This window comes from Phalangium opilio, unplaced genomic scaffold (genome assembly GCF_054372755.1).
Source record: "Phalangium opilio isolate 3A_F unplaced genomic scaffold, DU_Popi_V2 ptg000037l_1, whole genome shotgun sequence".
NCBI lineage: Eukaryota > Metazoa > Arthropoda > Arachnida > Opiliones > Phalangiidae > Phalangium > Phalangium opilio.
This window is the reverse complement of record NW_028324160.1, coordinates 204,543-265,490: the sequence shown is the minus strand read 5'-3', so window position 1 is coordinate 265,490 and position 60,948 is coordinate 204,543. Positions and strand designations below refer to the sequence as shown.

Sequence of the window (60,948 nt, the reverse complement as noted above, 5' to 3'; positions counted from 1 at the left end):
TTCGATATTATCCATTGCGCGGGAAAAACGAACAGAGTTGCGAACGCCTTGTCCCGACCTGTAGCTGACCTTCAGGGCCGTGAACGTACGGATATTAAAACCTTCCTCTCCGTTTTTATAGTAGCTGACGATCACGAGGTAGAACCTCTCACTAATAACGACATCCGGGAAGCCCAGGAGAAGGATCCAACATGGTCCCCGATACTGGCCGACCTTCGGGACGGCAAGGATCATCCTTATTTGATCGGCCGACGGAGAGATGGTACAACCACCTGGGGAGGTTCCACACCACATCAATGCTGCCGACTCATTGGTCCCGATATCAGACCTTGTTCTGGCCGCCCATCCTCCAGACTCATCCAACATGGAGGACTCCCTTCTCGAGGACGTAACACCACTTGGCCCAGATGAGGACGAGGCAATCGAACCGGCTACCAATCCTCTTCTAGTTCCGTTCAAGTGGGGTTGGACAAAGGAGGTGGTTAAGCGGAAAAAACATTCTCCCACTGAGCAAACACACGCCGTCTACTATTATACTACAGGGCCGCGTTCTATGAGACTTCGGTCTTGGCCCGATTACGTTAAAATCTCGCATTTATATCCAGGGCTGTCTCGTGCCAATCTTGATTTTGGCCCAGACCCAGTTCCTGGAGCTCCACCTGGAGATCTATCGGGACGCCCGGGGATAAGCACCTTATATATAATACTAAGGGAGACCTTCTTGTAATATATATGTCTACCCCTTTAGATGGCTGCTCAACCATGGAATAATAATGTAGTCGTTTCTATACACCCTGCTGATGGTTCCCGCTCCATAGGCGTCACGACCAACCCTAATGTCGATTCAGAGGAGGGCCGCCGCATCTACTTGTTACCCTGTCCCTCATCTTCACCTCCGGCATTATCATCCTCCGCTTCTTCCGTGTCTGAGGACCGACGATATCTCCGGGTCGAGCTTCGCCCTCCGGAACGGTACAGTGAGCCACGTATGTCCCGTACAACGCCCTGGTCTGCCGTACCACCTCGAGGGCCTGTTTTGACGTCGCTCTAGGGGTTCTTCACCCGTCCAGCGGCAACCACGCCTAGAAACATCCCGGCGATCCCGTTCGCCCATCCGCCAACCAAGAACGCCCCGACGTTCTCGATCATTATCTCAGCCGCCGGGTCGCCGTATAGCCAGTCGGGTATGCAGTATGGAAGGGCACCGAACGAACGCCTGTCCCCATGCGCGCAGGTGCTACCGGTGCCGACGCACCGGCCACTTGGCCAGGATTTGCCCACACCCGCGACGAGTAGCCCGGATCAATGCCCAAAGGAGAGCCTTCGAGCTGCCGGAGTTGCCGACCGAGATGTTGGCCCGATGTTTGCATCAGGAGTAGGAGGGGACATGTTGGACAATCATAACTCATTTTTGTTCTTTATTAATAACTTTATTTGCTTTAAACTTCAAATGCAATCCATCAGATTTATTGTGTATAGATTTATTATTCTAAGGGAGCGGTAGCTCCCTTAGATAAGGCCTGATGACGGCTCTAATGTATAAGGAAGGTTTTTGGATTGGTTTTAACTTTTTTCGTATTAAGTTTATTGTTTTGAAATTTATCTACTGAACTAAAATCCAGGCCCTTAATATGTGGTAAAAATTTCAAGATGATCCAATTTAATAGTTCATTTTATAAAGCATAAAAATGCTAAGGGTGGTTTTCATTTCCATAAAATTAATCACAGATTTTGCCGAAAAACTAGAGAATCTCCATAGAAATAACATGGGAAATTTTCCAAACTTACCCATTTTGTAACTACCCTTACAAAAATACCTATACGTTTGATAGATTTGAAAACGGTCTTAAATGAAATCCCCATTTTTAATGTGGGTGCCAATTTTTATTTCATTAAGAAAAACAAAGTTTAAGTATTGTTTTTATTAGTTTTAAGTACCTGCTCCGAATTACGTGGTTTACCTTTAAACCTTTGAACTTAAGACTTTTTTGCTTGGGTTAAGTAATAAAGAAAGTCATTCTAGGACTTACGTCGTTTTACTGCGGATTATCAAATTGGTAGGGCAATTAGCTAGCTTAATTGTCATTATAACGTTTGCTCGTCCAACTAATTTAGTTGAGAAGTGCAGATTAAACTTAATTAAACAAAATAAGCAATTAAAGATAATTACCAATTATAGGTAATTAAATTTTTACTCGAGTCTAAACTATAACATCTGTTTGCGTACAAGTCTACGGAATCTGTTTAAGCGCAGACCTACAGAATATTTTTGTGCAAAGGAGTATAAAATCTCTTTGTGCAGAGGCCTATGCAATCATTTCGTGCACAGGCCTATGGAATATTGTTTTACACAGGCCTCTGGAATATTGTTTTACACAGGCCAATGGAATATTGTTTTACACAGGTCTACGGAATGTTTTTGTGCAAATCTGCATGGAATCTTTTTGAGTATAGGAGTATGGAATCTTCTGTGCACAGGTCTATGGAATTTTTTGTTCATGGGTCTATGGTATATTTATGTGCACAAGTTTGAAGAATCTTTATCTGCACAAGTTTGAAGAATCTTTATGTGCTCACAAGTCTGAAGAATCTTTATGTGCACACATGTCTGAAGAATCTTTATGTGCTCACAAGTCTGAAGAATCTTTATGTGCACACAAGTCTGAAGAATCTTTATGTGCCCAAGTGAAAAATCTTTATTTGCACAGGTCTACGACTTCTGTTTGTGCACAGGTCTACGACCTCTGATTGTGCACAGGTCTTTGGAATCTGATTTGCTCATTTCTATGACATCTCTTTTTGCGCAAGTCAATAACATTTGTTTATGCACAAGTCTAAAACATCTGTTCGTACACAAGTCTAAAACATCTGTTTGTACACAAGACTAAAACATGATAAGAGAGTTTTATGCGAGCGGTCGCAGTTTTTTATCGCTCCTGCATATGCTTTTTTATGTCACTTAAAATGTGATCTTGGATAGTAACAGTCGACTCGATACAAGCTTAAAATATCGCTAAATTAAATTGCGTATGAATTAAAATGTCATCGTGTGGTAAATGCCTCAAAGAATTCGACAACCCTAAAGAAATACTGCAATGTACAGGAAGTTGTAATGAATATTTCCACTATTACTGTACATACATCAAAAATGAAGAGACCTTCCGAAAAATGGGGTCTAGGAAATCAAGTTGGAAATGCGAGGACTGCAAGGATAAAAAATCAACAAAAAATGAAAGTATTCCAGAAATAAAAACAGCGGAAGGGCTAGGCGATAGCCTACAACTACTAGTTCAACAAGTAAGTGAAATCAAAAGTGAATAGGCTACTACGTACAGATAGTGTAGAAATCGAATTCTGTAGCGCCTTTTCCTGTGGTTTTAAAGAAAACTCTCGAGCAGACGACGCGTAAAAGATGAAGTCAAACCAGATTGGTTGTATTCGAACTTCCCTCCGTTTAGAGCAGCCAATCGTGCTTCAAAGCAATTACATCACCGAAAGTAGTTCGAGTGAGGAAATGTAAAGCCCCGCCCATTGACATGCGCGATAACCTACAACTACTAGTTCAACAAGTAAGTGAAATCAAAAGTGAATAGGCTACTACGTACAGAAAGTGTAGAAATCGAATTCTGTAGCGCCTTTTCCTGTGGTTTTAAAGAAAACTCTTGAGCAGACGACGCGTAAAAGATGAAGTCAAACCAGATTGGTTGTATTCGAACTTCCCTCCGTTTAGAGCAGCCAATCGTGCTTCAAAGCAATTACATCACCGAAAGTAGTTCGAGTGAGGAAATGTAAAGCCCCGCCCATTGACATGCGCGATAACCTACAACTACTAGTTCAACAAGTAAGTGAAATCAAAAGTGAATAGGCTACTACGTACAGAAAGTGTAGAAATCGAATTCTGTAGCGCCTTTTCCTGTGGTTTTAAAGAAAACTCTTGAGCAGACGACGCGTAAAAGATGAAGTCAAACCAGATTGGTTGTATTCGAACTTCCCTCCGTTTAGAGCAGCCAATCGTGCTTCAAAGCAATTACATCACCGAAAGTAGTTCGAGTGAGGAAATGTAAAGCCCCGCCCATTGACATGCGCGATAACCACTGGATGTTTTACTTCCAACAGCAACCCGTAGATGGCGAATAAATCTACTTTTTGGCGCGAAATTTAAAATGCTTAGTTATAGATCATTGGTGTTGCTATAGGTAACGTTAGTTCAAATCATAATGAAAAGGTGAATATTTGTGTTATATGTATATTTCCTACCACGTACACATTATTTATTACTAAACAATAAAGGATTTACATTTATTATTTTTAATCCTGACGTTATGAAAAATGGTTTAAATTATTGGTAGACCGAGCGATGATGAATTGCTTGGAAAATACCTGCCCTTGCGTTTTTGCAATTTAATGTCTTTTTTTTTCAATAAAAGACTAACAGTTTTCTAATAGCTAATTTGTTTGAAGGATCATTTTTCTGTGAACGTTTGCTGTTAATTGCAGGATGAGGAGAGTAGTCTTTGTAAAGAGCGGCTCTTGGAGTCAATTTAGCTCCCACAAATGTAAATAATGACGATAATGACTTGTTTTGTTATGGTCTTAACTTTGCATTAATTTTGCCCAAGCAAAGTAAGTTTAACAAACATTCATTCTATTTCATAATTGCGATTACTTACTTTTTTGGCCAATTCAATTAACTTCAAACGTAGCACTTTACAAAAACGTCTCTCCTCATCATGGAATTAACCTCAATAAATAACAAAAACAATCCTGATTGCAAAAGAGCAAGAGATGTTATTAAATCCAAACTGGTTGTGCATTTCCTCTGTTCATTCTTTTATTCATCTCAGACATAGATATTGTGAATGCATCAGTTGGTTTTGGGGCTTCAATTGAAGGAACTGCATGTGGGAGTCTCTTTATTATTTCTACCAAAGCAATTCAGAGAAAAATGATAATGCAAACGAAGTGGCTATTAGTAAACTATTAGTCTTTCTTTGATAGAACAAGACATTAGCTTGCAAAAGACGGAAGTGCCGGTATTATCCTTTTAATGCATCATTGCTTGGTCCACCGATAAATTTAAACATTGTTTCCTAACGTTGGGATTATTTGGGAAATATACATCCATTTCTGTGCTTCTGAAACTCGGGATTGGACATTTACAACTCATATTTATTTAAGAAATAATAAATTTAAATCCTAAAGACAACTTATTCCCATAATTATACAATAATAATAAAAATTCAAAAAAAATTAACTTATATTGTTTTGTAATAAACCATGTGTATGTTGTTTAAAACATGGCGAGAAATATATTTTAAAATCTATATAATACCACGAATATTCATCTTTTTATTAAGATTCGAACTAACATTATCTGTAGCAAGACCAATGTTCTAAAACGAAGCAATTTCAATTTCGCGCCATAGGATAGATTTTTCCCGCCATCTACGTGTTGCTGTTGGAAGTAAAACATCCAGTGGTTACCGCGCATGTCAATGGGACCTTTCCCCACTCGGTCTAATAGTCACGTGTACCAGGAACTATAACTTCAAGAGGTAGGGATACAAAGGTACAAGTGATTCGCCACCGCGTTACTGTGGTTTTCCGCTAAGGCGTGGACGTTTAAGAGAGCGAGAGAAATAACACGTTTCATAACAACGCGGAAGTTCTTCACTTTCTGTACGTAGTAGCCTATTCACTTTTGGTGAAATCAATCGAAAAATGAAGAAACTAGATGATATTGAAGCCCAAGTGAATAAAATTGATAAAATCGAAAAGCAGATCGCAAAAATAGATGATATAGAACAATCAATTAACTTTTGCTCAAATAAGATAGATGATTTTAATAATCAATTAATTACGATATCAGACGACCTACGTGATCTACAGAAAGAAAACCTAGACCTACAAATAAAAAATAAAACTCTAGAAAATAAGATGTTAGACCATGATATTAAAATTAATGAAATTGCACAAAATAATTTACTTTTATGTCTTGAAATTACGGGAATTGAAAAAACCAAAAATGAAGACCTCGATGATATGATTCAAAATATTGCAAAGGCTTTAGGACTTAAAATCAACCCAAACGATATATTAAATAAATACAGAATTGACTTAGGCAATAAAAGAATCCCTACTTTGAGAATTCCCGTACAAAAATTTTAAGCTGTAATTCATCTGCATACGCGCTTTTTTATCGCTACCACGCTGTAATAGGTATAAATTAAGGCTACATTTTCTGCAGCTCGAAAAACGCGAAAATTTCACAGAAATTCCAGAACTGCAAATTGTCTGCCGTTTCTACATTTTCTGTTTATTATCTGTTAATTGTCTGTATTGGCAGAAATATGCAGCGCGATTCTGCAAACGCGATGCAAAAGTAGAAATAACAGCTGCTAGTTTAAAACTGTAATTTGACCACAGTTATAGACATGTTACAGTTCTGCAAAAGTGATGGAAAAGTAGAAATCCAGCTGCCAATTTAAAACTGCAATTTGACTATATTTATTGACATGTTACAGGTCTGCAAAAGTGATGAAAAAGTAGAAATACCAGCTGCTAGTTTAAAACTGCAACTTGACCACATTTATAGACATGTTACAGGTCTGCAAAACTTATGGAAAAGTAGATATTCAGCTGCCAATTTAAAACTGTAATTTGACCATTTTTATAGACATGTTACAGGTGTGCAAAAGCGATAGAAAAGTAGAAATACCAGATGCTAGTTTAAAACTGTAATTTGACTACATGTATAGACATGTTACAAGTCTGAAAAAGTGATGGAAAAGTAGAAATCCAGCTGCCAATTTAAAACTGTAATTTGACCATATTTATAGACATGTTACAAGTCTGAAAAAGCGATGGAAAAGTAGAAATCCAGCTGCCTATTTAAAACTGTAATTTGACCATATTTATAGACATGTTACAAGTCTGAAAAAGCGATGGAAAAGTAGAAATCCAGCTGCCTATTTAAAACTGTAATTTGACCATTTATATAGACATGTTACAGGTCTGCAAAAGTGATGGAAAAGTAGATATTCAGCTGCCAATTTAAAACTGTAATTTGACCATTTTTATAGACATGTTACAGGTGTGCAAAAGCGATAGAAAAGTAGAAATACCAGATGCTAGTTTAAAACTGTAATTTGACTACATGTATAGACATGTTACAAGTCTGAAAAAGCGATGGAAAAGTAGAAATCCAGCTGCCAATTTAAAACTGCAATTTGACCATATATATAGACATGTTACAAGTCTGAAAAAGTGATGGAAAAGTATAAATCCAGCTGCCAATTTAAAACTGTAATTTGACCATATTTATAGACATGTTACAAGTCTGAAAAAGCGATGGAAAAGTAGAAATCCAGCTGCCTATTTAAAACTGTAACTTGACCATTTATATAGACATGTTACAGGTCTGCAAAAGTGATGGAAAAGTAGATATTCAGCTGCCAATTTAAAACTGTAATTTGACCATTTTTATAGACATGTTACAGGTGTGCAAAAGCGATAGAAAAGTAGAAATACCAGATGCTAGTTTAAAACTGTAATTTGACTACATGTATAGACATGTTACAAGTCTGAAAAAGTGATGGAAAAGTAGAAATCCAGCTGCCTATTTAAAACTGTAATTTGACCATTTATATAGACATGTTACAGGTCTGCAAAAGTGATGGAAAAGTAGATATCCAGCTGCCAATTTAAAACTGCAATTTGACCACATTTATACACATGTTACAGGTCTGCAAAAGTTATGGGAAAGTTGAAATCTAGCTTCCAATTTAAAACTGTAACTATTCAACATGTATAGACATATTGCAGGTATTCAAAAGTAGAATTTCCTACTTTTGAATACCTGCAATATCTCTCTAAATGTGGTCAAATTAAATTTTTAAATTGGCAGCTGTATTTCTACTGTTCCATCACTTTTGCAGACCTGTATCATATCTATAAAAACGGTCAAATTACAGTTTTAAACTAACAGCTGGTATTTCTACTTTTGTTTAGCGTTTGCAGAATTGCGCTGCATATTTCTGCCAGGCTAGACAGTTAACAGTTAACAAACAGAAAATGAAGAAACGGCAGTCAATTTGCAGTTCTAGAATTGCTGTGAAATTTTCCCGTTTTTTGAGCTGCAGAAATGTAGCCTTAATGTATACCTATTACAGCGTGGTAGCGATAAAAAAGGCGCGTATGCAGATGAATTACAGCTTAAAATTTTTGTACGGAAGTCAACTTCGAGCGCACCCTAAATTTTTATCTGCTTCTGTTAGGCATTAATATTACTGCCATAGCTGAGCGCCGAGTATAAAGCTCAGCTCAGCTCGCGTTTCTTTATAAAGAGGGACCCCTAGCTCAGCTCGGGCTCACGACATTTTCACTTTCTAAAGAGATCTCAGCTCGGGCTCAAATTTTATAACTTAAATAACGGGGCTCAGTTCAGGCTCGGGCTCATCGCTATATATAAGGTTTGAGCTCGGCTCGGACTCAAATTTTAAAATATAAATAACGGGGCTCAGCTCAGGCTCGGGCTCATCGCTTTATAAAGTTCGAGCTCAAGCAGGGCTCAATATTTAACTTCGAGCTCAAGCAGGGCTCAAACTTTACCTTCGAGCTCAAGTAGGGCTCAATATTTAAGTTCGAGCTCACGTCGGTCTCGGCTCCTAAAACTCATTGTGGATTCAGCTCAGTCAAATTTTTCCTCTCTTATTAGACTAGCTTTCGCATTTTAAAACATCCATCTTAAGTTCTTACATTAACTTCTTACTCAAAAAAATTGACAAAATTTTTCTTGGACGAAAGAGTAACAAGTACTCCCAACTCCAATCTACTAACGAAGTGGAATTTCCTGCCATCTATGGTATATATGGAAAGCTTAAATATTGTTTCACTCTGTTTATGGATTTCCAAAAAGGAAGAGCCTTAGCTCATCATTACTTAGTATAGTACGTAGGTACAAATAATACAAGTTTAGTGAGCCCGGGCTCGGTCTCAACAGATTAAGAAAATTTCGTGAGCCCGGTCTCGGGATCAACAGATTATGGATATTTTGTGAGCCCGGGCTCGGGCTCACGGTTTTCTTGACACGAGCTCAGCTCACGCAGGCTCGGGCTCACGATATCCTGACTGGCTCAGCTCACGGAAATTTTGTTTTACAAATATTAACCAAGCTCAGCTCGGGCTCAAACTTATGCAAACTTTTAGGCAGTACCTCGCTCAAATCGAGCTCAGGCTCATGAAATTGAGGTGAGCCCGCACAGCTATGATTACTGCTTTTATTTTTCTAAAATTTGAATAAAGAATTGGTTAGGCCTAAAAAGGCATCTTAAAAAAGCTTTACTCCTTCATCTTAATAAAATCTTTTGATCTAATACTGTCACGTCTCGATCCTAAAAATATTTAAACCACCATAAAAGATAGAAAATTGAAACATTTTTTGGTCATAAATGGGCCAGTATTGTATATACAGTTATCATAAGTTTATCAGATATGTTTCAATAAGTATGACACTGCCTATACTTCGTAATGCTAGAGACTTACTGAGAGCTAGTTCGAGAATGACGCGAGAATTGAATACACTCGGTTTTGCAGTCCAACTTCCTATTTAGCCTTATAAAGCCTTTGACAATGGCTCAACAGGCGTCGCTTTGCGAGAATATGACGTTTCACCTACACCACTTCATGAAGTAACCAGTGACAAACTTATGGAACACATCTTACGAACTTATGCAGTTATGTTTAAGGTGTATCCAATACTAACAACATAAGGATTCCAAGCTTTCAAAGGTGTTGGCAGTCAAGTTCTATAGATTCAAAACCTAATAAAATAAGAGTTACTTCTATTTGAGGTAAAAAGTCGTAGAAAAACAATTTTTCATCCAAAAAAAGTAAATAAAATTAATTTCAGTTTATTTTAGTGATTTTATTCCAGTTTCTGAGACCAGACCTAGCTTTCTGTGTGTGTGTGTGTGCATGTGTGTGTTTGTGGCCCCGGGTACACGAAAAACAAGCGTGGATAGAAACCGATTAAGACAAGATCTACTATCACCATGGCGCTCGAAATGTGAAGGAAATTGCGAACCAAAGTACTTTAGCGCTATCATATAAGTTTACAGCAGTTTTCTTGGTTGCGGATAGACGTAAAACAAGCCTGTCGGGACCCTTCCCTTCAGTTGTAATCGGTTTTTAGCTATAAGTTTGAAAGAATTTTTCGATTACGTTCTGTGAGTGTGTATGTTGTGGATGTTAGATAGACGAAAAGACCTTCTTATCTAGATGTGGTGAGAACTTAATGTACATGTACCTAAACAGTTGGACCATCTCAGATATTACTTTAGCAAGTCAGAAAAGCGTGTATTCAGATGAATTACAGCTTAATATTTTTGTAAGAGATGAGTACAAGTTGGAAATCCAAAATAAACCTCTCCAAGTCGAGACGCAATTTAGAGGCTATTTTTAAATATTTAAATAAATATAAATGATATTTATTAATTTAATCGTCATTAATTTACCTTAATTCTAGTTAAATCGTTTTAAGAAACTTTATTCCTAAAATCATTTTAAACATAGCTATTGTTGACGTTTGAACTCAAGCGTAAGCCTCTTTAATTTTTTTTTGGAAATTTAGGGTATATAAGGCTACTGATTCACAAAAATTGATAGGAAAACCCGCAATGACTCTGCAAAGCATATGAAACGCGCCTGCAATGATCCTGCAAAGAATCTGAAATGCACCTGCAATTATCCTACAAAGTATCTGAAACGCACCTGCAATGACCCTACAAAGAATCTGAAATCCACCTGCAATGATCCTGCGATGTATCTGAAATGCACCTGCAATGATCCTGCGAAGTATCTGAAACGCGTCTGCAATTATTCCACAAAGTATCTATATCGCGCCTGCAATTATCCTTCAAAGTATCTGAAACGCGCCTGCAATGATCCTACAAAGAATCTGAAACGCGGCTGCAATGACCCTGCAAAGTATCTGAAACGCACCTGCAATTATCCTACAGAGTATCTGAAATGCTCCTGCGAAGTATCTGAAACGCGGCTGCAATGATCCTACAAAGTATCTGAAACGCACCTGCAATTATCCTACAAAGTATATGAAAAGAACCTTCAATTAATCTAAAAAGTATCTGAAACGCGCCTGCAATTATCCTACAAAGTATCCGAAATACGCCTGCAATGATCCTAAAAAGTATCTGAAACGCGCCTGCAATGATCCAAAAAAGTATATGAAAAGCGCCTGCAATATTCCTACAAAATATATGAAAAGCGCCTGCAATTATCCTACAAAGTATCTGAAACGCGCCTGTAATTATCCTACGAAGTATCTGAAGTGCGGCTGCAATGAACCTAAAAATTATCTGAAAAGCACCTGCCATTATCCTTAAAAAGTATCTGAAACGCGCCTGCAATTTTCCTACAAAGTATATGAAACGCTCCTGAAATTATCCTGAAAAGTGTCTGAAATGCGCCTGCAATTATCCTACAAAGTATCTGAAACGCGCCTGTAATTATCCTACAAAGTATATGAAAAGCAACTGCAATTATCCTACAAAGTATATGAAAAGAGCCTGCAATTATCCTAAAAAGTATCTGAAACGCGCCTGCAATTATCCTAAAAAGCATCTGAAAAGCACCTGCAATTATCGTACAAATTAAAGTATCTGAAACGCGCCTGTAATGGTCCGTAAAAGTATCTGAAACGCGCCAGTAATGATCCTGAAAAGTATCTGAAACGCGCCTGCTATTTTCCTACAAAGTATATGAAAAGCGCCTGCATTTATCGTGCAAAGTATCTGACATGCGCCTGCAACTATCCTAAAAATTATCTGACATGCGCCTGCAATTATCCTAAAAATTATCTGAAACACGGCTGCAATGATCCTGCAAAGTATTTGAAACGCGGCTGCAATTATCCTACAAAGTATCTGAAACGCGCCTGTAATTATCCTACAAAGTATATGAAAAGCAACTGCAATTATCCTACAAAGTATATGAAAAGAGCCTGCAATTATCCTAAAAAGTATCTGAAACGCGCCTGCAAATATCCTAAAAAGCATCTGAAAAGCACCTGCAATTATCGTAAAAATTAAAGTATCTGAAACGCGCCTGTAATGGTCCGTAAAAGTATCTGAAACGCGCCAGTAATGATCCTGAAAAGTATCTGAAACGCGCCTGCTATTTTCCTACAAAGTATATGAAAAGCGCCTGCATTTATCCTGCAAAGTATCTGACATGCGCCTGCAACTATCCTAAAAATTATCTGACATGCGCCTGCAACTATCCTAAAAATTATCTGAAACACGGCTGCAATGATCCTGCAAAGTATTTGAAACGCGGCTGCAATTATCCTACAAAGTATCTGAAACGCGGCTGCAATGACCCTGCAAAGTATCTGAAATGCGCCTGCAATTATCCTGAAAAGTATCTGACAAGCACCTGCAATTATCCTACAAAGTATCTGAAACGCGCCTGTAATTATCCTACAAAGTATATGAAAAGCGCCTGCAATTATCCTACAAAGTATATGAAAAGAGCCTGTAATTATCCTAAAAAGTATCTGAAACGCGCCTACAATTATCCTAAAAATTATCTGAAAAGCACCTGCCATTATCCTAAAAAGTATCTGAAAAGCACCTGTAATTATCGTATCTGAAACGCGCCTGTAATGGTCCTTAAAAGTATCTGAAACGCGCCTGTAATGGTCCTTAAACGTATCTGAAACGCGCCAGTAATGATCCTGAAAAGTATCTGAAACGCGCCTGCAATTTTCCTACGAAGTATATGAAAAGCGCCTGCATTTATCCTGCAAAGTATCTGACATGCGCCTGAAACTATCCTAAAAATTATCTGACATGCGCCTGCAACTATCCTAAAAATTATCTGAAACGCGGCTGTAATGATCCTGCAAATCATCTGAAACGCGGCTGCAATTATCCTACAAAGTATCTGAAACGCGCCTGCAATGATCCAAAAAAGTATCTAAAACGCGCCTGCAATTTTCCTACAAAGTATCTGAAACGCGCCTGTAATGATCCTGAAAAGTATCTGAAACGCGTCTGTGATGATCCTGAAAAGTATCTGAAACGCGCCTGTGATGATCCTGAAAAGTATCTGAAACGCGTCTGCAATTATCGTAAAAAGTATCCGAAACACGCCTGCAATTATCCTACAAACTTAGCAATTTCTGACTGTAACATGCATACAATATATTTGGAAGGTACAGTACTTGTAATGAGCCTACAAACATCCTGATTTCTTACGGGAGTTACTATTTCCCCTCTGTTTTCTAGCTGTAAGGTAACTATTTTATGACTCTAGAGTTGCTAAATTTTGTATACTGTTGTACTGAGTTTTCCAACGGAAGATATTTTTTCTGCAAAACGTCTAAAATGTTCTGCATTGCTCTCTGGAATCACCTTAATTTTGTCTGAAATTGAACATTTTTCAGGTTTATTCCAGTATTTTTCCAGAATATTCCAGTTTATTTGCAATATATTGCAGATTCTAAAAAATCTAATTAACAGCAAAAATGCAGCCGTAAATTTTTGTACGGGTTGTTTTTGCCAATAAAAAAATACGCGACTCATGGCTTAAGCAATCTAAAACCAATAAAAATCTAAAAGCGAGTGATATTATCAAAACCTTAAAAATGATAAAATGTATTTTAACGAGCAACTTACACCCTTAAACAAAAAATTCTATATGAAACCAGAAGAAAATAGGGGAAGTGGGTAGCTTGGGCAACTTCGCGAGGCGTCCCGTTTACGGATTTTTCGCGCCATTTCCCTCCCCGTGAGGGTGAAGAGAGATAGGATTTTCACGCGCATTAACACACGAGTGACGTGATTCTGTGGACAGTACGGTCCTACGCCTTCCAACTGACTAGAGGCGTCTGCTAGAGGCAGTGAGGCACTCAGGCAGAATGGCAGAGGCTGGAATCGAGTGGTAAGTACTAAATTCATAACTTATTTTAAAATATGTCTTTATTTTTAAATACAATTGTATTTCTAAGTTCCAGGGAAAAAATTAACTTGTCCGAAGTTTTAAACTGTGATAGGGAAGAGTTCAAAGTAATAAAGTTGTATCCAAGTTGTTGTAGTTTGATTTTTAACATTGGGATTGGTTTGGGTAGATCTTACTTTTCCTTTCAACACAGCCTGAGTTTTCTTATCGGTAGTTTCCTTGTACGTTAAATCACACCGCGTACTCTTAACGACATTCATTTTATTAAATAACCGAATTTTCGTCCTTAATTAAACCAATATCCGCATTAACCCGTTGCCTGACGTAACCCTAACTCAAACTGAAGCACAGCAGAAATATAAGCAGACTACACAGGTTAGTTCCACAGTTCGCTACATGGTGGCGTTCGCAATAAAATCTGGTACTATTTTATGCTTCGCGCCGATTGGCCAGATTCAAATTTTAAGGGTGGTAGGGGAATCGACCATTGTAAGTGAGAATCACTGGACGACTTGTATGGCTCAAGGCTACGGCTACCCACTTCCCCTATTTTCTTCTGATGAAACTAAACAAACAGCCAAAACTAAGTCTTTCAAATATGTATGGATTAATGATGGAAAGATATTTATTCGGAAAACCGATTCCTCTTCGGCTATTCGTATTAAATCGCTTGAGGATCTAAAAACTTTGTAACCCACTATAATATACCTACCTCTGAACTTATAATCTTTCACCGGTTGGAATGGATAGCACAGATAATGATTTTCTATTAAATAACTCTTACCTTAACACACTAAAAATAATAATATACATGACCTAAATAAAATGCATATAAATATTATACATTTAAATATACGTAGTCTACAAAAACACTTTGATGATCTAACTGTTTTTCTTGAATCATTACCACTTCGTTTTGATATTATTGTATTAACAGAAACAAATAATATTATAGACACCACTCTATTTCAACTTGAAGGTTATAATTTATTTTCTCTGAACCGATACCTAAATAATAATGACGGCATAATTATATTAATCAAAAATGTCTTGATTAGAATCAAGTCCTAAAAAGTATCGATAAGACTGAGGTTATCACTTGACTGAAGGATCAGATATTAACTTTTCTTTTTAATTGAAACTTAAAGGCATGCTTAAGAAAAAACAACGTTCCATTACCGTTTTCCGTTGAAATAACTTATTTTACAGGTAATCAATTTCAAAAATTTACTTATCTTGGGTTTTCGGGCACAATTCCATTCCCCCAAAACATTTTATCATTACATTAATCACATTTGAGAGAGTACGTGTATGACATTCCCTCATTTGTGCCCGGCATGCTTCGCAGTGGATACGTTTTAAAACAATGGCGGAAAATTAAGTAGGGACAGTTAGATTTTTACTCGTGGTTATGAAAAATGATGTAATGTCTAGTGTACTTCAGTCAACAGTCATACTGTTCATTCTCATAGCTCAGGACATGATTAATGCTGCTCACTATTTCTCTCTCTAGTTTCAAACAATGGTTAGAGACCATTCAGTGCCGCGGGTCGCACATGAATATATTTCAACTACAGTTTACATCAATTCTCCGTGGTCGTACTATTAAAGGGTTAAGCACTAATTTGTTCAGAACATGTCTCGAAAGTGTGCTTGTTGTAAGTTTTTAAAGCAGTGTTGCCAATGTGTGGGTAATTTCCCACATCGTGGGAGATTTAGGTTTGGTTTTAGGCTCTGTGGGGAAAAAGTAATATTTTTCCGAAATCAATCAAATGTCGGAATTTTCCTGTTCAAGGGTTAATAGTGCGGAATTTTCAAAAATGCACTAATTTTAACTGCACAGTTAAAATTAGTGCATTTTCGAAAATTTTATCCGGTCTAATAATTTCAAGCGACATTTTGAAATAAATTCGGTGATTTTAAGTTTGGCACTGAAAAAAAAAGAAAGCATATTTTGAGAATTTTAAAGCTTTATAGCATTTGTACATATTGTCAAAGCCATGCGGAGTGATATTCCATATTTAACTTAGTATGATAAAATAGTCCAGATAAATATGACTGTAAAAAAGGGGGTGTGGGAAATGCGGCAAATTTTTAAAATGGAAGTGGGAAAATCCACTTTCTAACATTAGCAACACTGATTTGAAGGTTTTGGTCATGGCTAAACAGACCGCTCATTCAGTTTTCTATTGTTTTAAAACTTATTTTGACACGTTATCTCTCAAAAGTGATTTATGTAATGATAAAATGTTTTGGGGGAATGGAATTGTGCCCGAAAACCCGAGATAAGTAAATTTTTGAAATTGATTACCTGTAAAATAAGTTATTTCAACGGAAAACGGTAATGGAACGTTGTTTTTTCTTAAGCATGCCTTTAAGTTTCAATTAAAAAGAAAAGTTAATATCTGATCCTTCAGTCAAGTGATAACCTCAGTCTTATCGATACTTTTTAGGACTTGATTCTAATCAAGACATTTTTGATTAATATCTGCTCCTTCAGTCTTCATTTTAATTAAGATTGTTAAGAAACTGTTTTACATTTTCAAAATCTACACTAAGCAGAAACATATAAAAATGGGACCGTAACTTTTGCTCAATCAGTCATTTATTTATAATGATACTCCAAAAAATAAAAACGTAACTCATTGAAAATTTGTATTCTTATTGTAATTAACATAATACAATTTTTTACAACCCTTTATTGAAACGCGAGGCGCTCCCCTAAAAATTCCACAAATAGGACCAAATTGACAGTTTTACACAATTTTTTAAAACGCTGATTTAGCCTATGTCTGTTTAACCTTTAGCTCAAACTTTTCATAAGCCCAATATGAAATTCGTATGTCCTTAAAACTTCTCAACGACGATCCGAGATTTTCAATTTCGAACTTTTTTGTAGCATTAACTAACGTCTGTTTGATATTAAGCTTATAAACCTTAAACACAATATAGTCAGGGCAATGCCGACTCAATTTTTAAGGGCTACCCTAAAAGTCCACAAAGGTGATCCAAGATTGTTAATAAATACGCCTAAAAAGTGCCCTCTTCAAAATATGTAGCCGGGGAAAAGAGAGCGTGATCGAGTGGGCTATGCTATTGGGTATTTTGGTAGTAGGTAACGGGGGTTGGGACTCCAGGCATAGCCCGCTCCATCACGCACTCGACAACGCAAAGCAACTCGCGCCAGCGTAGAAATAAGGCGGTAACACAGGGCAAATGACGAGTTTAAAAATTGCCTGGTACAGTTCAAAAATTGAATCGGAGGGGGGGGGGGGTCCAGTGGTCCACGAGACTAATAAAAAATTCAAGGGTAACCAGAGTCCACACATTAAAATTCTAATATTTTAATTATCCACTTCCTTAGCTTAGCAGACGACGTGCTCTGGCCAATGGTCAAGGACCAGTTTATTTATTCCAAGTCAGGAGGGTCTCTGGCCTAATGTCCAGTTTAAAAAAATCCTTATTTCCCACCCTGCTTCAGTTGGGAGTCTGACTCCTGGAGCTCCTAAAGTCCAGAGATGCATATGACAAGGATTCATTTCTCATAAGCGAGAATGGCCAACTCTGTTGTGTTAGAGACAGCCTGGCAGCCTGGTATTTTTTTACTTCTAAGTCAGCTGGGTTTTCACCTTTAAAAGTTAATACAGCCCTTTAAAAATGTTATTAAATGAATGAATCTATACGGTTGCAGTTATGTCGAAATGAGAGCAATTAAATATGTGTCTTTGATATTTAGCTCTGATAATTTCAGAAAATTAATAAAAAGTAGTGTTATGTATTTAACCAGAATTTATTTTATTGAAATTTATTAATAATTATTTAATTAAAAAAATTGTAATACTATTTTATGTTTTAAATTTTACAAATAAAATTCAAACCAGTAAACATAGGGCAAAGGTTATATTGTATTATAAATAGCCAGTGGGATTGATTTTAGCTATATCGCAATTAGAGGTCGACATTTTCTATCCATTATCCACAAATTAGTAATTAATTTGAATGAAAATAGGTGGATGTCTTTTATTAATTGGGAAATAATGCACACACTTTACATTTAAATTTTAGAAGTTAATTTATTATTTACTTTTTGTATGTAATATTCAGCATTAATTTGACTAAGACAATTAACTAATTACCTACGAGGAATTAACTAGTATATATGTTTAAAATTATAATTTAATTGTTTCAAAACTAATATGGTTTTGAACCGGTTTTAATAATTTAGTTATTAAAATTTGTGATTATCGATTGGTCAATATTGAAAATTAACCAATGGTGGAACTAATTTTTTTTAAACTCAATGAAACTGAAATATCAATGAATCATCTACTGAAAGAGGTATCAACCTATTATTTTTTTTTTCAAAAGAAGGTAAATAAGGATTAGATGGCTTGCTGCATCAAACAAGATTTTTAACCATGAATACAATATTTTGTTAATTTTAGTCAAATTTAGATATTCGGTAATCGAGTTGATATGAATAAAGCCGTTTTTGCTCATGTCTATTTTAAACTTTAATCACAGATTTCGCTTTCCATTTCACAAGCATAATAAACACTACTGAAGGGCGCAAATCTATCTGTGATCGGTAATGGTGACCAATATAGCAATTTGCCCAATTAATCAGTTTGAACTTCATTTGCACATTTCTATTCGTTAATTTGAAATGTTGCGAGAAATTTGAATGGAATATAAGTAGATATCTCTTTCAGAAGATAATTTTTGATGTTGATATTAAAGATTCATTGAGTTAAAAAAACTGGTATAGGTATTTCAAGTAAGCTTTGATATCAACATCGTTTAATTTACGATATGGGCTTATGATGGTAGTCTGTTTATAAGATTAAATCGTTACTTTAAGTGTCACTAGACAGTATCTACCTCCAAAATCGAGGGTTAGTAACTTTATAACCATCTCCAAGTCACAGGATATCCGAGGGTCAATTTCTTATATCATAGCTATAGCTATAGCTCAGTCACTTTTGGCAAGGCCTAATACCATTTTGCTTAACTGGCGCTGTCAAATTCCTTTTAAAGCATAGATCATATAGTATCCACCCTTGATTTTCATTTCGCAACACACATTGGATTCGTAAACCTCGACACGCATCACGATTAGAAGCATTAAAAGGCAAAAACAACACACTGACCGCATACATTTTTAGTAAATAACATGTCTGACTACAGCTGTTTTCGGCCCTGAAGCGACCAAGACTTAGCGCAATTTCACGGGTTTCACCGCCTTAAAAAAAGTGGCAAGTTTAGGAATAGATTGTGGGACAATAAAAAGGTGGAAAATTATGAAATTAGGCTTATATTAAAGCTTGAAACCTACTTTATATTATATTTAAAATCCATCCATCAGCAAATCCTCAAAAAATATGAAAATGACAACGAAAAAGGACCCACTCTCAAATTTTTTCCCCTTAAAAAAATGGCGGTCGCCACAAACTTGGTAATATTGTCACGGCGACAATATTAAAGCAGTCTTTTCTCACTACCGATAGGCCATTTCAACCAAAAGGCATTAAGAAAAAACAATCGGATTAATATGACGCAACTATACGTAAAAGGCCAATATTGGTCGCGCTGATAATTACTAGTAAATCAGTCTATCCATGCTTAAATAACGCAGATTGGGGTAATTTTGAAAACTTAAAATTAAACATACTTAAACTTAAAATTAATCAATGAAAGCTGGAAAGCACAAATACTAAATATGAGGCTTTCGTTTAAAACCGTTTTCAAATCAAACAAACGTATAGTTATATCATGACGGCTACAACAAGATGGTTATCTGTAAAATATTTTCCCATGTTATTTCTATGGGAAAATTTCGAGGTTTTCGTCAAAATCTATGATTATTTTTATGAAAATGAAAACCACCCTTAGCAACTTTATTTTTTATAAGAAAAACTAATGGATGGATCTTTTTGAAGTTTTAACCACATATTTAGGGCCCGAATTGTAGTTCTGTGGAATTTTTTCAAAGCAGTTAATACGATACAAAAAAGTTATAACCAATCAAAAAACCATCCTTATACATTAAAGTCGGTATGAAGTCTTATCTAAGAGAGCTATCGCTCTCCTAGAATACACCAAAGAAACAAATACCTCCTTTAGTGGTGCTTCTTCAATATCTATAAATTGTACTTTTCCTAATCACGTCTTATACAAAATATTGGCCTGTTATAGATCCCCTAGTGCTAGCACATGCGAATTTGTACATACTTTCAAAAACGACCTGGCTCTTGCTTGTTCTACTGATAATATAATCTGGTTAGGTGATATCAATATTGATCTCTTAAATTATAATGACACTAACACTATAGACTATCTAACTACCTTACATAAAAATCTGGCTTTAGACCATATATAAATGATCCTACGAGAATTACTGAAGATTCCGCCACTTGTATAGACCATGTATTTGTTAAAAAAAGAGATACTAGTATTATCCAGTCACTCGTTTATTATGGGGCGCCGTTTCGGACAAAATTCAAATAAAATGGATATAGATAATTTAAAACCGGATATCAATATTTTAAGAACGGATATCAATAATTTAAGAACGGATATCAATAATTTAAGAACGGATATCAATAATTTAAGAACGGATATCAATAATTTAAGAACGGATATCAATAATTTAAGAACGGATATCAATAATTTAAGAACGGATATCAATAATTTAAGAACGGATATCAATAATTTAAGAACGGATATCAATAATTTAAGAACGGATATCAATAATTTAAGAACGGATATCAATAATTTAAGAACGGATATCAATAATTTAAGAACGGATATCAATAATTTAAGAACGGATATCAATAATTTAAGAACGGATATCAATAATTTAAGAACGGATATCAATAATTTAAGAACGGATATCAATAATTTAAGAACGGATATCAATAATTTAAGAACGGATATCAATAATTTAAGAACGGATATCAATAATTTAAGAACGGATATCAATAACTTAAGAACGGATATCAATAATTTAAAAACGGATATCAATAATTTAAGAACGGATATCAATAATTTAAGAACGGATATCAATAATTTAAGAACGGATATCAATAATTTAAGAACGGATATCAATAATTTAAGAACGGATATCAATAATTTAGGAAAGGACATCAATAATTTAAGAAAGGACATCAATAATTTAAGAAAGGACATCAATAATTTAAGAAAGGACATCAATAATTTAAGAAAGGATATCAATAATTTAGGAACGGACATCAATAATTTAAGAACGGATATCAATAATTTAAGAAAGGATATCAATAATTTAAGAACGGATATCAATAATTTAAGAACGGATATTAATAATTTAAGAACGGTTATCAATAATTTAAGAAAGGATATCAATAATTTAAGAACGGATATCAATAATTTAAGAACGGATATCAATAATTTAAGAACGGATATCAATAATTTAAGAACGGATATCAATAATTTAAGAAAGGACATCAATAATTTAAGAAAGGACATCAATAATTTAAGAAAGGACATCAATAATTTAAGAAAGGATATCAATAATTTAGGAACGGACATCAATAATTTAAGAACGGATATCAATAATTTAAGAAAGGATATCAATAATTTAAGAACGGATATCAATAATTTAAGAACGGATATCAATAATTTAAGAACGGTTATCAATAATTTAAGAAAGGATATCAATAATTTAAGAACGGATATCAATAATTTAAGAACGGATATCAATAATTTAAGAACGGATATCAATAATTTAAGAACGGATATCAATAATTTAAGAACGGATATCAATAATTTAAGAAAGGATATCAATAATTTAAGAAAGGACATCAATAATTTAAGAAAGGACATCAATAATTTAAGAATGGACATCAAATGAATTTGAATCACTAGCTGCTCATATTAATAACATTTACGAGACTTTGGCTGTTCTTGTTATTCAACTAGAGGAAGTGTTGTCTGTGGAAGCCGCGGAAGACGATCCATATGTGTGCCCCGTTATACACGATGGAAGTGTTGTCTGTGGAAGCCGCGGAAGACGATCCATATGTGTGCCCCGTTATACACGATGGAAGTGTTGGAAGGCCGCTTTATCAAGTGACAAGGGAAGAAATATTGTATTGTAGGAACGACCTTGGATTTAACTGGGGAAGAACTGCATCATTTCTGGGGTTAAACGTATGAACTTTATTTCGCCACCGAGAACTATGAATTTAGGTCTTATAATTAGTATAGAACAGTCGATTGAAATCGTTTATTATTTTTACCCTCCCTTTAACAGTTTAATAACATTCTTTGGTTGAAATTTGATTAATTTATCGATTAATATTAAACGAGCTGGAATAATGCTGCTTAGTGAAAATCGTTCTTTCCTTTTTTTGGGGTCCATCTCTCCATAGAAAATTTTTGTACAACCCTTATTCTTTGACCATTGCTGTTCAGTTTGACTCAAAGAACCCTCCCTTAAATTTTAAGGTGGACTTATCAGAAATAACCTGTACATGTACATATACAATTGTTGAAATATTTTAAACGATACTTGCAGGCACATAGACAGTAACCACAAACTAATTTCGTGGCGGATCGTCTTTCATGGATGCATTGATGGATACAGTAGAAGGATCATATACTTAGAATGTTTAACTAATAACAGGGCTCATAGTGTCCTTCAGTTGTTCATGGAAGGGGTACGTGAACATGGATTGCCGCTACGTGTGAGAGGTGATAAGGGAACTGAAAATGTTCAAGTTGCTAGATTCATGATAGAAAATAGAGGCCTGAATAGAGGAAGTTTCATTGCTGGACTATCTCTGCATAACCAAAGAATAGAGAGACTTTGGGGAGAAGTTAATAGAGTAGTCTCTGCCTACTATAAAAGCATTTTCATGTTTATGGAAGAGAATGGCATGTTGGACGCGCACAACGAATGTCATTTATTTAGTTTGCACTACACATTTTTACCAAGAATCAGCGTCTAGTAGGACTCTTGTTAATTCGTGGAATCACCATTCTTTAAGCACGGAAAACGCTTATTCTCCAAATCAACTTTGGGCTATGAACTCATTCGATGATCAAGTTCAAAACGAAGATTATGCTACTCAACCAACATTATATGGAACCGAAATTGTTCTTACTACTACTATCGAAACCAATAACAATGTTGTTGTTGAGGATTGTAGAATAATTTTGACTCCGGAACAATCTCAACACCTTCAACAGTTAATAAGTCCTATTGCCGAAGATGGAAACCACGGAATCAGAACTTATTTACGGGTCTTGAATCAATTAAATAATTGGTACCTTCATTAAAAACTATGAATTGGAAAATTTATTATCATTAACATATTTTCAGTTGTTACATAAATGCCATCTGTTTTTACTGCCTTTGATTATAAAGAGCGTATAATGAATATAACAGATTGGAACCACGTGTCTAACTACAATATTAAAGAAGATATAAGCGATTAAGATTACTGACTGGATCCTAAAAGTCGGCTTAATTATGACGATGACGAAACGGGCCTCTTTAATCCAATTGGACGAATCCGTCAGGTGGTATAGTCCAATACAACTATTTTAACCTTTTCGCAGGGAATACTAACCCGTAGGGTTCATTAAGAGAACTTAATTGCTTATATCTTCATTAATATTGTAGATAGACACGCGGTTCCAATTTGTAATATTCATTATTTTATGTGCTCTTTCGAATAAAGTCAAAAGAATTCTAACATGGAACGTTTCCTTTAAACTATTTTTAAGGTTTAAATTAATGGGCAGTGATTAAATGTTTTACAAGGAAAACATTTGTGATTAAAATACAAATAGTTAAATATGAAAGCCAACAATTACAAATAAATCAACTTGAGTTACATTATTCTGAAGACAATTAAGAAAAATACTGAAGCCGCGTTTGCAATTTCCACTTTGAAATTTCTTATGAAGTAATTAATTTCAACTATCCAGGTTTCAAATTATAAGTTTTAAACTTTTAATATATTTGGAGATATAGCCGAAATGCGATGAATATAACTGTCGTAGCAATTGTCAAAATTACATTTAACAACTAAGGCCATGCTCAAACTTCGTTTGACACTTTGAAACCATTGTCAACGGTTTTTAAAGATATGTTGTTTAAAATTTTATTATGGCATTTTCCCATGAAAAATTTGCTTAAAGGCCGGCATTTCTACTTGAGCTGAAAATGTGCCTTGACCTAGTAACAAGGGAGATCCAAGCGACGTAAAATAACAAGATGACCCAGTCATAAAGTTTTTACCGCCCTCTATTGACAAGAATTAGTATTACTATATTCATTATAAGATGACCCCAGCTAATTTAGAATTTCGAGTTTTTTTTTCATTGTTTATAAAGTAGCATTCCTATTATGAATAAAATCAATCTAGTAATAAACTACAGTAACTTACTCATTAGGTTCATTTTAAACTTTACCTACAGAACTTTATCTTAATTAAATTACAGAATAATATTTATTAAACTAGGTTCCCTGACTTTGCTGAAAATTTTAAAATTCCTTGACTTTTCCCTGACCTTTTCGGCCCATTTTTAAATTCCCTGACTTTTCCAGATTTTCCAGGGACTGTGGCAACCCTCTCCTTTCCTAGGGCCTTTTTTATTCCTCCCATTTGATTATCATTGTTGTTCACATTTGGGTCCAGTGTTCAGTCACTACCTCCTTCAGTATTTAGGGTCAGGGTGTTTACATTTACCAGCGATTGTTCACATTTGGGGTCCTCTAAGGGGTTTATAATAACAGCTGTAGGACCTCTGTCCACTGATATCTCCAGTTTACGGGTTTGTTCAAAACATTTTACAAAATCAGATTTCTTTCCCACCACTGGAAACAGACTACGTAGTCGGCTAGAACGGTTCGCGATTCCATCCTTATTTGGAGATCAAATTAATGTAACGGATGAAATTATTCCGAAACTGACTCTCCAAAATTATCCACTAAATATATCATTAGTCTCCTACCTCATTTTGCCATAGAAATGTTCGAAAAACCTAAAAAATAAATTTTCCAAGTTACAAAAGTACAGCCTATTGCCCTTTTTCACTCTATGTGCAAATCTACATTATGGCCATGACCAAGGCTTAGCTCGCCTTAAATGTTTTCATTACTAATAAATGTATAAAAAAAGACTCTTACCTTCAGAAAACGGTGGTATTTCCTCGAAAGTAAGTAGAAATACAAGTTCCAAGTGTTTTTTAAAAGTTTTACAGGTGTAAAATTTACAAAATACGTTTTACCGCTCTTAGCTCGTCTCCGCGAATCGCGTAAAAAAATTTTTCCGTATAAAATGGAGTAATGGCATCTCCGAGGGTTTGACTTATTATGCCCTATAAGGAGTTAACATAGAGTGCCAGCGCCACTACTCTAAGCTCATCCCTATGATATTTACAATTTTGGCCGCTATGCCCTCTGTGCGCTGATCAGGCATATGGCTAATTCGTTTCTCTCTACATTCAAGACTGATAAGGTTTAAAGAAAAGAACTTTGAGCTTCAGACGTGACTTTGAGGCCGACTTAACGTCATATTAACGTGGCAGTGGGCGATTATTTAATTTCTCTCTCTTAGCGCGAAACGCGCCTAGACTTGAGATGGATTTGTCTCTACCAGCTCTTATCTTATAAAAGCAATTGTACTTTGCACGGAACGGTGGCGCAGTTCTAGCGTGCCGGGTTTCCAAACCGTAGCGTTAACGTTGGTACGTTCGAGTCCCCTCGGGGGCTTGGAAATTTACGAAATAAAATAATTTAAAGTTTAGCTACCCTAGGTCCATTTCTTAGCGTTTTAGAGCATTTTTTATGAATTATGAATAAATTTGAATAAATTAACGCGAAAATGGGCGGGGATAGGGCGGGATTAAGACTCCCGACCAGCCGTAACATAGGCTAAAATGGGGGAAAAAAGGGGTAAAATAGGGGGGAAAGGCACTAAAAAAGGGGTAAATGTGGGTAAAAGAGGGGGGAAAGGGGGTGAAAGGGGTAAAAGTAGGGGTAGTAAATCTTCGGTATAAATGCCCTATAGATGGCGCTAAAAACTAAAAACGGTTCTACTTGCGCTGGAGACCGAGCAAAGCTTGGAATATATATTTTTGCACGGTCTTCAGCTCAAGTAGAAATGTTTTTAATTTACGTCGCTCGGTTCTCCATTGTTACTCGGTCACGGCACATTTTGAGCTCAAGGAGTACTCTTTTGAAGAAATGATGGCCTTTAACAGCCTTTCAAGTCTATATTTGAGCTTATCTATGTCACGCTATAAAGTTAAGCCTGGTTTTCACTGGTCCTACGCAAGGTCAGAAAACATGGAAGTTAGTTTCTGTTTACCGCAAAATATTTCAAAATGGAAAGCAATGAAAAAATAGGAAGCCAAGAATGCGTGATGTCATATTTATTTTATTAGCTTCTATGCCACTTTATTATTTATTTTTATTTATTTATTTTATTTTTTTTTAACATATTCGTTTCAATTAATTTCAAAAATGTAAGTTCCGAAGAATTTGCAGTAAAAGTTCGTCTTCATCGTTGATTATATGTTAAAATTGAGAGTTTATATATTTTAGTTATATTAATGACCCCTATTTAAATATCGTTTCGCTGGTTTTAGAGAAGTTCAAGGCTATAAAACATTTTTTATAAGCCCTTTCTTTCTGTCGATGTTGTTTTGGGGAGAGAAGGGATGAAGGTGTTCGTTCTTTGTTAGGAGGAACGTTTATAAAGAACCCACGCCTAAGTCCCCTCACACTTTCTTGGTCCGGACCCTCGAATATGCTATAGTTAAGGGTTGCAGTCAGTGGTGGCGAGTGAGATAAAAGCATAAACGGGGCGGCTTAAAACGTTTTTGGACCAAAAGTGTCATCCGCGTTTGATTTTAGACCAAATGAGAGTCAAAGAATATTGTTTAATCTGGAAATATCTTTAATTTATGCACAAAAATATATTTTAAAAGACAAAACACAATATTTTTACACTTTGACTTTACGAATTTGGAATTTAATTTTAAAATCAGGTAGGGGGACCGAACAGCAATTTTAAATATAACCCTTAATACACTTAAGAACTCAAAAATATATATAACTAAACAATAGATAGTTTTCACACGTGGAGGATTATACCATACACAACATGGAGTTGAGGCTTTCTAGAGGACAAAATAGCTTGCATTTTTGTCCTCCAGGTGGCCTTACCTCCTGGTGTAGATGGTATAATCCTCCACGTGTGAAAACTATCTATATCCGTTCAAAGACTTTCCACACTTAAAGGGGTTTTGTTTGGTAGGGGGATTTTTAAATTTAATCATTCCGTTAAACACAAATTTTATTCATTAAACTTAATTCAGAGCCAGTTTCAGATAAAAAAATAAGATAACGTTACGATTCCAATCTCTTTCTTGGTTCTTCTCAGACCAGGATCTTCTCAAATGATTTCTTAAAAAAAGTCTGAAGAGTGGTCACTCCTGACAGCGGTTTTTCTTACTTAATCTGCAAGGGGTTAGAACTTTCTCGAGAACTTAGAGATTTTGGTCCACGTCAACTAAAGGGGTGGGGCGGGTCAATTGGGGTCAGAGCGACATTACGACGCCTTCTAAGCTTTCTTATCGGTATTTTGTGATCGGATGTTTTCTTTCTCCAAACGAATTGAATTTTAGAGAGGAAATGTCATTTAGCACGTGGATGTGATTTTCTTAGGCTTGCCAAGCTAGAGGGGTTATTTTATGTTTCTGTTTTGCTCCTTTTTTCAGGGTCAAATTTATTAACTTATACAGTCCAAAGGGGGACATAGGGCATATTGTCACGTATGTAAAGTACGAGACGGTGGTTTTGGAATAGTAATGAGTTTATTTTATTGGTCGTTGAAAATATATACAAAATAGAATGTAAGAACGGCGGGAGAACTAATGTATTGGCCGGGCGACGCGATGGTTTTGCCGGAGAAGTTTCTCTCACGAAGCTGGGCTTTTCAGCCTTGTGATCCCCGTGAGAGGTGAAGCGAACCGTTCAGTAGGCTGGACTTTTCAGTCTTGAGATCCCACTAAAAGTTCGCTTTCTCTCTCCGTTCACTCGCCTTTTATAGGCGAGCGCCTTTGTTGGCGGGCACCTGGAGGGAGTTCTCTAACTATTTTGGCGCGAGTTTTAAATTAGCTTAGCTCTGCGCTGGGCTGCGCGACAACTCCCCCTTAGGAATAAGCCGTCCCGGCGAACACTACAATTAAGGAGACCAAAATAACGAAAACGCGAATTTAATGACAAAAAGTGACACGAAAAAATTAATACAGAAATTAAAAAGGAAAAAAAATTAATACATAAATTAAAAGGGAACGATGGAGTCGGTTGTGATTTCGTGGAGGATGCGGCGGCGACTGATGAGCGCCTCGAATGGGGAAGCGTACGGGTCGACGGCCTGAAAACACTGAGAGGCGAAGTCGCACACATATATTCCACTGTCGTTGTCGGGGGGTTGGGCTGACGCAAGGGTCACGAATGAGTCGGGATCGAAGTACAGAACGCCGCGAAGTTGGGCTTCTGTGCTAAGATAGTCGAATACCAAAGCTGGGAAGGGGTGTTGCGGTGTGGGACCCACAAGATGGCGGCGGCAGAGGGAAAGATCGAGAACCACGAGGTTCCAACGATGATTTTCGAGGTACGGGAAAGCCAGGATTTTGTGAGCGAAGAGTTCGGGCACGTGAGATGTAAAACACGTGGCGCTGGATGGCGAGTGGCTAGTGAGAAAACCGGCAAACTTGGAGGGATACGTGAACGCTGTGAACATCGCTAGATTGTGGGCGCGGTGTTGTAGATAGAAATCCAACACAAGTGACGTAAGTGCTGATGGACCGAGTTCCGCGGCAGCGTGAGGGAGATCCCGGAGGGTCAGAAGATCCTGGGCTGGTAGCGAGATACCATACTTCGTCAGAGGGCTTGCGGTTCGAACATCAACGGGAACGCCTGGCGTGGCGGGTCGGCAAGGGGACGAAGGGATTATCGGTGTACGGGCGGCGCGGCGGGCATCTCGCCGATTTTGTTTGTCCTTTAGACGGATAACCCGGGGATTTAGAGGATCCGTAAATCGGAGCGCCTTGGTTTCGGTCCGGGAGTAGTCCCGACGGCGTTTTTGCGACGGTTTTGTCATCGTATCCGAAGAGACGAACAAGATGGCGACGGTACTGAGTGGAGCGCAGCAGCGAACAAAATGGCGAATCGGCGAGCGAGCGAGATCGCGAGTCCCTATGGGCCGGTTTTTGGTCCTTAGTAATACGATAGCCGGTCCGGATTGGTTCTGGTACGGGGGGATCGACGAAGGACCGGGGGGAAGGCATCGTTATTGGGGTGTGTAGCGGCGCGGCGTGATACTGGCGTTGTTGGGGAAAGGGGGTCGGTTCGCGTGGGGGATGGCAATACCTGGACGGCCGGACAGGTCACTGTAGCGGGAGCATCGTTCGCAGAGAATTCCCGAATTGTTGGAGTTGGGGCAAACGAAACCCGCAAGGTGGCGGCAGGTCGGGTCGAACTGTCAAAATCTTTCCGCGGGAAATACGGTTTGAGACGCTCCACGGAGACGACGTCGGATTTGGACCCCTCGGAATTAGCGATTTCGTAATTGTTGACCGCTGTCTGACGGATAATACGGTAAGGCCCGGCGTAGTTGTGAAGTAATTTCTCTGCGAGGCCTGGTACACGTCGTGGGGTTTTTAGAAATACTAAATCGCCCTCGTTAAATGTCACCTCTCTACGAGTTTTGTCGAACCTCGCCTTGTCTTTTTGCTGGGCTACGGAATGACGGGACGCCGCTAAGTCACGGGCTCGTTGGGCATATAGAATGTTTTCGAATCCAAACTGACTCGTGATAGTGTTTGCCGGCAGGTGAAGAGCAGCATCAAGGCGCAGGTCAGCTTCATATCCGTGAAGTAAGAAAAACGGGGTGTATTTCGTGACATCATGGACAGAGGTATTGTAGGCGAAAACCAGAAACGGTAGAAAGCGGTCCCAGTCGCGGTGGTTTCTGTCAACGTATTGGGCCAGCATATCGGCGAGGGTCTTATTGAATCTTTCGGTTTGTCCATTAGTGCGGGGGTGGTAGGCCGTAGTTCTGCGGTGTTCTATGGTAAATAGCCGGTTAATTTCTGCGACCAGTTTATTAACGTTTTCCGTGCCTCTATCTGTTATTATTTCACGAGGGGCACCAAAGTGTAAAATAACGTCCTGGGTAAGGAATTTTGCCGTCTCCTCCGCGGTACCCCTTGGTATGGCTTTAGCTACTACGGTGCGGGTACAATAGTCTGTACACACTAGAATATGGGCGTTGCCATCATGTGACTGCGGAAAAGGTCCCAGTTTGTCGAGACCTATCCGGGCGAATGGTTTAGTTGTAGGGGGAATGGGTTGTAGTAATCCTGGCGGTTTGAACGGATACGTTTTCTGTTTCTGGCAAGGGACACAGGATTGAACATAGTGTGTGACGTGGGCTAACATCTTTGGCCAAAAGAATCTTTGTCGAATTCTCTCCCATGTTCGTTTAAGTCCCAGATGGCCGGAAGTGATATCGTCGTGTAGCGCGTAAAGTATGGCTGTTCTGATTTCTTTCGGAGCTACTAGAACCGATTTGAGAGCGTCATTGGTACGTACTCTACGGTGGAGAAGTCCGTCCTTGAGTTCAAAACATCGGGCAGCTTTGATGAGGGGGCGAGGCGCCGTGAGGGGCCGGGATTCCAGGAATTCGATGATGGCGCCGGTGTAGTTGTCTTTTCGTTGAAGGGCACGAATGTCGTATTGGGTGAGGTCCAACTGATCGTTCGCGGTTGCGGGTGTGGAGCACGCTAACAGAGAGTTCTGGATATCCGGTGCAGATTCTAAGGGAGCACGGGATAACGCGTCGGCATCAAGGTGTTTCCTGCCATCCTTATACTTGATTACGGGGTTGAACTCTTGAAGAGTTAGCGACCATCGTGCCAGGCGGCACGTTCGGATTTTTGACTGAGGTAAGCCAACAAAGGCCATGATGGTCTGTAACGATATTTAGTGCTCGGCCGTATACGTATGGGCGAAATTTCTGTGTTCCAAAAACTATCGCGAGACATTCTCTTTCCGTCGGGCTATAATTCTGCTCCGCCGAGTTCAGCAGACGGCTGGCGTAGGCAACGACCTTTTCCTGGCCGTCAATTCGTTGTTTGAGTATGGCACCTATGCCATAGGCAGAGGCATCGGTGTGAATTTCGAATGGTATATCCCATTTTGGGTGAGTGACGATAGGAGACGAGATGAGACAGTCGCGTAGGTGCGTGAAGGCAGTTTCTTCGGCTGGGCCCCATAAAAAAGGGGTATCCTTCCTGGTGAGTTCCGTGAGGGGTTTGGCGACCTTGGCAAAATCTCGGATGAACCGGCGGTAGTAACCGGAGAGACCCAGGAATTGCTGAACTTGTTTCATTGTTTTTGGTGTGGGAAACTTGGCGACCGCTTCTAAGTTACGGGGGTCCGGGGAAATTCCGTTTCCATCTATTACATGACCCAGGTATACTATTCGGGGCTTGGCGAAGGAACATTTACTGGGCTTGACTTTGAGATTGGCTCGGTGAAGGCATGTCAAAACTTGATCCACGTGCGTGAGATGGGACTTGAAATCTCTTGAAAAGATTATGATGTCATCCAAATACGCCATAGTTATCTGCCACATAAGGTTTCCCAGGGTCTTGTGCATTAACCTCTGAAAGGTTGCGGGCGCATTACATAACCCCATGCCAAGCACGTTAAATTCGAATTGGCCGTCGGGTGTTACAAAGGCCGTCTTTTCTTTGTCGTCTTCGTCGATTTTTACTTGAAAATACCCGGAAGCTAAGTCCAGGGTAGTGAAGAGGGTTGCTCCAGCCAGACGATCCAGAGTGTCGTCAATGCGCGGGAGTGGGTGTACGTCCTTCTTGGTAACGAGGTTAAGTTTTCTCCAATCGACGCAGAAGCGCCAATTCCCGTCGCGTTTTTTAATTAAGATGACGGGCGCGGCCCAGGGACTGCAGGATTCTCGTATGGTCCCGTTTGCGAGTAGTTTATTTACTTCAGCTTGCAATACTTCTCGTTCTTTGAGCGATTTTCGGTAAGGGTGTGAGCGGACCGGAGCGGCGTCACCCGTGTGGATTTGGTGACTGATAAGGGAGGTTAGCCCTAGGTTTCCTTCAAACCTTGAAAAGACGGACGAGTGTTTGCGAAGTAGGGACATTAATTTATCCTTCTCGGTTGTAGTTAGGTCTAGGCCGATATCCAGGTTGTGTGGGAGGTCGTCGGACCTTGTGGATTCGTTCGGAAAATCAAGGAGGTGTAATTCAATGACTTCGTGGGCACGGGCAATGGTTGTGTGTTGGTTAAGAATACAGGCATGCGGATGTGGATTCGCAACCCGAATTAGGCCCCGTCCGTGTCGGAAGGAGGTCAAAGTTTTGCAGACCATGAGTCCATATCGCGGGAATGATGACGGCAGGGGCTCTATCATGAGAGTGGTGTTTGCTTTTGGAAGGGATACCGCCACTGCCATTTCGGAAGACGCGGGAATGGTGACGTCGTGGGCGAGGCTAACAACTGTAGCGTGTTGAATAAGGAGTCCGGAAGGGGAAAATGTTCGTGTCGAATTGCAACCGATCGGGTACGAAAGCTCATTTCTACTTCATTCTGGTTGCAGAATTCCAATCCCAGTAATAAGTCGTATTCAAAGTTTTCTATGAGTAGAGCCTGTATGCGGTGAGTGGTATCTCCGAGTGTCAAATTCAGGGTGGTAGCTCCCAAGGGAGTTATGAGAGTTCCATCTGCCACTCTCAGCTGCAAGGAGCCAGCAGGCTGGCTCGTGAGACCCAAGGAGTATGCAAGGCTAGGCTTTATTATGTTTTTGGTGCTTCCAGAGTCGATGATGACGGTGACGTTTTGATTGTTTATGTGGGCGGGGAGGGATACTAATTTGTGGCTTGGGCTGAGGAGGAGAGGGAAGGCTTCTGGACTAGACGGTGTGTTGCCCTCCACTAATACCGTCGGTAGCCGTTTCCCGGATTACGAGAGCTAGGATGGGGCGAAGGGCTCCTGTCCCGATTCCAGTTAGACGACGGCCGGTTTGGTGGAAACGGAGACGGGGAGCGGGATCGGTTGTTACGGAATTCGGTTCGCTGGGGTGAACGATGTTGGGTCTCGCGACTGCGAGGTGGTTCTTGGCATTGAGCCGCGCGATGGTTAAACCCCCCGCAGTTGTAGCAGGCAGAAGATGACTCACGACGCGGGTAGCCTGGGCTGGGATCGCGACGGCGAAACTCCAGGCGAAGGCGCTCCAGATCACGTCGAAGCTCTTGAACTTCCCCACGGAGAGCTTCGAACTCTTGCCCAGTACTGGGGTGTAGAAGTGCGGGTGCGGTGTTGGTGGCCGCGACGTTAGCGGGGCGTGATGCGAGGGTAGTGAGTAGCTCCAAAATTTTGCTATCATGGGAGCTAAACGGTTGGGTGGGCATAGTGCACACTGTGCGAAGGTTATCCAAGAACGCAGAGGTGGTCGTGGGATTCATGAGAGTCACTTTCTCCTTATATTCGGGTAGGAGACCATTCAAAAGGAAGTTTATTTTTTCGGCTTCGGGCATATTTGGGTTAGCCAAGGAGCAAAGGCTTATCGTATTCCGGTAGTATGCGACAGGATCGCTTCCAGGTAATTTTCGATGGGCCAGTAGTTCTGTGAACACGGCACGAGAAGATCGGCCAAATTCGCCGATGAGGCTAGTCTTCCATTGCTGCCAGGTAGTGAAAGGGGCCACGGAATGGCTCCGGAGTTGGGCGGAATACCAAGGTAGAGCAGCCCCTACAAGGACGGAAGGGAGAAGGGAGAGGCGATCAGCATCCGGTTTCCCCTTAGTCCTTTCCTCGAAGATGGGGATGAAATCGTGTACGTCTTGTCTAGCTGGGTCGAAGTTTGGTAAGTCTCGGTTCAAAGTTAGGGCGGCTAGGGCAGCCGAAACGGCGGCCGCAATATCAGCCGGGGTAGCCATTGGTAGGGACGGAGTTTCTTGTTTTTGGCGGCGAGTTGGCGGCGCGAGGTCTGAATACTCGGGAGCGAGGCGTAGCGCTCGTCGGGAAAAACGAACGTCTGAAGCGGGGGCGATACCGTCGAAGGTAGACGGGGACGTTGGGACGGAGTATATTTCCGTGTCGGAAGACCAACAGGACGAGGTTGGGTCAACGTTCAAGCTCATCGGCTGGTAAACGGGGTGACGGGAACTGTGCCCGGCGCCTCCACCACTTTGTCACGTATGTAAAGTACGAGACGGTGGTTTTGGAATAGTAATGAGTTTATTTTATTGGTCGTTGAAAATATATACAAAATAGAATGTAAGAACGGCGGGAGAACTAATGTATTGGCCGGGCGACGCGATGGTTTTGCCGGAGAAGTTTCTCTCACGAAGCTGGGCTTTTCAGCCTTGTGATCCCCGTGAGAGGTGAAGCGAACCGTTCAGTAGGCTGGACTTTTCAGTCTTGAGATCCCACTAAAAGTTCGCTTTCTCTCTCCGTTCACTCGCCTTTTATAGGCGAGCGCCTTTGTTGGCGGGCACCTGGAGGGAGTTCTCTAACTATTTTGGCGCGAGTTTTAAATTAGCTTAGCTCTGCGCTGGGCTGCGCGACAATATGGGAAATGTTCTGGATCTTTCTATGTACTTTGCTAGTGACCTTGGGGATTATTTTTAACTAAAATTTTAAAGGAAAAGCTTATTAACCTAAGGAGAATTTAAAATTTTTATGCCATAATATTTTCGGGTGGTTTGAAACTTTGATGTGGTTACATATTCTAAAAATAGCTGACAACTATTTTAGCCCGGTGGAATTCAATACTTCATGTTTAAAGTCTTCAGACAGAATCTCCTCCTGGTTGTCCCGTAAAACAAAAGTTCAGTACGTAATTCCGTAAAAGTAATTAAAGCGTAAAGGCACGTCCACACTGTTTTTTTCGCTACGCGAGTTCGCTCGCTTAGCGCGCGCATTACGCTTCCCGTCCACACCTAGAAATTTTGTATTTTTGTTCGCACGCTTCGCTCGCTTCTTAAGCCGAGCGATGCGAAAATCTTTGAAATGTCAAAGATTTTCGCGTCGTTCGCGACCTCGCAGCTAATCAGATGAGCTGTTGAATTACGTCATTAATTTTTTGAGAGAAGTAGAAATCATATTAGATCAAAATGGTACAGAAATCATATTAGATCAAAATGGTAAGAAATCATATTAGATCAAAATGGTACAGAAATCATAGAATGCAGTTATAAATAAATAATTTTGTAATTTTCTAGCTCCTTTTATAAAGCCATAGAAAAATCCGTATAAACAAAAGAACAATATGAGAAATTTATTGTTCATCGTTAATTTATTATTTGGTGGCTAGTACTAGGCCCGGTTGCCTGAACGCGTCACCATAGAAGGATCTTCTCATTGGTTTAAAATGCATAGGCGTGGCGTCTGCGCTCTCTAGAAACCTTATGTGTAGACAGGACGCGTACAAGACAAGCGAACAGTGTGAGCGAAGCGTGCGAGCAAAGCTTGCAAACTAACTGTAGTGTGGATATACCTTTAAGGCCTCACTCACACCAACCAACTTTTGTCGTTGCGACTGCCGGGTCAAAAAACGGACGGACCTATCGTTTCCCAAATTTCTTTGGAATGCTCAGACGTAACCGCGCTGTGTCGCGTCGGAAGACGTCTGAACATTCCATTGAATTTTGGGAAACGATACTTCCGTCCGACTTTTGACCCGGCGGTCGCAACGACAAAGGTCAGTTGGTGTGAATGAGGCCTAATAGTATAATACTACTTGCATACGACAAGTGAAACGTATCGGGATTTTCTGATTCGAAACCCTCTCGCGGCAGTAATAGTTAGCCTGGCAAAAGAATGTAATCAGGGGGAAATGTTTAAACTATTCTGTGTTTTTCTTGTAGAGCCAACTATAAATACTTTCGAGTCTTCTTTCGGTTCGGCTACTGCGTTCCGCTGGCCATTAGGGACGTACTCAAACACGAAGGAACGAGAAAATGGAAGAAAATGGTAGACATTGGTGGCCGATTTTAAATGTGGCAATAAAATATTTCCGGTGATTTTTACTGATACTCACATGTCTTAAGGGGTTATTAATTTATAGAAAATTATATTAAATTGACTTACTCGGAAAAACCTGAACCTACCCCTTTAAATAGTATTTACTTCTAATGTGATAAGGGTGAACAAATTTGTTACAGGGGGAAAAAAGACATGCGATTGTTATATGAAGACGTTTTTATTCTAAAGATAACTACATTTATGAAAGTCAAATACACTTGTTGACGTACAAATAATATTTTTACCTTGACAATATTTTTGGGCATTGGTCATTTTTAAATGGATGTATTTCTATTGGGATTTACTAATTGGGAATACTAATTTTTCAAATAAGAATAAAGATGATCAAAATTATTTTTTAAACGAAAACGGGTCCTTGCTCGGGCTAAATGAAAACTAAACAAGTGAGAAAACCAAAACTATCTTTCCGTTGTTTACTTTTAACAACTTTTTTTAGAATTTTCCAAATCCATAGGTATTCAGTAAGGCAAAATCCATGTTTGTTTTAAATTCGTCGTATGATTTATGGATTGTAGGGAGACTTAACTGCAAGGAGCAGGTACTTGCTTCTGGGTATTTACCAGTATGAATAAAATTTATGGATGGTGTAACGTCAAATCCCAAGGGTGGTTCGCCATCCATTCCAGTGGTAAAAATTAAAACATCTTTGAGCTGTAGAGCGTAAGGATTTTCTTCCATGTCATAGATGTATTCTCGAAAGAAAGTCATTGTATCAACTTCCTTTTCAAATTGATTGCTGCCTCTTTCGGAATAATTAATGACTCCACACAATCTCAGAAACGTTGCGGCAGTTAACGATTCTTCAGTGGAGCAAAATATACTTTCGAAGGATTTGGGATTCCTCTTAATCATGTCGTACAAATTCAAGGTTTCAAGTCCAACAATGAATCTTGAACGTGCTTCAGAGCGCCTAATTAGAACACACCCACGCAAGACGTCATTTAATATTTCGTCTTTATCTTCTAGTCTTAGAATTGCTTTGCTGCTTCCAGAAAAATATCTTAATTCTGACAGTTCTTCCCCGGCTTTCTGCAGGCTTTCTAGGGTTTGGCAATTCTGAAATCGATATAGTTTATCGCGAAGATCAAAATCTTGGACATCTTGAATGCTTAATGGCATTTTAGATGGGTCTTCAAACAACGATTTGTATGTCGTTTGTGAAAAACATCTTGGCCCTGGACCTCCATGAATAAGGGAAAGCGAAACCGCCATTCCTGCATAGAAGTATAAATCCTCTTTCATAGCTGACAGACTCATGTTGAGGTACTTGCAGTTTTCAGTTCCACAGAAAAGATGACTTGAAAGAAGGTCCTTTAAAAGAAGGCGCAGAAATTCCCGTTTCGGTCCTCCAGCGTCAATTGCTCCTTTGGCGGTATGCAAATCGTCAGAAAAACACACGGAAATTTTGTTTTCTGGTCTAAACCCTTTCTTTTTAAATCCCCTTAATGCGCCAACTAAAATTCTTCTACGATTTGTGTTGAAGAGAGATATTTTCTCGCAATTAATTTGTTGGGCGAGATCTTTTAAAATTTCTGAAGCGGAAATTTCAACTTCATCTTCTACATTCGAATTCTCTACATTTGAACCACCGCATGAGAAAGTCGGGTTTAAGAGCTCCTCTTCTTCAGGGCCAACGGCATCTTCAGATGAGTAAAGATCGTCGCTTATAAAACCAAGAAATTCAGTATACATATCTGATGTGTAAAAAGATTGTTCATTGTTAACTCCGGAAGAAGTTGATGGCAAATCTTGCGGCAGGCTAGTAGTGGAACATGATGGCAACAGAGGAAATTCGAGGCGTGGTTCAGTATTCGATTGATTTGTTCCGCTTTGCACATGTGGTTCAGTTTCAAGATCTTGGTCCATTTCATCGTGAGATTTAGCGACAATATTATTTTCGGACGAAGTACATGTGTTAATATCTGGTAATTCCTCGTCAGATACAATATCTTCGTCGCTTTTAGATAGAATAGTTCTTGATGGGCGGACGTACAAAACCCTCTGCTTCCAAATAGTAGAAATTGTAGCGCCAGATACGACCATGCCTTTTCCAAGCTTCGGTTTCACTAGGCGGCTTCTGCATGGAACTTATAATTCAAGGCTGCAAAAATAACAAGAAAGCATTAAACTCGTGCAATTTAGTCATTATGCTTAAAACAGAGGAAATATTTCGCGTCTAAAGATGACCCTTTTTCCAAGACTCGGCCGCCGGTCTGTACACATTACAGACACAGTTACTACAATAGCAGGATATGTATAAGCAAGCACAGGCGTGCGCACGGGTCAGGCAGGGTTGGCCCTGGCCTGACCTGAAATGTGTTTGGGGAGCGTAGAAACTGCGTAAATCAGTTAGCAGAAAACAGGCCATAGAAAACTCGTGAAATACCTAAGAACAGGCCATAAAAAACGCGTGGAATACCTAAGAACAGGCCATAGAAAACGCATGAAATACCTATGACAGGGTTCGTACAAAATTTTCCAAATTCAATTCCCTGACTTTTCCAGGTATTCCATGACAAAATTCCACAAATTTCCTTGACCATTTGCAATAACGTACATGGCGAACACATATGAAAACCAATCTAAATTCTATTGAATCATTTTTGCTCGAGTTTTGTTATAAAAATAAGCCAATGATTGTGTTTAAATGTAACTCTATCACAGTAATAACTGGAGCGAGCGAAGCGAGGTCCGCGAATTAGGGGCTCTGGTCAAATCTCAGACAACACATTTTCTGGTCACCCTTGTACTGCTATCCAGGCTTTAAATTTCCCTCCAATATATTTTCCCCTGACATTTTAGGTCCATTTTCAATTTCCCTGACTTTTCCGCGACATTTTAGGCCCATTTTTACTTTCCCTGACTTTTCCAGATTTTCCAGGATTTCCAGGTCGTGTACGAGCCCTGTATGAATAGGCCCTCGAAAACGCGTGAAATCCCTAAGAACAGGCCCTCGAAAACGCGTGAAATACCTAAGAACGGGCCCTCGAAAACGCGTGAAATACCTATCAACGGGCCCTCGAAAACGCGTGAAATACCTAAGAACGGGCCCTCGAAAACGCGTGAAATACCTAAGAACGGGCCCTCGAAAACGCGTGAAATACCTATCAACGGGCCCTCGAAAACGCGTGAAATACCTATTAACGCGCCATATAAAACGCGTGAAATACCTAAGAACAGGCCATAGAAAACGCGTGAAATACCTAAGAACAGACCATAGAAAACGCGTGAAATACCTAAGAACAGGCCATAGAAAACCCTTGAAAAACCTAAAGGGCGCAGAATTGGGGTTTTATACAAAACAAAAAAGGGAGGTAAGGCCGCAAAATTAACAAGGTGGCCTGACCTTACAGTTTACCCTGCGCCCGCTTATGTAAGCAAGTATCTATATACTCTAGCTGTTAGAGCAAGGAAGAAGTGTTGAATATAACTTCATAATATGTCAAGCCTTTTCGGTTTCGGTACTAGTCTATGACTAATGAGTCTGCCATAAAGCTTCAAGAGGTTATGGAGAAAGCCTTATTTTGCCACTTCCCCGTGTTATGAACTCCTGGTTAAGTTTTAGCTAGTACCATGAGTTAATAATATGCTAGCTCCTTCAGGCAATTCATTATTATACTCCCGCGTTTTCTCCCGGGCCGCCGGCTTCCCAACTATATGCGACACTCTGCGGCCGCCACTTGAACCGAGGAGGATCTGCTTGAACGAAAATTTTATTTACCGTTCTTACCGGTTTTTCCCCGGAAGTGCGTGCAGTGGGAGCTAACGAATGGTATTAGAGTTATTTAAGCAGCCGAATATTTCATTCAATAGTCGGAAGCCTCGGATCTCTGTTAATTAAACAGTCCAGACCTTACTCGATGGATTGGATTTTTTAATTCGCAATGGGATCGTTCTCTAATTTTTGAGACAAATGTATTTTAAACAGAACGGAATTATACAAGGAAATTAGATAAAAACAGACAGAAAAGAGGGTGTTTTTTCGACAAGAGAGAGTGCAACATTCGGATTTTTTTCCCGCCACCCCCTTCCCCGCACGAAGTTGGAAGAAATCGATGGATGCACTACGCCTATGGAGTCTGAGTAACTTATAGGGAGCTAGCATATTATTAACTCATGTTAGCACGTATAAAAAAGTTACCAACTCGGTTTCATCGTTGATTTTCTCATGAAATTCGTCTCGAATCTCTTGTAATATCTGATCCTGTGTCCAGGACTTTTTAAACGTCATCGCATCCACAATAAGTCCGGCTTTATGCAACTCAAGTTCCCTAGATCCTTTTGGCACGGTCTCACAGCTAGGGACATCTAAGAGAACCACCTCTTTTTGAAAGGAAGCCTCATCCTTTTGGTTTCTCTTCCTGTAAATATTATTTTTCAATTATTCAACTTCTAATATTTAAAACAGTACCATAATTACCTAGCAATAGTTTTCCTTGTAGTCTTAGAACTCATCGTAAAATTGAAACTCGGGACTCGCGATACGTGTGACCTTGTCCGTACCTCTGGTGAAGGTTGCTGCCTTGGTACTGGTAAATTATCGAGTTCGCGATTCGTATTAGGCCTAAATACACGTCTTAATTCAGTCCCAATCGCTCCTCCACTTGAATTTCTATCAACGGCATTCCCACGATTTGGTACGGGTAAAGCCGTTACATTAGAATTCAGCGTCTCTAATAGTCTTTCACTTCCGATAGCAATTATACTTTGTAAAGTTTCTCTTAAAACTGACTGATCTAATGTATCTCGTCTATTGGAGTCCATCAGGTTAATTCCTGTACTTCTAGAAATAACTGAAAAACTCCTACAGTTAAGTTTGCTTAGCTAAGTCAAAGATCCAAGACGCAATGCCCTTTCTTTAGTATATTGCTGCTAAGCGGTACTGGTCGGTCGCCCTGGTGGAAACTTGCAAAATCGTAGGAAAAAATCTGTTCAACTGCAACCGAAGTTTTAAAGTACGGGTAAACTACATAGCATGGGAAAGTATTTTTCTCTCTAGGTTCTAAAAGGCTGGTTTGCACGGGCCAAATTTACGAAAAATAAAGGCTGGTTTTCACTGACCAAAAGTTTTACAAAACCATAAAAATATTCCCGAAAATGTTTCGGAAAGTAACTTAACAAAACGTTAAACTGTTTTCACTGAAACTTGTAGCGTTAGAGAGAGGAACGCGACTGATATATAACTTTTTTTTGTAAAACCTGTAATGTACACATTTTAACATAGGTTAGATAAAATTGTAATGCGTAGATGTTAACATAGGTTAGTTAAAATTGTAATTAGACCACCTTTGGGCATTGTTCGACGGCAGACCGGCCGGCGCCGCTTACCAGTGTACCTCTCTTTCTTTGCTTAAGTTTTAACCCGTTAAAGTATGACAATACACTGAAAGGTAAAGCTTTCCCCATCCGATTCCATTTCTACCGTGTTTTTCACTTTTCGGTTTATTTGTTTTTACTTTGCGCGACCATCGGAGTGGCTAGCCCCTCGACGCAACATACAATTTTATGGTACAACTCATGGTATGGTCAATATAAATATTTTGTACTATGTAAATTTATGTAAATAAGTAAATGGCAAATTAATGATTACAATTTATTATTAGTATTTGAATGATTAATGATAAAAAGTTAATTTCGTGAACTTAGAGTGGTAGTTGGTTTTGTTCTGTGCTTGACTATCGAAGGTGTTAGTATTTAAAGGGAGGCCGACGTGGTAAGTCGTCCTTATCCAAGTTTAGGTAAGATGATATAGCCAAGAGAAACAACACAAACCACAAATTTGTGTGAAACGCCCACAACAAATTCTTCGAGACATATGCCGACGTTACACACTGTATGGCCAATGGTCAATTGCTAGTGGCGTTTTTATTATTATTGATGTACGCTGTAAAATCATTGATGTCCATTCCTAAATTATTGCTGTCCGTCCCTAAATTATTGATGTCCGTCCCTAAATTATTGATGTCCGTTCCTAAATTATTGATGTCCGCTCCTAAATTATTGATATCCGTTCTTAAATTATTGACATCCGTTCCTAAATTATTGATATCCGTTCCTAAATTATTGATGTCCTTTCTATAATTATTGATGTCCATTCCTAAATTATTGATGTCCATTCCTAAATTATTGATATCCGTTCCTAAATTATTGATATCCGTTCCTAAATTATTGATATCCGTTCTTAAATTATTGGTGTCCGTTCCTAAATTATTGATGTCCGTTCCTAAATTATTGATATCCGTTCTTAAATTATTGATATCCGTTCCTAAATTATTGATGTCCTTTCTAAAATTATTGATGTCCATTCCTAAATTATTGATGTCCGTTCTTAAATTATTGATGTCCGTTCTTAAATTATTGATGTCCGTTCCTAAATTATTGATATCCGTTCTTAAATTATTGATATCCGTTCTTAAATTATTGATATCCGTTCTTAAATTATTGATATCAGTTCTTAAATTATTGATATCCGTTCTTAAATTATTGATATCCATTTTATGTGAATTTTGTCCGAAACGGCGCCCAATAGTTTATGAAACAAAAATCACGGACCATTTCGCAACCATTATTGGCATACCTAACTTACGTAGGAATGAAACTAGAACTGGTAAACAGATACAAGTACATACTTCAATAAATTATGAAACCCTAAATGCTAATATAACAAATGAAACATGGTCAGGGGAGGTAACAACCTGAGCGTCGGTCAACGTCAATTGGTCTGCTTGGCTCGCGCCTTGTTGAGGAACACAAAGATTCTCATCTTGGACGAAGCGACGGCCTCGGTCGACATGGACACCGACGATCTCATTCAAGAGACCATCAAGAAGGAATTCGCCAACTCTACCATCATTACCATCGCGCACAGAATTAACACCATCTTAGGCTACGACAAGTTAGTATACCAAACTATTTGACAGGCTTACCAATGTGATTACCTATTTTTATGTCTGTTAACTTTTCATAGGGTGATGGTTCTCGATCAGGGACGAATTGTGGAATTTGACTCTCCAAATGCTCTCTTGAAGAATGAACAATCAATGTTCTACGATTTGGCCAAAGATGCCAATATACTCTAAATCACCTTTATTCTAAACTTTAGAACCAATGTTTCAAACATTACCAGTCTAACCAATAACCTTATGATTCTTTATTATAATTATTCCCGTACAAAAATTTATGGCTGCATTTTGCTTTTATTTAGCTTATTCAGAATCTGCAAAATATTGCAAATATACTGGAATATTCTGGAATATTCCTGAAAAAGGTTCAACTTCAGACAAAATTTAGATGAATTCCAGGGAGCACTGCAGAACATTTTAGAAGTTTTGCAGAAAAATAGCTGGCTAACTCAGTACAGCTAATATACATACAAAATTACACAATTTAACTACTCTAGAGTCATAAATAGCTACCTTACAGCTGGAAAACAGAGGTGAGACAGCAATTCCCGTTAGAAATCAAGCTGTTCGTGGCCCATTACAGGTATCTTCCAGTTATATTGTATGCATGTTGCAGTCAGAAATAGCTAAGTTTGTAGGATCATTGCAGGTGCATTTGAGATACTTTGTAGGATAATTGCAGGCGCGTTTCAGATACTTTGTAGGATAATTGCAGGCGCTTTTCAGATACTTTGCAGGATCATTGCAGGCGCGATTCAGATACCTTGCAGGATCATTGCTGGCGCGTTTCAGATACTTTGCAGGATCATTGCAGGCGTGTTTCAGATACTTTGTAGGATAATTGCAGGCGCGTTTCAGATAATTGCAGGCGCGTTCAGATAATTTTCATGGTCATTGCAGCCGCGTTTCAGATATTTTGCAGGGTCATTGCAGGCGCGTTTCAGATACTTTGCAGGGTCATTGCGGGCGCGTTTCAGATACTTTGTAGGATAATTGCAGTTGAGTTTCAGACACTTTGCAGGATCATTGCAGGCACGATTCAGATACTTTGTAGGATCATTGCACGCGCGTTTCAGATACTTGTAGGATAATTGCAGGTGCGTTTCAGATACTTTGTAGAATCATTGCAGCCATGACTTTGCAGGGTCATTGCAGCCGCGTTTTAGATACTTTTCAGGGTCATTGCAGCCGCGTTTCAGATACTTTGCAGGGTCATTGCAGGCGCGTTTCAGATACTTTGTAGGATAATTGCAGGCGCTTTTCAGATACTTTGTAGGATAGTTGCAGGTGCGTTTCAGATACTTTGCAGGATCATTGCAGGCGCGATTCAGATACTTTGCAGGATCATAAAAGGCGCGTTTCATTCACTTTGCAGGATCATTGCAGGCGTGTTTCAGATACTTTGCAGGGTCATTGCAGGCGCGTTTCAGCTACTTTGTAGGATAATTGCAGGCGCTTTTCAGATACTTTGTAGGATAATTGCAGGTGCGTTTCAGATACTTTGCAGGATCATTGCAAGCGCGATTCAGATACTTTTCAGGTTCATTGCAGCCGCGTTTCAGATACTTTGCAGGGTCATTGCAGGCGCGTTTCAGATACTTTGTAGGATTATTGCAGTTGAGTTTCAGACACTTTGCAGGATCATTGCAGGCACGATTCAGATACTTTGTAGGATAATTGCAGGTGCGTTTCAGATACTTTGTAGGATAATTGCAGGTGCGTTTCAGATACTTTGTAGGATAATTGCAGGTGCGTTTCAGATACTTTGTTGGATAATTGCAGGTGCGTTTCAGATAACTTGTTGGATAATTACAGGCGCGTTTCAGATACTTTGCGGGATCATTGTAGGCGCGTTTCAGATACTTTGCAGGGTCATTGCTGGCGCGTTTCAGATGCTTTGCAGGGTCATTGTGGGTTTTCTTATCAATTATTGTGAATCAGTCGCCTTATATACCCTAAATTTCCAAAAATTGTTAAAGAGGATTACGCTTGAGTTCATACGTCAACAATAGCTATGTTTAAAATGATTTTAGGAATATAGTTTCTTAAAACGATTTAACTAGAACTAATGTAAATTAATGACGATTAAATTAATAAATATCAATTATATTTATTTAAATATTTAAAAATAGCCTGTAAATTGCGTCTCCACTTGGAGAGGTTTATTTTGGATTCCCAACTTGTACTCATCCCTTACAAAAATATTAAGCTGTAATTCATCTGCATACACGGTTTTTTATCGCTACCACGCTGTAACATGTATACATTAAGGCTACATTTTCTGCAGCTCAAAAAACGGGAAAAATTCACAGCATTTCTAGGACTGCAAAGTAACTGCCGTTTTTACATTTTCTGTTTGTTAACTGTTAACTGTCTAGCCTGGCAGAAATATGCAGCGCAATTCTGCAAACGCTATGCAAAAGTTCAAATACCAGCTGCTATTTTAAAACTGTAATTTGTCCCTTTTTATAGACATGTTACAGGTCTGCAAAAGTGATGGAAATGTAGAAATCCAGCTGCTAATTTAGAACTGCAATTTGACCATTTTAATAGACATGTTACAGGTCTGCAAGAGTGATGGAAAAGTAGAAATGCAACTGTTAATTTAGAACTGTAATTTGACCATTTTTATAGACATGTTACAGGTCTGCAAAAGTGATAAAAAAGTAGAAATCCAGCTGCTAATTTAAAACTGCAATTTGACCACATTTATAGACATGGTAAAGGTCTGAAAAAGTGATGTAAAAGTAGAAATCCAGCTGCTAATTTAAAACTGCAATTTGACTACATTTATAGATATGTTACAGGTCTGCAAAAGTGATGGAAAAGTAGAAATTCAGCTGCCAATTTAAAACTGTAATTTGACTACATTTAAAGACATGTTACAGGTCTGAAAGAGTGATGGAAAAGTAGAAATCCAGCTGCTAATTTAAAACTGCAATTTGACTACATTTATAGATATGTTACAGGTCTGCAAAAGTGATGGAAAAGTAGAAATTCCGCTGCCAATTTAAAACTGTAATTTGACCACATTTAGAGCCATACTGCAGGTATTCAAAAGTTGGACATTTTACTTGAATTGAATACCTGCAATATGTCTATAAATGTGGAATAGTTACAGTTTTAAATTTTAAGATAGATTTCCACTTTTCCATCACTTTAGCAGACCTGTAACATGTCTATAAAAATGGTCAAATTACAGTTTTAAATTGCCAGCTGGATTTCTACTTTTCCATCACTTTTTCAGACTTGTAACATGTCAATAAATATGGTCAAATTACAGTTTTAAATTGGCAGCTGGAATTCTACTTTTCCATCACTTTTTCAGACTTGTAACATGTCTATAAATGTAGTCAAATTACAGTTTTAAACTAGCATCTGGTATTTCTACTTTTCCATAAGTTTTGCAGACCTGTAACATGTTTATAAATACGGTCAAATTACAGTTTTAAATTGGCAGCTGGATTTCTACTTTTCCATCACTTTTGCAGACCTGTTACATGTCTATAAATATGGTCAAATTACAGTTTTAAATTGGCAGCTGGATTTCTACTTTTCCATCACTTTTGCAGACCTGTTACATGTCTATAAATATGGTCAAATTACAGTTTTAAATTGGCAGTGGATTTCTACTTTTCCATAACATTTGCAGGCCTGTAACATGTCTATAAATGTGGTCAAGTTGCAGTTTTAAACTAGTAGCTGGTAATTCTACTTTTTCATCACTTTTGCAGACTTGTAACATGTCTATAACTGTGGTCAAATTACAGTTTTTAACTAACATCTGTTATTTCTACTTTTGCATCGCGTTTGCAGAATCGCGCTGCATATTTCTGCCAGTACAGACAATTAACAGTTAATAAACAGAAAATGTAGAAACGGCAGACAATTTGCAGTTCTGGAATTGCTGTGAAATTTTCGCGTTTTTCGAGCTGCAGAAAATGTAGCCTTAATGTATACATATTACAGCGTGGTAGCGATAAAAAAGAGCGTATGCAGATGAGTTACAGCTTAAAATTTTTGTACGGGTTATTAAACACACCATAAAGTTCGATGTTAACTAAAACGAATCCTTTATTAACATTTCGAAACAATAATTAAGACTTGCCAAACAAAGCTCATTTCAGGCACAAATGGATCTGTTGTAGCAACGGGCCACGGCAAATTGAAGTAACAGAAAGTGTATCACTAGAGTGAATTATAGCCTTCCTCCGTATGGGTTAAGACGTACTCCAATCAAATCTATATCTCTTCCTCTCTAGCTTCTTCGTTTGAACTGTCTTCGCTTTACAACCTTTATAAATCAAAATTTCACTACGACGAAAATACTTTTGACTTTTGAGATATTCGAATAGTTTGAATATTTCTAGTTCTTGGTGATAATAACTTTCGTAGTGAACACATGTTTCGTTTTCCTTTGATATGTGATTCGCAGGATTCTTTCAACGTTGATTAGAGAGAATCTATCCGCCGAATCGATCCACTCTTACTAAGCATAGGACAGACAATTAGTCACGTGCCATGACCCATTCTCCAGAAAATAGTAACGCTAAAGCTTCAAGTTTAATCAGGTTGTTCGATGCTTTTATGGTTTTAAGAACCGTAGATAATAAAAAAAAATTGGCTACATCTATTTTGAAATAATCAACGATTACGTATTATCAAGATTTTATTTATATAACCAGGAATACAGACAGATATTTTACACGATACTTGTATTTATTCCTGACATAAACTCGTACAATTATTATCGTAAGCCCCTATCGTGAAATATAACGCTAAAAAATTGGTGGAATAAAAGCGCTGAAAGCGAAAAGCCTGGAATTATATTTTGGATGCAGAACACTCGCGTTATCCAAGGTCTACAGTACAGAGGATTGTACTTCCTCTACGTCAGTCATTGTTTATTCCATAAAATTGAAAACGTCATTACACGCTTCGAAAACGGAGAATTTATAAAAACATTAATTTTTAAATTAGAGCATTAGTAGCTACTTTGGGGAAAGAAGACTACCTGCTCTGTCCCGAATTGCACTTTGTCCAAAAGTAGGCTCGTGACAACGTTTACTCAATTTTAAATGAAGGCTCAGATTCATTTAGGATTAGGCTATCTTGGGAAGGCTACATTTTTATAAATAAATTTTACTCTTTTTGGTTGTTATCAACGATGCCGTATCATCATGAGATTATTATAAAGACTTTCCTACTGATACTAAGGACAATTTTTCATCCAGAAAATGTACAGTTCATAAAAGCGTACGACGGGTTTTAACGCCTAAAGTCTGGTATTTATTTATTCGGTACTCTAATGTAGATGAATTCGTTCTGAAATACACTTGTGGTTTGCCAGCCAGCTTCGATCAAGGCCTTTTATTGTAGGGTTTGATGTTTTTGCTCTATCAACGCTACGTTTTGTTGGAAACCGTAGAAGTTTTAGATAGCAACTAGTTTGTTAGACAAATTGCTGAAATTTATTTTAGAAAAGATTTTAGTATTATTAATCTCCAAATGGATTCATTTATTCTCGACGACTTTTGCGAATCTCCATTTTGGGTATGTTACTTGTTGTTTATTTACTTTACCAGCATTCTTTTAATGGCATTTGATAGCAAAAAAATATGGGTTCAAAATTTCATCTTGGTATTTAATAATTTAACCAACACGTTATTTTAATCAGGACTCCAATTTGACATGGTACACGGATGATCCAGACTTCACTCCTTGTTTTCAAAAGACCATCCTGGTCTGGGTGCCATGCGCGATACTCTGGTTCTTCCTTCCATTGGAAATCGCGCTGATCGCCAAGTCGGAGAGGCGAGACGTCCGTTGTTCTCATCTTTCAATTACGAAAAGTGTAAGTCGTTTTACACCTAAATACCACAAAGCAAAATTACTCATGCAATACGTTTTAATTGTACATCTAGCTTAGCACGAGACGCGCGTTCTTGCCACTGTAATACTTTTTTGATTTGTGTTTTCAGCTCTCGGTTTTGTTACTGGCCGCAATTAGCGTCTTGAAATTTGGAAAACAAATATACCACGGCGATTTTCAAGTCGTTGACAATTTGGCGGTCGTTCTTCAATTTGGAACTTACGTAAGACTATTGCCAAAAATATCCATCACGTTTTGACGAATTAATTTGAAGTCACATCTTGCAGATATTGGCGTTATTCCTCGTAATTTACGGCAGAGGGGGTGGCGCGGTGTTGTCCGGAATCCTGACATTGTTTTGGTTCCTCTTAACACTAACGCAAACTGTCACACTGAGATCCACCATCATTAAATACTATTTACAAGTAAGGCAAGGTTTCTTTTGCATTTTATAATAATAATATTACGTCAATATATAAAAATGTGTATTATTTCAGAACGACAAAGATGACTATTTCGGGTTGGTAATTGAGTCGGTAATTTACCCTTTAGTAGTAATTACCCTCGTTTTGCACACACTAAGTGACGCCTCTCCGCACTACGAAAAACACACCTACGCAATCGAAGTCAAAGTGGTAATTCTTCATCTATTTTTAATAAGTTATTTATGTAACATAAGTTCGATACTGGTTAGTAGGAGCTCCAGCCTTGTCGCTTGTTTTTCTCGATTTAGCTCTTAGTAAAGTTTTAGTGTCATACATAGTAACAGAATTGCGTACAGCTAATAGGAACCATTGTGCCAGCATATGTCACATGGTATTTTCTAAGCTAGTTTTGTGGGTAGGCCTTGAATACTATCCGTCAAGCCTCCCAACTCTGACGTATTTTAAACGGTGCTAGTTTCTTGGTTTGTAGTAACGCGCGGTCAGGACAGGTCGCTCCTATAAACTGTTTGTATGCCTGTTATGAAACATATGCTCTCAACAAAAAGATGATTATTTTTAATATCTTAAGAAATCGAGGGAAGAAGATGCATCGTTTTGTTCACGCGTGGTTCATTCATGGCTTACCAGGTTAATATCTTCCCGTTCTTGAGTTCTTATATATTACCCTTAGTAGAATAAGTTTTTAACGAATTGTAGCGCCCTTTGGAAAGGCTGGAATAAGAAAAACTTTGAGCCACAGGATGTGTACGGCTTGAATGAAGCGGAGCGAGCGCTGATTGTCTCGCGCATTTTCGAAAAACACTGGAAACCCAAAGATGAGACCACAAATGACGGCGATGAAATGGAAATGAAAAATTTTTCTGAAGATCGAAACTGCACCAAATATCAATGCAAATCCATCGCTTGGCACTTGTTGAGGACAATCAGGCCTTGCTTAATTGCTGGAGTGGTATTTCAAGTTCTGTCCGACGTAGTGTCTATCGGTCCTGCCCTTTTGACAGGGTAAACAATTTCACTTATTTTACCGGATGAAAATCTGGGAACAAGTCCTTCAGTCTCCCCACTTGTTAAAAGGAGTTTTCCTACGCGGTCTAACCCGGTTTCTCCTTTCCATCAAAACTTGCTGAGGCTAACGGTGATATTTGGTATAGGGCGCTATTGGTCAGCTGTGGGGGCCATCACCCCTCTATACCTAGTAAACAATTAAGCCACAGACTTTAGTGTGGCGTCCCTTCATAGACAAAGCTTATATTATATTACCTACTTTTTAAACGTCATAAGTGATTATTTATGGGAAATCAAGAATATAAGATTAAATTCTAATTAAAAGAACGAGATTTACATGGTTTTCATTTAAAGCTTCATTTGGATCTTTGCTAGTACTGAAGCGTCGAGAAAGGTTCAATCGCATGAGCAATAACATTTTCGGTTTCTTTGGGTCAGATATGTTAACCAAACTGTTTTCGTTCTTCTGAACATTCTTTAAAACCGATTCTAATAGAGATTTAAATTGCAAGTGGTTGGCCACGCTGCAATGAATTAAGTAAACTTTGGAACCGAGATAACCAGTTTAATCACTTGTGTTTTCAGTTCCATTATTGATTACTCGACGAGCGGAGACCCTTGGTGGAAGGGGATTTTCTACGCTTGCCTTTACGGTTCGGCCGGTCTCGCGCAATCTTTGTTGCAAGAAGGCAGCGCCATTTTCCACACCAAACTAGGACTGAGACTCAAATCCGCCACCATGCACGTTCTGTACAAAAAAGTAAGAAAGTATTATCTATGGGACGCTAGTTCATTAATGAGATTCGTCGAAGCAGACATTTCGCTTGACGAGCAGCGATCGGCGTGACCTGACAATGGGGGAAGTACTGAACACGATGTACGTCGACACGAACAGATTCCAAATTCTTTCGCTGCAACTGGGCCTCTTGTGGTCGGTCCCGGTTCAATTAGTGCTGTGTTTCGCTTTCATGTACCAAGAACTGGGCTCTTCAGCCTTTGCTGGCATCGTACCTATTGTCGTTCTTCTTCCCCTGAACTATCTCAGCACCAAGAAATGCAAAGAATTGCAGGTAAATGTTATCCACCTAAAACACCAATAGACCGTAATTTGAACCATACGCTTAACTACAATATCATGACCAATGAAGATTCTGCGAATGGTTTCTTTAATTATCTCATTCATTAGATTGAGTTGATGAAGCTGAAGGACAGGCGAATGAAAATGATGAGCGAAATCCTGAACGGAATCCGCGTCTTGAAGTTGTACGCCTGGGAGAGATCATTCCACAGAATCATTCTTGAAATCAGGAAGAAAGAAATTGCACTCTTGAAGAAACAAGCCCTCTTCTATGCATTAAATATATTCATAGCTGGTCTCATACCTATTTTGGTACGAACGTAAAAAATTACTAGAATTTGATTATTATTATCGATAATGGGGGAACATTGAGGTTTAAAGATTTTAGTTCCGTATCAGTTTCTTCACCATGCGTTCTCACTCGACTCAAAAAGGCGTATATCCCTGAAATCTCCACGCTTTTGACAGGCTCACGACGACGATTACGCCACATTTCAGTGATGAGATAAGAACTCGGTTTTATGTATGATGGCGGTCCTCATCTCTCCCTCTTTTTTTTGTTTCAGGGCTTACACACTCTGTTACCTCCATATTGATTTTAAGTTCCTACAAATATTGTTTCTCAATATTTAGATAACTACACCGTGTTTTGCTATGTACGTATTAATTGACGACCATAACGTTCTCACCTCGAGGAAAGCTTTCGTCTGCTTCCAGTTGGTACGATTATTAGCGATGTCAATGCTTACTTTTCCGGATGTAATAAATACCCTAGTTTTGGTAAGAACGGTGTCAGGGAGGTTCAAAAGATAAATCTACTATTTTGTTTCTTATACAAAATTCTATTCTATTCTAGGAGAGCGCTAGCTCTCTTAGATAAGACTTCATACTGCCTTTAATGTATAAGGAGTGTTTTTGGATGTAACATTTTTCTGCTTTGTATTAACTGTTTTGAAAAATTCAATAGAACCACAACCCGGGCTCACAATATGTGGTTAAAATTTCAAAGCAATGCATCTAGGCCTAATAGTTTATTTTATAAAAGATAAAGTTGCTCAGGGTGGTTTTCAATTACACAAAATTAATCAGCCTTTTTGGAAAAAAAACTCGAAAATTCCCATTGAAATAATATGGCAATTTTTATAAAAAAAAGTCAAATTGTAGAACGTATATTACAAAAACTATACATTTCTTTAGGATTGAGAAGGTTATAAATGATCATATGATCTTTGTATTAGGTTATTTTCTACTTTTTATTCGGAAAAATTAATGTTAAGCATGTTTAGTTTTAATTTTTCAAAAATACCTCGATTTTCGACTTTTTCAACGATACACTGTTTTATTAGAAATTGACAACACGTTCGAAACTCGCCTTTTTTAGTGTTTAGTGGTTGAATAACAATTTGAGTAATTCTAATTCAAGTTTTATGGATGAAATGCTCTATTGAAGGTTACAATTATATAATAGATTTTTGATTAATTCAAACGCTTTAACTAATGGATGCGCAACGCCCTAAGACTTTTTCTCTCCTAAGTTTTTTAAACAATTTTAAATAATATTAAGACTGAAGTAACAGATATTAATAAAAACTTTCTTTGCAGACAAAGACACGAAAGTGTAAACGATAAGTGTTGAAAATTGATTCCCAGAAGTGGCAGATATCAAAATTTTCTCTTTTGATTATAAAACATCAACGTTTTGAAAAAAATCATATCTTAGTTTTTCCACCAAAATTTCTTTTGCCCTAAATATTTTTCAACATTGTTTACACAATTATTTTGCTCTCAATAGTAGATCTAGAAAAAAAGAGTATCTCGACGAACCTTTTATGGGATACTAGGTTTATTTTCCACTAACATTTGCTTTTAGGTGGTTCAAACTCAGGTTCATATACTCGGATATCTTAAAAATTGGGTTTTTAAATTTTTATATTTTAATGTTGGAAGCGGAAAATAACCTAGGCCGTTTGACTGTGATGTAGTTATTAGTGTCGAAAAGATCTGTAGATTGATCGTGATCTTTTGAGAGATGTACAACAAGTATATTTTTTAAACTTCAAAATTAATAATAATAATAATCTAATCATTGTCTATGAAGGGATTTCCACACTAAGCCTGTGGCTTGTTTACAGGTGGGTCCCTTTACAATGCATAGAGGGGTGGTTTCTAGCCCCTATGCCACCGCTAACCTACAACGCCCTATACTAACTATTACCGTTAACCTCTGCAAGTTTTGGTGGAAAGGAGAAACCGGGCTAGACCGGGGAGGAAAACTCCTTTTAACAAGCGGGGAGAGAACTTGCGGAGACTTTAGCCGGTTCAACCGTGACTCCTACTTCCGTAACCACGTAACCTAAAATAACCGTCTCGTTTTGACAAAATTTTGGTCTTACTCGCTTTTATAGTGAGCTCGGCATTTTTCAATGTGGAAAATACCTTGGATAAAGTCGCGAGGTGTGGTTCAAAACTAGGGGATATGATGATTACGTCATCCAAATATGCGCTGACGCCTTCGTTACTAAGGGGGAGAACAAACGGTCCACCATCCTCTGGAATGAAGACGGCGCCCCCGTAGGCCCAAACATTAAGACGTTTGGCCGAAATAGGGTTGTAAATTTTCCGCTAATCGGAAAAATATAAAACTAGCAATTAAGTGAGCTTTGAGTCAGTTTATCAAACTTTTAAACATTTAAAACATTCTCCAGTTATTTTGCCATCTTTAATAGATTTATTAAAGTACCGCCAAATATTAGTGGTTGATTTTCCTATAATTTGTGACTTTAAAAAGGGTTAACAAACTTAATAACATTAACAACATAACACCTCGTTTTAACAAGCGGGGAGAGAACTTGCAAACTCTACGCGGAAGGATTTGTTCCCAGATTTTCACCCGGTGCCACAGTCTGGGATCGAACCCGGGATCCTCTTGCTGCGAGGCGTAAGCGCTAACCGCTACGCCACCCCACTTAACGAACATGTTTTGTTAAGTTTGCACGCGGTTTTTGTTTTATCAGCTATCAACGATATTATTTCTATTTATTCTCCTTATAGAGCCGAATACTCAACCTAAAACTAAATTTTTGAGAGAAAATAAAATTAAAACGCTTACTATTTATAAAATGATGCTCATGTATCATGATAAAATAATTTTACTAAAGTAATTTTGGTCGAAAAATAATTGATGTTTTATAATCATGTCTTCAAAAGAGAAAATTTTGATATCTGTCACTTCTGTTTTTGTTAATACGTTAACTGGCTCGCGATTATCAAAGATTTGAAAGTTTCAGGATTTTGGAAATATTTGAACTATTGGTACATAATAATCTTAAAAGTTGATATAACGAAACGTGCCTTTTTACTAACGACAGCTCGCGGCTGAAGAAACGTACTAAAACAATTTGGAACTTTCAAAATCAAAGTCTTTGTTCCGGCCTATTCAACCCCTCCCATTACCACTGGATATAAATGGAACCTATATTGACGGTGTCGCTAGTAAAAAGGAGCGTATTTTTAAAATTTGGATCTAAAAGTGCGAAATTAGTAGTTTGCATAAATTCTTATATCTCAAAGGGTTTTTCTATGATGTCTAGGTGTAATTAAAAAAGTAGAACAAAACATTTTCCCAACAAAGAATCGTACAGGATTCTATCGTTGACCTTCCCTTTAGTTAAAACATCTCAAAATGACGCAAGTTCACTAAGATATTCTTTACAGACACACGTCTCGGTAAGGAGAATTGCAAACTTGTTGAGTCTTAGGGAAACCAAGCGTTACGTGGAGAAGATGGCGAGCGACGTCCAATGTGGTATGTCAATTTAATTAGGGACGTGAAAAAACGAGATAGGTTGCTTTCCGGCAGGTATGCCTACACACGCGGATGAATTTAAGTTCAAAATTAATTGTGGTTAAAAGATAGAAGCGCGAAAAAGAGCCGATTGATAGGAAAAGAAATTCTTGAGAACTTAATCCACAATCCGGAGACTTGGTATAAACTGAAAATATCCTCCCATAATAATCAGGTTTATTACCAAGGTAGCTTTATATCAAAAGGAATTTTGTCTTAGTAGTAGAATCAATTTTGAAGGAAACCCCTCAAAGACTCAACTATTTACTGTTATTTGTAATATAAGCCAATCAACAAGTCGTTCTTTTATAATGTTCCCAGATATTTTGAACTAAACTCTCACTGTTGGTCAAATTTGACCAATGTTAACATTAGTTTACATTTGTGAAAATTTCAGCAATTGACATTCAGAAGGGAACGTTTCGTTGGAACTTGGAAGACAATGCAGCGGCGTCTCTTCGGGACATCAACTTGAGAGTGTCCCGTGGTTCTTTGGTGGCCGTGGTGGGTCCTGTTGGTTGTGGCAAGTCTTCCCTCTTGTCCGCTCTGGTTTCCGAGATGCAGAAGGTGGAGGGGGAGGTGAGAGTGGCCGGGAGAGTGGGATACGTCACTCAACAACCCTGGATTCAGAACGCCTCTCTCAAAGAGAACATACTCTTCGTCGACGACATGGACCAAGAAAGATACGACAAAGTCATACGCGCGTGCGCCCTACAACCGGACCTCGACCAACTACCCGCTGACGACGAAACAGAAATCGGAGAAAGAGTATGTATATAATCTTCTTATTTAAGTGTCCACTATTCCACGTCTTTGGTGGAACGTCTTTAATTCCCTTCAGCGCCTAATAGAAATCGGGCGCTAAAAATACAAGAGAGATTTTTATTTCCCTTTACGAACAGCTTAAAATATCAATTATATTTCTTTAATTATTTAAGAAAAACATATTAATTGGGTAGAGAGTCCTCGTCTCGACTCAAAGATGTTTGTTTTGGTTTCCGAACTTGTTTGAAATTAGTGCATTTTGTATTATGGTAACTCCATATAAAAAGAGTGTACACGAGATAAGAAGGAATTAAATTAATCCTGTCGTTGCGACGTTTCATTCATAGTTACATAGATGGCTGCTTTTGTTAGTAATGTGTTTGTTTACTAATTTTCCTTAATAGGGTATCAACTTGAGTGGTGGTCAGAAGCAAAGGGTCAACGTGGCCAGAGCAATTTATCGCGATGACGATGTGTATCTCTTTGATGACCCGCTGGGGGCGGTTGACTCGCACGTGGCCAAACATCTCTTCAACGAAGTCATCGGGCCAAATGGATTACTTCGAAAGAAAGTAATTAACGCTACTCTTTATATTTTTTATGAAAGCGCTAAGCTAAGCATCCGTTAGAGAGCTCTTTCATTTAAATCCTGATAGAAGTTGAATATGGTGTCTCTGAAAATAATCAGTTATTTTACTGTGGAACAAAGTTCACTTGATATCTCGTATATACATATTTATCTAAGCTTCATAGATTTTAATTAAAATACTTGCAGCTTCGATAATAGGGAAAATAAACCCTATTGAGTCGCTCTCATTTGATAGCTGCTTTTGTTTGGAACTTATTTTCTCGCTCGACAAATGGTAGTTTAATTTGTTACAGACGAGAGTTTTGGTGACGCACAATTTGAGCTTCATCCGAGAAGTGGATGAGATCTTCTTCATGAACAACGGACGAATCATCGAGAGGGGAACCTATGACGAAATCTTGAGTCGTCAGGGAATGGCCAGAGATTATTTTGCGCAACACATGAGTGACATGAGCGACGAGAATAAAGAAGAACAATCGTGAGTAGATTTGTATCCATGTCTACACTTTCTACCGCCAGTACGTAGTAGAAAAGAGAAAGGGCTTCAAGTCATGCAAGATAACTATGTACAAAGTAACCGAGCAAACTTTGTGGACGTGTACTGTTTGTAGAGATAGCTTATATTTTAAATTTAATTTATTCTTTCAAGTTTAACCATGGAAGCAGTGAATTGTAATATTAGCGGTAAGCGCTAGCTTTTCAGTGCTCAATTTGTCTGTCCCCGGGTCTCGATCAGCTCGAGGGACTAGCTGGGAGTAGCCCAAGGTCGGAACCATAAAATTATATATTGGATATGCTGTACGGGGCTTACGGGGATCATTAACCATCAATCTAGAAGGTCAAGGAACGGGGAGATATTTTTTCTGCTTACAAAGTCTGTGCGAAGTTGCCCGCCAATTTAGCAGGGTACGCGCGCAGCGGTACAACGTAAACAAAAGTGATCGTTTGGGAAGGGTACGAAACGTATGTTTTACATTTCAATTTCCTTGATTCACTTTCACAACTTCCAAACGTGCAAATCTTTTTAGCCACATCGTATGATGTACATCTACGATGAGGCTCTTAGTTTGACCTGCCCTGTTGTTCTTGTAGTAGTAGGGGTGTCACAGTCCTGCCTTTGGCAGTATCAAATTTTTCGTTCGTCATTTTTGAACGTCGAGAGAAAATATTTTCCTTTTTAGTTAACGTTACAGTTCACAGGTGGAGTTTTAAACTTAATACAGGGAGGAAATTATTTTTTTAACTTTCCTTCCTCCACGGAGAATCGAACCGCAGACCTTTCACTTGTCAGCCCAGCTCGGCTAAAATCGCTTGTTTAGAAACGGTCTCGAATAAAGCGCTATACTCGGAGAGAGAGGTTTTTCACAGGCACGGTCCAATTCTCTCTCCCTCTATCTCTTCAACTAGGAGTCATGATCCCATCCGAGGCCAGCTGAAGATATAACTTCGCGGGTGGAGAGGCAAAAGCATATTAAATAAATTTATACCGACCGGGCAGAAGTTTTTATCACTGTTTAGGGTAGGGCATCGAGGGGCTATTCACTCTGATTTTATGCACGGTAAATCATTTAAGCATTGTAAAAGATAGCGTTATTCACTCATTAGGGTAAGTTATAGAGGGGTTATCCACTCATTAGGGTAGGTATAGAGGGGCTATTCACTCGTACGATGTGGCTACTATTACGAGCCCTTGGGTCGACTCGTTTATATAGAACGTTCATGCGAGGATACCGCAGTTCTGTCTAGGCTACGAAGCGCGCCTACTGACAGGGAATGTTCGCCACTAAGAAAAGGCACACGCGGCTTACCGACAGAAGCATGAATAGAAATACCTCTCGTAAATACTGTATAGGAGAGCGATTTTTTTAGCCACATCGTATAATGGATCCCAATAATTCGTTGCCACAATTTCCAAAATATTCTCCTATTAATTAGCTACCACCTTTTCCAAAGACCAATTTGTCCCGAGACCCAATTGTTCCCGCCCAATTGTTCCCGGACCAATTTGTCTCGAGACAAAAGTGTCCCGGGATCGATTTGTCCCAGGACAAAATTGTCGCGGACCAACGTTACGATCATACGATGTGGCTTGGGTCATCTTGTTCTAAATTGACCTTGAAATATAGCTCAGACTGGGGTCGGTTAGAAGTGAATAAAAACTGGCTCGCTTACTGCTCCTCTTATGATAAAGACTCCATGGCTGAACACGCTTTGCTAATTTATGAATTTTGATATAAATGAAATTTTTGTAGTACGTTAAATGTCAAATCGGAGAGATTTCATCTTGCATCCCAAGGAAAAGTCTCAGATGAAGATGATGCAAAACTCATGACTAAAGAGACGCTCAAAGAAGGAAACGTATGTGCTCTTTAATACACGAGGGGAGTTTGGATTTTCTTTGCATCTAGAGAACTAATTTTCTCTATACTCATTTTTCTTCCTGATAATGTTATTTCGCATTGCAGATATCCATATCGCAATACAAACAATATTTTAAAGCCTACGGTTTGATATGGTGTGTGTTCCTCGAAGTAGCAGACACCAGTTGTATTGTCCTCAATTTCGCGTCAATGTACTGGCTGTCTCTGTGGTGCGCGGACTCCAAAGAAGATTTTAAAGCAAACCCAGGCTTAAAGGCAACCCGTATAACGGTTTTAGTGGTTCTAGGTCTAGGCCAATCCATTTCGGGATCTCTGGCCGTAATCATCAACGTCTTTCGCTGTCTTCGAGCGGCAAACTGTCTACATGGGAAAATTGTCGATAGCGTATCTCGTTCTCCCATGTCCTTCTTCGACACGACCCCCGTTGGAAGGATACTCAATCGTTTTTCCCAAGATTTCGACGCCCTCGACCAGCAATTACCTGGAATAATAAATCTAACCAATTGGGGATTGATTCTCTTAGTTGTTTACCCAATAGGAACTGCAATATTTTTACCATTATTCATAATTCCCTGCATTGTTGTTGCCGTTGGATACCTTTTACTTCAGGTAGGAACTCGATTAGTCTACTGACTACTGTCATAAATAATTATTCATTATCACTCTCAATTGTAAATTGTGGCGGTTAAACAAGATATTCGTATCGAGTGAGGGATAGCCGCTCGTCGTGGTTAAACACGGAATTAAACAGCAAGATTATTATCGACATTTCAAAAAGTTAACAAATATTTTATGAGATTTTTTAGAAACTTTATTAAGCGACGAGAAATATTTAGCCGCTTAAAGTGATTTGGCACTAATATAATTTATTGCAAAAAGTGTAGAAAGCACGCGTGTGTACGCGTCCACTAGCAACTTCTAAAACTGAAGTTCTATTCCACATCTTTTGCAGCGTTTCTTGATGTCGAGCAATCGTCAATTCAAGCGGATAACAAGCTTGAGAAATTCCTTCTTGTTTTCGCACGTGGGAGGATCAGTGGCTGGCAGCACTGTCATCAGGGCGTGTGACGCCGGACAGAACTTCGAAGGACACTTCCTGAAACTAATCGACGAATGCACCTCCGCTAACTACATGATGAACATGACGCAAAGGTGTCTCATTCACTGATTATTTCAATTGCGTCTTTTTCGTTTTGGAGCGACAGCCTTTTATCATCATCTACACCTCATTTTTACCTTTGGGTTGAAATCGGGCAGTGGATGTCAAGCAAAGCGAGCATCCCTAGTGGCTGTTCGTTTCTCCAAGTCAATAAAATGCAATTTCTTTCCAGATGGCTGACAGTACGCCACAATATCTTGGGCAATTGCTTGATGTTTTGCACCGCAATATTCATCATTTTGAGTAAAGGGACTCTGTCAACTGATTTTGTAGGATTGATCTTGGCTAATGCCGATCGGGTAAGCGCTACCAATGAAGACCAAGCCAGTAAATGAAAATGTTTTTTTCACTTAAGCTAAAATCTCCACTAGTTTTTACCTCTCCGAGTGACGATGACGTCACGGAGAGGTATTGCACTGGACGTGTGTGTGTCTGTCTGTGTGTCACACCCCACGTGACCGCGTTCGCAGTTTGCGTATCAGAGCAAACGTGTTCCCAATTTCCGGACTGCATTGACAGTTCACGGAAATTTGGAAAATTGTGATTGTCTCCGCTGGCTATTTTACTTAAGTTCCCACACCAGTTTTGGTTTTCGTCCACTCCACATGGACACTAGTTTGTGTATACCACATACACACTAATCTATCCTCATTGGCGTCTAACAACCACCATCTACTGGTCTTTCGTAGACACCAATCTGCAGTATTGGCTTCTACCACCACCATCTACTGGTCTTTCGTCTTTACCACATAGGCACCAATCTGTAACATTGGCTTCTACTCCATC

The 60,948-nt window shown here is 38.6% G+C and overlaps 1 protein-coding gene, 1 long non-coding RNA gene and 2 pseudogenes across 4 annotated transcripts in view; 3 read left to right on the top strand and 1 right to left on the bottom strand.

The window, feature by feature from the left end:
- Window positions 1-3,170: 3,170 nt before the first annotated feature.
- On the top strand, window positions 3,171-43,233 carry LOC149682826 (ATP-binding cassette sub-family C member 1 pseudogene; annotated as a pseudogene). Its single transcript, XR_016384193.1, has 2 exons — window positions 3,171-3,297; window positions 42,737-43,233. The product of XR_016384193.1 is annotated as an ATP-binding cassette sub-family C member 1 pseudogene (transcript).
- On the bottom strand, window positions 17,453-19,410 carry LOC149682827 (uncharacterized). The gene is made up of 3 exons (XR_016384192.1): window positions 19,316-19,410; window positions 18,862-19,222; window positions 17,453-17,609 (listed from the first exon to the last, which is right to left on the bottom strand). It is a non-coding gene; the product is annotated as an uncharacterized LOC149682827 (long non-coding RNA).
- A 6,723-nt stretch (window positions 43,234-49,956) lies between the features above and the next one.
- Window positions 49,957-60,948, top strand: part of LOC149682824 (multidrug resistance-associated protein 1-like) — a 14,771-nt pseudogene continuing 3,779 nt past the window's right edge. Inside the window, exons 1-12 of the transcript XR_016384130.1 lie at window positions 49,957-49,968; window positions 50,015-50,343; window positions 50,932-51,106; window positions 51,162-51,416; window positions 51,533-51,736; window positions 52,058-52,204; window positions 55,139-55,229; window positions 55,337-55,456; window positions 55,666-56,036; window positions 56,438-56,605; window positions 56,916-57,100; window positions 58,875-58,980. The product of XR_016384130.1 is annotated as a multidrug resistance-associated protein 1-like (transcript). The remainder of the gene's footprint in view (window positions 49,969-50,014; window positions 50,344-50,931; window positions 51,107-51,161; window positions 51,417-51,532; window positions 51,737-52,057; window positions 52,205-55,138; window positions 55,230-55,336; window positions 55,457-55,665; window positions 56,037-56,437; window positions 56,606-56,915; window positions 57,101-58,874; window positions 58,981-60,948) is intronic.
- LOC149682825 (ATP-binding cassette sub-family C member 2-like) lies at window positions 59,082-60,690 on the top strand. Its single transcript, XM_089871197.1, has 3 exons — window positions 59,082-59,612; window positions 59,956-60,155; window positions 60,335-60,690. The coding sequence occupies exons 1-3, from the start codon at window positions 59,193-59,195 to the stop codon at window positions 60,495-60,497; spliced, it is 783 nt and encodes a 260-aa protein (XP_089727323.1). The 5' UTR covers window positions 59,082-59,192; the 3' UTR covers window positions 60,498-60,690.

Coding starts and splice junctions, on each gene's coding strand:
- LOC149682825 (XM_089871197.1), top strand. CDS start 59,193: ATGTACTGGCTGTCTCTGTGGTGCGCGGACTCCAAAGAAGATTTTAAA. Junction 59,613..59,955: donor TTGGATACCTTTTACTTCAG/GTAGGAACTCGA, acceptor CATCTTTTGCAG/CGTTTCTTGATGTCGAGCAA. Junction 60,156..60,334: donor ATGATGAACATGACGCAAAG/GTGTCTCATTCA, acceptor ATTTCTTTCCAG/ATGGCTGACAGTACGCCACA.